Below are 60,948 nucleotides of genomic sequence, written 5' to 3'. Positions count from 1 at the left end.
TGCAAAGTACATCCTCTCAAAAGATATGCTGTTTGTGAGCCTAAATTTTGAGGTCTGTACACTTAGGACATTACTCATCTTCCTGCTTCCCCATCTCCCACACATACACACACACACACACATATATATGTATCTTCAAACACTCAAAAAAAGTACCTTCACAGTACAAATCTAATCTTCAAGATCAACTTTTTTTTTTTTTTTTTTAAAGTACAAAGTAGATATTTCTCTTATTCATTTCCTCTCTTTAGTGTATCAGTGTTCTGCTCACACAAATTTACTTTATTCTATTTTCTTTCAGGTTTATTTGTATGATAAATTTGGATTGTGACTAGAAACAAAAAAACTCTTAGCTGATTCTTGACTCTGAATTACATTGCTCTGATGGTGACATGCCAAGAAAAAGGTCCAGTGACAAACAGTGGTTACCTGAATTTAGGAAAAGAGAGCACAGATCACTATTCTCTTCAGATCTATAATGCACCAAGAGCAGCAACACTGGAAGCAGAGAAAAAAAGTGAAACGGTCTCCTAACAATTCGCGATCCCTTCCCTTACTCAAAATTCACAAATTTTCCTGAAGAGACATCAGTAGATCCTCTAAGACTTATGCAGACTGCTTATAAAACAAACATACATGCTATTTAGGTTACAAAATTCCACCAAGTCAATCTTCACAAAACTAGTGTGTAGCATTTGTACTATATGTCAAGTCAGAACAGAAGAGCAGGTTTCCAGCTTCCCTGCAAACACGTTTCCTTGCACATTGTGTCACATTTCAGTGGATATCAGTGGCCTGTTCTATCTCTAGTTACTTCTTGTTATCTAATCCCTTCAAATCTTTTTTTGTACTGAGAAAACTTCAAAATGGTGTACTCCTCTAACAAATTCGTCACCCCTCCCAATCAATATTATTGGACTGTCAAAAAAATAAATATGAAAGCAAATCCAATCAGCATATTTATAAGTATTACTGAATTTCAATAATAGTAATAATAATAATAGTAATGTTTCTTTTTGAGGCACTATTATTTGGCTGTGGCAATCCATGCCGCACAAATGTGATCTACACTCTTGCTTGCTAGTAGGACAACTCAGAAGATAACCAGCTGTCATGTTCTGGCATGTGACGGGGTTTTGGTATGCTGAACAGAATGCTGTGTGATGGAAGTTATTTACAGAAGTAGTTTTTAATACCAAAAGTAGTATGCTCAGTGTACAGTAAGAGTCCAAACACTTCTAAGCATTTCCCCCTTAAAGGCCAACACTGAAGTTAAACGGAGCACATTAGCAGTCAAACGCTTTCTTCACAGGCCATATCGGTAGTAGAGTTGTGGCTACAATACAGACTTTGATTGTCTAGTTCAGAAACTTAGACTTAAATCTTCAAAACAAAAACCAACCCTCCAAAGTAATAATAATAATAATAACAATAATAATAAAAAAACATTTAAAAAGCAGCAGTCAGGGGGCCCATCTTGTTCAGAGTGCACCAGAGCAAAGAGGCTTTCTGGTCTGCAGTAGTGTTTCAGCTGAGGGAAGACGACAGGAGATCCCCCACTTTTCTTCCAGGGCGGTGGCTGTGATGCTGTTACCAGAACTGTATTGCTCTGTAGCACAAACCGTGTATAGCCCTTGCAGGACCAGCTTAGTTCAGGTGAGTATGGCCTGTCCTTACCAGGGCATACCTGTCCGTGACCTCTTCCTCTGCTTTTTACAAAGGCAATAGATAGGAAACACAAATAAACCTGCCAAAATAAGGAAATAAGAAGAAAGCCATAGTTAAATGAAATCTTTTGTGCATGCACTGTATTCTTTCAATATATGTAGAGTATTAAGATGCAGCTTTCCATGTCTTAAGAGAATTTAGACAAGGTATCTGGGACAAGCAGAAGAAAATACTAGCCTGCAACAGTCTCTTTGGCAACCAGTTAAAATAAACTAAAACAGAGAAAGTGTAGAACAAATTCCTGCTAACCCCACTTCCCATCTCTGACAAAAATTTGTTTCTGCACTACAGTTTGTTGTGTATAAGATACAAAGTTAAAAGCTTTAACAGTACTTTAGAAATTCTTAGATCTGAATTCAAGGCTGATTTAACTCATTTTCATAAACATGTAACATGCAAATCTAAAGGCTAAGACACGCCTATTTATAAAACTTTTTAATTCAAGGTTCATTTCTTCCTCTGCAGATTATCAATACTTTAAAAATTCTCTTAACCTTTGATTCAATCAGTTTCACCTTCATTGAAAGAATTATATATAATAAAATTATTATATATAAATATATATAAATATATAAAAAATATACAATTATATAATAAAATTATTCATTTTACAAACGCCCTTGTTATCTATTGTGAAGTAATACAAAATATTTATCCCTGCCCAGGCAGGGGTCTATATTTTTAAAAGTCTTTTGAGAAAAAGCTGTAAATGACAAAAAGCAAACAAAATAATAATAATAATAATAATAAACAACACCAATTACAGATTTATTCTATTATTATAGTGATAAAATAGTTTGTTAGAAGAGGCACTCTTTCAAGTCCAAAGGAAAAGCATCACCTCCTTTCTCTTACCACCAGCTGGGCAAAGAGTAGATTTGCTAGAATAACTGCATCCACAATTGATACAAACACATTAACAGAGTTTTGATACTATCATGAAATTAATTCATGGTACATCTTTTTGTGCTTGAATCCAATTTGGCAGCCTATGCATTGAATCAGGCTGAGACTGGCTGGTAAGATTCTAAAGACAAGTTAATTTAGAAAAAAATGTCACGTGCTTCATACTAAAAGTTTATCTATGAAAACTGTATTTTTTTTTTTGTGTCCATCTCTTACAGATGAAAATGCTAAGATGTCAAGTAATACAGATACAGATAGTAACTGCAAAATCAGACCCATTCATATGTGTAATTCTTACCTATTACAACAGCTATGGCTCCCAGTGCCAGTCCCAGAACCAGTATTAGGGGTGTAATGAGTAGTTTTCCAGCTGAAACACAAAATTCATTAACGATTCAATGTATGCATTTTATTTTTCCCTTTTGAACCATTCACAAATGTTTGTGCATCTGATCTCTTAAAAGCTAGTTTATTTTTTTTTAAGACTATGTTAGGATCCCTATTGCTAAAGTCATTATTAAAAACTGAACTTGGAATCCAAATTGTCTTTCTTGTATTGAACAGCAGAATCTCTCTAGCTCGCTCTTTCTCTGTTGGCCAGATGGCTAGTTCAAAGATGTAACTTGCCTTAGTAGCTTGAAAACATAGCAGAATAAGCATTTTACTGATATATCAGCAGATTGAACACAGATTTGAGATTAAACAATACTCTACCTTAAGCACGTGTGTGAAAGATTACTTATAGAAAGGGGGGAAAAGCGAGTTTGTTACCGCTCCCCTACCCTTCCCTCTCTCAAGTCACTTGTATCAGATTTCAGTAACTGGATTACTTCATTCAACAATGACGTAAACCTCTCCATAACCTGAGCCACTAATTTGGGCAGTCTGAAGGAAAAAAGATACTTTTTTACCACTGGAAATATTTACAGTGGTAAAATGAATTGGTCCTTTTCACACTTGTTTTGATAGCTTTTAAATTTCACAGGAGTGTCGTGGGCGGGAAACATTAATTCCTAGAAGGAAAAATTGGCAAATATTATTGGTATTACTCTAGTTGCTAGGCATCTAAACTGTCAACCTTTTGGGGACTCCGCTGTACAGCATTCTATAATCACAGAAGTTGTCATTGCTTCAAATAAATTATTCAATTGTAGACAGAAGAAGGAATGTGATGAAAAACCTCAAGAAAATACCAAAAAAAAAGTGATTAAAAACATTAATAAACATTACTGAAGCCCTTACTTTCAAAAAAGCCTACAGAATTCTGTTTTGAGGTATAAACTGTCTATATACTTTACTAATAACCATGTAATTTGAATGTTAGAAAACTATGACATGTTTGGTACCAAAATCATTAAAAACCTAAACTACTGAACTGGTGACTAAGTACACAGCAACAGATTCTGCAGAAGGGCTAAGCAAACTTTTGACTGCAGTCACCTCTTTGCCTACATAAAGAATGCTTCCCAAGTTAATTCAGTTTAAGAGCTCGTTTACTTACAGTTGACACACTAACTTAGAACTGCAATAAAGCATGAATGGCTGACTTTTTCCTTCTCTCTGTGAATATAAAGTTTAGTTTAGTCTATTTGTCCCAAGATCTCAGGGGACAACCTGAGTTCACTAGCTAGAGCTTCCTTTGGTTATCAACACATTGTTTATGTTATTCTTTAAAAATAAAATACTTTTTCTACTTACATGTGTACTATATGTAAGTCCTTAATTTTACATTTTACAAAGGTAAAGAAAGATAAAGGAAAAAGTTCACACAAGGTGAGCAAGACTTATACAAATCACCATCAGCTAAGAGCATAAATAGCAGCAATCACTGCAAAGCAGCCAATATCTATATTTTACTCTAGAAATTTATTAACTTGGTATGAAACCAGTTATAAAATGCTGTGTTTTGAATGTCTGACTGAATATTGCTTTCTATCCAAATGTGGTTTGACACACATCATTTATCATAGTGCAAAGGACTATGAAGCTCTTAATCACAGAGGGAATTGTGACACACTAAGAAACCCTGTTGAGACTATAGATGTTTATTAAAGCCACTAAATTTCCCAAGGATCCATTGTCCTATTTCTGTCAGCTCTGCGACTGCTAGCAAATAGAGCAAATATAAAAGCCTTGCCACACAGATGAATAAAATCTTGGGTCACTAGTCCATGCAGTGAACTCAGCATTACATTATGGTAACCAGTTTGGTAACATTCAAAGTTAGTTTTTGCTGATAGTTACAGAAACTGTTGCAAATAAAAGAAGCCTAAAAAGGAAACACTGAAAAAGTTCTACTCAGCTGGAGACAATTCTCTACAGATTTACCTAGCATGACTTAGATATCTGTAGTAAAGTAATAACTGCAAGGTTTTTCAGAGGAGTTTCATTAGATATCCAGAATGATATTTTTCTGCCAAATTAGGAAACATTTAGAAAACATGAGGGAATGTTTTTCTCCTTACATAACTGATTCTGGTTGTGGGGTTTTGGGTAATATTTATGAAAACCCAGAAATCCTTAGAGAATTCTTTGCCATCAAAAACTTTATATGCTAGCTTTGGAAAACAAATTTAATCACTAGCATATGGATAAATAATAATCAAATTTAGTCTAACTCAATAGCTGTATATGCTTAAACAGTCATTACAAGTATCTACTTACAAATCAAAACAGTCACAGTGCTAATACAAGCTTGCATCTGTTTTTAAAAAGTCCTATCAAATGTATGAAGGAAATCTTGTACTAATAAGACAAACGTAAATGATAAAGTTGACAATGAAGGTTGGATTCTAGAAATAGGATTCTTCCTGCTGCAGTGCTCAAAACCATGCCTAAAGTGAGTCTTGCTCTGTCTTGGGACAACGGTATATATCAGATTTGAAGATAAGCTGCTTTCAGAATCCTATCTGAGATACAATTTACTATGGAAAATAATTCACTTGTTTTATAGCACCATTATGTGTTGTGTGCCCTATTATACATCCATGTAGTATGCAGCAATTGATTTTGAACATAATTCACCCAATTGATTTCAGGTGGTACTTATGCTGCATCTTATATTTAAAGACAGCTGAACATGTATTTTTTTCCTGTGTTCAATACCCAACACAATTCATCACTACCTCAGGGTATGACCAAACATTCTGCCTCCAAATTAGCCAGAAGGAGTCTAATTACTATGAGGATGAAATCTCAAAGTCAGCTTTTTACCCTTCAGTCCTAGCAATTTCATCTTACAGTATTGGCCACAGGACAAAGTTCTTCTAAATTCCTCTAAAGAATATACTGGCTAAATGGTGAGAAGAGGAGGGAAGAGAAGGAACATCAAAAAAACAGACTACTTTTGCTCCCAGAGTATGTTCTTCTCCCTTGGGTTTCTATCACCTTTACAAAACCATTTGTTTTTGAAGAAAAGCGTGTTGAAATACATGTTGCCATAAATGCTTTTCCCCTATTTTTATGACAGAACAGTCTATTACGGTAGGCACACACATTTGCTGCTTAACAGAAAATATGATGCCAGTCTGCCGTGAAATGTTCTTTCCTTCCTACACACCCTACCCACCCAGATTTAGTAGAAACAAGCCAAGGAACCTTTGCTGTTCAGACTACAAAATCACCACACTTATTTCTTCTCCATAGTGAGAAAATAAAAAAGTGACAGAAGAAAAGGCATTTCGCAACATGTCACCAGTCTCCCACTGGCAGCCCTCTTAATTTGACCTCTTAATTTCCACTACTTAGCCAAGGAGCAGTGCCATTTTACCACAGTAAATCTAGTTTTTTTATTTTATTTTATTTTTTTAATTGCTACATGCTACTAGAATTTAGAGACTACACTTTTAATGGCCTGCTCCTCTGCTATGGTCTCCTCTTTCTGACAACTCTTCAGAATGGAGCCAGAGCCCAGTCTTGCCCTGCAACACCAACTGACAAAACCTTAAGACCTCAAGTCCTACCAGAGATGACTGAGGAATTTGGGGTCTTGGGCATCAAGGCAGAATTCTCTGAATCCTTGTGAGCTTGATTGTTAACAAGCTATGCTGAAAAATCTCAGCAATTAGTATATTTTCTGGCAGCTAGTGCTGTCTCTACTGAACTGATGAACATCCCCATGGGAAATAACACAATGACAGAGGTTAACGCTGGAGAGAAATTTTAAGAGAAAACCCTAGAAGGAATTTCGGTTGAGGCTTTGAGGCTTTCTTGGCTTACTAAATTAAGGCAAATCACAAGCACACTTACAAACAGGAAGCAAAAGTAAAATACACTACATGTTCTCTATGTATGTTTTTATAGATATGAACATACACATCTTCACCACTGAATTTTAACTGATATATGCACTTCCACAATTCTTTGTGGGGAAAGAAAATGGGGAAAAAAATAAACACTACTGTAAATGAACGTAAAGTGTTTACTCATTTACATTATGTGTAAAGCATTGGACAATTAAGACAGGAAGAATTTTTGGCAGATTTATAATATGATAAAAAATACTTATTTTTATTTCTATCTGCACTGAACATAGATTTAATCCTGGAATAACTTAACCCGTGAATATGCATGTAAGCAGTATAGAATTTGTAACGTCTCCTGCTATTACAGGTAGCGATTCCACCAAATACACCAAGGTCCATTTACAACAGCTTATACTGTAGACCAATGTTTCTTTTACTGAAAATTCTTTTGAAACCTTACCAAGTGCTTTGAAACAGCCCTTGAATTTTACGCCTAAATTTATTCATGGACAGTTTATACCCATGTGCTCTAGTGCCAGCACTGTCTTTAATTTTTAATAGATCTTCTCAAATGTTGTAATTTCTCTCTAGAAAATGCAAGAGAGTGAAAACATGCATATTGACTGCTTTGTACCTTCCTGTTAAATGAAATCACACAGATTCAGTCCCTTTTAAAACAGCTACTGAGGAACAATTTAATAGGCATTCATCAACTGATAGCCAGCATCAAAACCTCAGAAGAGACCTGAAAAGCTTGCTCCATGGGAAATATAGGATTTCAGGCATTTCCTTCCCTCGTCTGATCCTACTGGACAGCTTAGGTATCCCCCAGTTCAGCACATAAATCCATTGTTGGGAACAAACATCACCCTAAGTGACACACGGATCTAGACATGTAGCTGAGGTGCTGGACTCCACTCCAGATTAGTCACCAAACCTTGTTCAGCTTGGCAACAGTCAGCTCCTCCTGCGGATCTAGGTTTTGGCTGCTATACACTGTGGTGTAGCTTTCAGAGCGTGTTTGAGCAAGTGCTTCTCAATTTGCATGCCAGCAGAGAGAAACACAGACCAATAGACCAATAGGGCAGTTGTACAACAAAATGAAAAAAATGCAAACAAAAACATAAAACGTAAAGACATTTATCATGTCAACAGTCTGAGCACTGCACGGAGTTTCACCAAAAGATCTTCTATGAAATCAATGCACTGTAGTTTCACATGTGGCAACGTAACAGGTCTATTTAGGTACCTGAAATCAATGCATAGGTGTTACAAGTAAAGTGAATTTTCTCTGGAATGAACTAAAATTCTTCTTTAAGGCTAGCTTATACCAAGACTCATTTTTGCTGGTTTGCTTGTGTATTTTTCCAGTTTGCTTATGTATTATCAAAAAAGGTTAGGAAACACAAGCTATCCGAAGAGATTATTTATTCATACACAAACCATTGACAAAGGGACCCCAAATGCTATATTTTAATATATTTATTAAACCACCTTTTACATAACTAAAAACAGGTACCCATCCTATACATTTATATCTATATCTATATATATATATATATCTCAAAGATATTGATCCCCCACTCTCCCCAATGACCTCTTCGTGCAGCTCTCTACGAAGCACACTTATCCACTCACCACAGACAGAGCCTCGCACCAGTCTCCTCAAATGTGGTCTCTCGGGGAGGTAGCGGTATTTGCATCCAAATATACTGAGGTTTGATGTGTGATCTCCAAAGAAACGGAGCTGGCGGTATCTCTCCCCACAGCGGTAACAGAAATTAGTGTTACACTGGGAACAGGTCATGTGGTCACACCCTTCTGTCCTCTGGATGTGGATCTTCACGAGCAGAAGGAAAAAGAAAAGACTGTTTTTAGCCCCCGGAGCACGGAAAAGCAGGCGCCGCTCCAGCACGATCCATATACATCAGATGAAGAGATACTGCAAGCAGCCCCTTGCTGAACTCGGCATCTGCATTAATAGAGATTGCAGCTGTCCTAAGACAATAACATTTTCTAAGGCGTGTTTCAGACCATCAAACACGAGTTACAGCTGTTTCCAGGCTTCTACATAAGTGCCTTTCCACATAATTCTCCCTCTTTGCTTTACGTCTTTGACTCACATGAGCATCTGAGTGATCCTTACCCTTACTGAAGATGAAAAATTATTTTTACTACCGAAGCAGACACATTAGCACCTAACTTCACTAAAAACGAGAGCATCACAGTAAATATAGTTGTCAACTCTGTCTCACCCCTCCATAGATGGGTTTCCCTCTTATGCCACCTGTGGCCCCACTCCCTGTCCCATTACCATCACAGATTGACTTAGCATTTTGTAATAGAACAAGAAAGGCTCTGCTTCAGGATGAGGGACTTAAAAAGCACAGGATTCCTTATTTACATGTATTTTTAACACAGCATTAAGCCAAGCTCCCTAGCCTTCCACCTTTCTGCTAATTGTCTGCATAAAATAGCTTGATAATAATTTAACATTTCTATACCTCTATATACTTCTGCACACTTGGTACATTTACTCACTTTGCACAGATTTTGTCAGGCTTCAGTTTTAGTTAATAGTTTTGAGAAACTTAGAAGAGAGGTAGTCCTGAGAGTATTTTATGAAACCACATTATGCACTGCAACATTGATTACACAGCTACTGCTCAACCTTGCCAGTTAAAAACATAGCTAATGGGGTGGTAAACACTTTTCCTAACTCATAAAATGGATTAATACTGCCACCCCCCAGGCTCCACAATGTAACAGCAGACAAAATTACACAATAATTGAGGTTGGAAGTAACCCTCAGATGTCCCCTCTTTTAACCCCTAGCTCAGTGGTGGGCTAAATTCAGAATCAGATTAGACTGCTCCAAGCCTTGTCCCACCAGATTTTAAGAGTCTTCAAGTATGGGTATGTCACAGTCTCTTTGAGTGACCTGTTCCAGACTTAACCACCCTCCCTGGGAACAGCCTTTCCTTCCTTTACATCCAACTTACTGAAACATGTGATGAATGGATCAACTTCTTACTCATATCTACACATGTATTTTGACAAGACATCACCACTTAATGGCCCTGCCAGCACCAGAGGTGATGAAAGCTCAGGCACAAGTGAAACCTCTAACCTCAAGAGAGGCTCGTGATTCATAGGGTATCGGACATTATTCAGAGGATCAAGTGTGGAACTGGTCATGGTTCGTCTGGGATCTGAGAAATCTCTTCCACCTCAACTGCTACTGAAATTGGAACTTCGTGTATGTAACAAGCTGGCATTTTCCACCGGCAGCGCTTAAAAGACTGCAGGGCAGATGTCATGAAAAGTGGCTCCAGGTAGGTCTGCCGACATCCTTGTGCCAATGTCAGCCATCTTAGAATTTACTTCTGCACTTTCAAACACTTCTTTCAGGTAAAAAGATGGGAAAGACATTCACATGCACAAAGACTGCACTATAAAATGCCACTCTGGTAGACACATAGAGGACTTGCATTCATCCAACAGAAGGGATCCAAATAGGCTGACTAAACAATTGCTCCCTCTACTTCGAAGAAGCCCACCGTTCAATTTGTTTGTATCATTCCTTCACCTGTAACAGAGGTACCCTGTTTTCCAAAAGCACCTAAAAAGAATGCCATTGCTGATGAGCTTTATAAGCTACTTGATTTCAAATCTTTCACATTTAAGTGTTCAATGCAAGAAAACTAGGAAAAAAAAAAGTTTGCCCAACGTTATACCAATACTATACCAATATTATAATATGTAATATATACAGTATATAATATACCAATATTATACAATTGGTATATATGAAATATACCAATTTCATTTTTGATTTTTTTAAAGGGATATTGTCAGATCGAGTTTTGCTTTTCTCGTACAGGTCTTATATAAAAAAAGTGTTGACCATATTAATCGAGCCAAAGTTTAATTTACTTCATAAGGCATTAACTTTAAAATCTCTTGAATCTACTTGCTCCTGGTCTAAGTCCTCCAGAGGCACTGTTCTCTTAATTTTAAGTTGATAGTTTTTTTTGTTGTTTTTCTTTTTTTTTTCTTCTTCTTTTGGACACATACTGCAATTATATGAACGTTGTATGAACTTTTAATTTGTATGAACTTTGCTTCTTCAAACCAAGATATTACAAATGTTTAAGACAATATTTATCTGCACATACGTCTTCAAAAACTGCAAGTATGGAATAACTAGTTGTACTTATCCATATTTTTTGTTGCCAGAAGAAATCCAAACCCCACCACCTTTCCCTATTTGGTGAGGATGGAATCCACTCAGAAAATGACATGTGGAGCTTGGACTCGCTGCCACCCGCTGTCAGATGGATGAGGCCAGACAAACTCCGTCTGATTCAGCCAGGCTGCTCTCAAGCCGAGTGTGTGACATTTCACCAGATAGACTCCAGCCTTGGTTCACAGGGATGTTTCTCCCTGCCTTCGGCATAATCTGCCGAGAGAGATGGGTTACAAATATCTGTAGGTTGGGAAGATGATCATGGCCAGGTCAAATACCACACGAGTGCTCCCTGCTCCCCTAGCCAGGAGTGCTCAGGTGCTCAAAGACCCGGAGGGACACAGCTGCCTGCTGTGGCATGGAGTTTGCTCACTGCAGGTTCTCCCACAGCAGGAGCACAGAAACCAACCGTTTTCATCACTGACTTGACCCCCTCATGCTGTGCAGGGATGCCTGTTCACAGAAACAGGCTCTGGGAAACCTTCCACTGCTGGGTGAAGAGGAGACATGCTGCTCTGCTGTTGCTCCTCCCAGGGGAGCCTGGTGCATGGCTTAACCTCCCCATACAGCAGCAATGACTCCGCTCCCTCCAGAGAGGAAAAATAATTCAATCACCTTCAAAAACCATGGCCTGTATTATGCGATAACATTCACATTAATCAGAACAGTGAATGCATACCATGAGAAGTATATGATACATGATTCTCATTAACATTCTTGTTTACTTAAATTTCTGCTGCTGTTTAAAGCTTTCTAAGTAAGAAACACTCTGTTTCCTCAGTGTTTTCTTCTGAAGTCAAAAACAGTAGTGGGGAAAGGCAGTTAAGGTTACAAAATTTATGGAAAGATATCTAATAATACATAGCAAATCTGCATGCCTTGGCCAACTCCCACTAAAACAAGACCATATCAAAATAAAACATGCTGAAACATCGCCTACTTGGATATAGAAGTACAATAGATCAAGCAGCATGTTACCAACTCTTTTCCTCCTTCCATTTTTTTAATTGCAAATATGGTAGTCATCTGATCATGTTTTATACAGTGGTTTTAGGGGGTAGACAGAGTGAGAGTCAGAAAAGTATTAGCTCCAATCTCCCCATCCCCAAATATTTTGCTATTGGTGTGTTCATCCCCATATGTTCAGACTTCTTTTATTGCCTTTGACAAAGAATGCTGCAAAATATACATTTTTTAACTACTCAATAACTGATTATGGGAAAAGGAAGAAAACAGTGCAACTGTTCTAACCACTAAGTGGCTCTTTTGATTATTTGCTGGTTATAGAGTTGATTTAAAAACCAACAATGTGTTGACATGAACCATTCAGAGGTTGTGAACAAAAAACTTTTTCCATCTCTGAAGAAAAATACTTGGAGCAGGGGTACCCTTTATGAAAAGATGGAACTCCCTCTTCGATATTCATTTATAATATCACGTTACCAGAAAGGACTTTTTAACAAAGGTTCTTTTTCTGTGCTAAATTCATAACTTTCTATTTTGCCTCCCACCATACAGAAGGTTTTATTTTCATTTGATTGAAAAAAAAAAAAAAATCAAGAAAGAAATCTGAATCCTCTTTAGAATCGATAGCTAAACTCACGCAACTTCAGGCTTCAAAATTAGACATTTAGACCACCTAGGTCTCAGGTGTCCAGTCTTCTTATTCTGAATCCATTAAAAACAGCTATACACTTCGGATTTGGAAAAGTCAGATTATTTAAAATGTATTAATGATACACACATTAATGCTGGCGTCTTCTATTCTTCTCTCTTTCCAGCTAGCAGCCCTCCTTTCCCTGCTTTTCCATGTTCATACTTTTTGGCTTGGTACATTGTTTTCTCCTTTTTTTGGACAGCTTATTTCAATAGTTACATCATTCAGATTGCCCAAAAATCTGAATCTGGACTCAACTCAAGAAATTAAAACCAAAACAGATACTTCTGCCCACTCCAAAAGGAAGAAAGTTTGTAAAAGGATTTTACTGTAAGACTTTCCAGAAATAAAACGTTTTTAGAACCGGCTCAAACCTATCAACTTTTACCAAATGAGAAGTTGTTAAAAACTATTCAAAAGTCATGTGTATGCAGGAGGAAGGGTAAACAAATGACCACTGATCTCACAGCTTTACAAATTTTTCTTCATGCTTTGAAGTCTTTCAGTTTCAAGCTATGGCATGACAGACATTTCTTCCCCCATGACCAAAACAAGAAACTTAGTAAACTGATAAACATTCTCTTTATTTGCACAGGGTAAGGCTCAAAGTATGACTAAACATACTTCATACATTGGGAAGTAAAACTTCCCATTCACTATTTATTTCCTACCAAGCATTCTAGTTACCTTACTTTGTCCCCTCCATGAAGTAAATTTAGAGCAACAGATATGTTCAAATTAAGCACTCCTTTTCTAAAAACCTAGTCTCCCACCACCATGGTGATCTCCAGATTTTGACTTATTACCATCAGCAACTGGAGACAACTGCTGTGAAAACCAAAAGAGCAAAAAGCCGTAAGAGCCACCTCTGTTAAGGGTTAGGGGCATGTTGGGCTGTTCCACCACATTCAAGTAATTGGACATCTCTTTCCTGTCCTGGAAGGATGGGAAATGGCATTTCTAGGGCATGAGACTGCACCTCATTCTGTTGAAAATTAAGCTAATTTATGAGAAAGGATTAAATATCAGTTCTTTCACAACCCTAAAAAAAACTTCTGGTTTTGCCAAAAATTGAAATCTCTTAGTTAACTTGTTGATAGCAGTACTTTCTGACTGACTCTAACACTGAATTCAGCCAGTCTCTGAAAAATTTGACAAAGAGCATCATATTTCTCTAAAGCTTTAAAATTTCTTTAAAGCTTTATTATAGGAATAATTTGGCCTGTTACACACTCATTACAAGTATAAAACAAAGCCTTGTCTTAGAATTTCTTTAATGTTTCTTTTACATGCAAAGAGTCTGCAGAGTAAGTAAAACACGTGACCCATTTTTCTCAAAGGGTCAAAGGTAAGAATTTGTACAAGTGTGAATTCAGTTTCAAATCCAGAATAGAAGCTACAAATATTTACTCTACATAAATATTTAAGCAGTTTGAAGCTACCACCTGTGCACCCCCAGAAGGCAGCTTACCTTGCATTTTGGACACTTCTGGGCATTCCTTTGCCCGTGCTCAATCTCGTTGGCCCAGTGACGCAACAGCTTGTCTCCCTTTTTGTACTCTTTGCAGTTAACGCCTTCATGCCAAGGCGAGTGGCACTTGAAACACCAGACAAATTGGCAAGATGGACACTGGATCTGTACAAATGATAAAACACCACACATTTGCAAGATGTTTAAATTGATAAAGGTTCTACACCTCCCACTATCTTGATTTTAAATCATTACGACAAAAACATCATCATCATGCCTTGTAGAGCCTGGCTAATTTTTGAAAAAAGTTGCTGTGTTTGTAGTAGTAAGAAACAGAGGCACATTGCAGGTGCTCATTTTCAAATGACTGGCTTCACACCTGGCCCATGACTAAAGCAAGTAAGAAGCAGAAGCCACATTAGACATAGGCTTTGGGAACAACTCTACTTCAGCTGTGTTTGGCAGCACAGCTTCTGGCCGGGGAAGGCATGGCTCTCGAGCAACTGCTCAGCCCTCCTCACCACCTCATCCACAGCCTGTGCTTCACACTGCCCCTAATTTGTACCAGCTGATGGACTGGACTGAGGAATTCAACCAAACCCAGCTTTTTGGCCACAGCTGTTCCCATACCTGGATCACCACAGACACATTTGTGCTGGCAGTGCGTGGGGTGGGGATGCTGCTCAGGAAGCTCTGCCCAGGGGTGAGGACCCAGACAAAGCCCCCAGGATGCATTTTGGAAATCCTCACATCCCACAAGCTGCCGTGCCCTCTGCTCAGACATGTTGACTGCCTGCCCACTGCCTCAGCTCTGTTTTGAGGCCAAGGCTGACACTCTGATCTCCCTGAAGTATTTTGCTGGGGGGCAGCCAGAATTCATACGTGCAGTTCTTACATCTGTTGCTAGCAGCATGCTAACACTTAATACTTTTCCTTAAGTTCTACATACATAGATAGCATTTAGGTTTTTGACTTTAAGATTATTTTTTTATTTTGAACGTGAGTACAATTAATGCAATGGCTCAAGCTGAGTACTTTTTATGACTCTATCTGACCCATTTTTCAGTGGTTGCCTTTAACTTCGTATAAAGCAAACATTTTTGCATTGCAGTAGTGTCTGACAGCATAGCCTAATTCACATAATGTGAGGTATCTCTCTGCACAGCAGTGTTCAGCCAAGTACTCTACCTTTACATGATGTGTTGCTCAGCGCACCACTTCAGCTTACCTCTTTATGCCATTCCAAACCTAAGTATCAACGCATGCAAGAATATGAGCTCATGCTCAAGAGAACTAGCAATTTTCCTACTACATATAATACGACAGAGTTTACCCCTCCAGAATTCTTTGCCTGGTCTGAATTGCAAAGAAGGAAAGCAGCCTCAAGATTTTCTTCTCTCTTTCCAACACATTTTAATTACCATTTACTATCCTCCAAAAAAAAAAAAAAAAAAAGCATTTAAGTGCTAGAATACATACATTTTTTTTTCTTCATATCAAGAAGACTCAGACACTATAAAATTGAAATAGATTAAATTCTGATATCCTGTATCCTGTGCTTGTATGACTTACTGCTTGCTGTTGCTACAGGGTGGCAAACAGTAAAATTTTTCATGTAGAGAAAAAAAATCACTTATTAGATGCTTTCTGTCAAAGAATAAGTTACTGAAACACAGGGAGGCAGCACAGAAACAGGAAAGAACAATAATAAAATTCATTTGAATTGAAACAACACATGACAGCTGCAACACGTGGTTTACAAAGACACGTGGTTTACAAAGACTTTTTGCATGAGAACGCTAATCTCTGACCCAAGGCCAAGGCAAAGTATGAAACAACAGAAATACAAAGTATAATCAGTGCCGTTTCTTGGATTTGTTGGTCCACAGGCCCAGATGCTAAGTAAATGTTATCCTGCTTGTGTGCATAATTCTTAAGAACAAATGAACAGTAAATTAGTTTCCCACTCTGAAGAATCTGAAGAATAGCATTTTTTCTGTTACTAACTAAATTCACACACAACACTGATTAAGGTTTACAGAACCCTTTAGAAACCAACGTGTGCAATGGATAGCTCTGACTACTGGCTTACTGTCTGGACCACTATCCCCATATTTTTCTACAAGCTTCAAACTTGTGATTTTCAACATCACATGTCCCAGTGACCTACTGCTAGAAAGACAAATTTTAGCCAGCATCACATTGCATTACTCCGTATTTATTATGCCTCAAGCAAGGATGGAGCTGGTAGCCACCATTAAGTGTTCTACAACCTGAAAGAATCACAGAATAATTAAGGCTGGAAAAGACTTCCAAAATCATCTGGTCCAACCATCCCCCTACCACCAGTGTCACCCACTGAACCATGTTCCTAAGCATCACTTAGAAAACACTACAACACAGGATGAGGTTGCAACTGTAGGATTTCAGAATAACATCTGTTACCATGAGTGGCCCTGATGAACTGAAGTGAACTAGTGGGATCTACCTCATTAAAAGGTTTGGAGTTACTTGTTTACTTTTCCACCTTCCACAGAACTGAGTTAGTAAATAGATTTAAGATTCTGAATGAGCCACTTGACTGTTGTTGCATAGTGTCTGAGCATACATTATACAGGCAAAGAGAAGTATGTTCTTTTAAGAATTATTATTCTTGCTTTTCTTGGAACTGGTGGCCGCAAAACAAAACCCTAAACCTATTCAAACTTGGATTCAGTGTAACAGCATGGCAGGTACTCAAAAAATAGGAACACAACAGGGCAATTGTGGCTGTCTTTCAGATTCTTAAATCATTCTTCCTCCACTTTTCTGAGAAAACCAAACAATGTGCTTTATGCTTCAGAGTATTAGTGCATGGAATCATAACAAGGACACAGACATACTCTTTTCATATGGTTTGAGGTAGTAAAATATACTATACCCCAGCAAAGCAGATAAACTATACCTGAAAAAAACAACAATACAACCAACCTTTGGTGTTTTTTCAAGTATGTTTTTCCTTATACAAACATTTACCTTTTCTTTTATGATTTCCATTTCAGTTGATCAGAATTGAGAGGACACATACCCAAGATGTCAATCTCCCTTGAAATAGAAAAAAATACAGAAGTTCTCATACTAACCCTCTTCGTTCTCAGCTTTCTGAAATACTGACCTTTGAGGCTAACATTTTCCATTTTCTTAGCAAGCCTCTTCAGTGTAAACTATTCTATCATTTTCCTCACCTCCCAGGAAGAGACCTTTCAAAATTGGTAGGTAACAGCAACACAAAGCACTGACCATTGTGGTATGACGTTAGCAACACTGACTTCACATTAAAAATATTCTGAGAGCTTGAAGCTGCAGGAAGATTAATGGGATTTTCTGCTGCTTAGCGGAATGCTGGTTACAAGCTAGGATAGCTGAATAAATTGTGCAGTTGATGACATGAATCTCATGCTATCTCTAGATATGGCTACAGTAACTTTTTTCCAAAAAAAATATGGGCTCCTGCCAAAACAGCTGCCTCCTCCTCATCACCAACCCATCCCTTGTCTCGTACCAGCTGAAAATAAGCAACAACAAAACAAACAAATCTTGCGTCCCATTGGAGCTGATCTTTGATCCAGCTCCCAATGTGACAACAAAACATCAACATGAGCAAAAGCAAGCCAGCAGGAACAAACAGCTAAGAGCAAAGAGGGACAGAACAGCAAAATCACTACTTTCAGAGAAGTTCAGGCTTCAGGCTGACTGAAGTGATGTGTAGACATGAAGATATCTGCATTTCAAGGTTAAAATTTTATCAAAAAATAGGGACAACTCATTGGAATCAGCTACACAGATTCATTCCATCACGGCACCTTTACAGCCACAGATTCCTACCAGTTCTAGAGCATAGAGTTTCAGAAGCTCTTCAGTCGTTCAAACAAAAGACAGCTTATGTAAGAACCACACTGAAAAAAAAAACATTTACATTTCCAAAGTCAAGCACTCAAGCCTTTATTTTATACAATGGTATTTCTTCACAGAAGCAAGCAAGAAAACTTTGTTATGAACCTCATGGGCTAAGGCAGAAAAAGCCCACCAATCAAGAAGTGCTTTTTTCATAGCAGGACAAAGAGACAACACTAAAACAGGTGAAATCCAGGGCTGTCAGAAATAACAACAACAAAAGACAGAAAATAACATGAAAATCACTCTAGTAAAACCCATATTCATATGTTCCACACATAGGAGCTTAACTACCAATTTTTCTTTCCCCCTCCCTCCCATTTCCTTTGTACTTTGGCATACCAGCTCTTACCAAAAGTTTATTAGAATCTTGCCAGCAACAAAATCTTACGCCCTCAATTTGGGTCATAAGATAGAGGGCAAGGGTCTTTCCTTACTAGGAAGCTGGATCCCTTTGTGATGTGTTCTTGATATACGAAACTAAGTAATTATATTGCTTCAGTGTGCTGTCCTAAGGACACTCACAGCAAAAGGGAGGTTTGCATAGCAAGTTTCCCTCTTCTTCCTCTCCTCTGACAACATACATGTATGCAAGACCTTCCTGTCTCCAGTCAGACCTCTCCTATGCTATATGTCGGAAAAAAAAAGTCTTTGCCTCCAAAGAGCCTATAATTTGAGGCACACAAGACAACATATTAGAAATCACATAAGAATAAGAAAACAGAGATAACGGTCCACAGCTACACGTGCATGTAACTACTCATATATACACAGTCATATATAGCCTTCTTTTTACACCTCTTCCATGTGCTGATCCTAAAATAGCTCACTAAAAGTATACCTATGGCAGAAAACGACACAGATTCAGGGAACAGTCCAAAGCCCTGGACCATGGCTATCCATACTGTTTGATAGCATTTTCCGAGTTGCATTTCTGATCTGTGTCAACAAGACATTCCTCCAGGGAACACACCTGGACACAGCTCAAAGCACACATTTTGACAGGGTTTGTTTCCCAGAGGAGACTTCAGCCCTACAGATCAGGACTACACAGAGCACTTTGCCACAGAAGCAAGGAAAAGCTTCTAGCAACGCATAAGGCAGCCTCCTATTCTTTCTTTGTATAGTATTTCCAGGGGAGTGGTGAGAACATTTCAACCACAGCATTTTAACTCAGAGAGCACTGGTGGGCAGGAGTACTCATTTTATGCTTTAAGGACAACAAAAAATAAATAAATCTGAGTTGCCACATCCATGATGTAACAGCTATACAAACTGTGACAGGGCTCGAGGGAACAACACAACCTCTGGCACCTCATGAGAGGCTGCTGAAGAAGCATCACAACAGTAGGTCTACCTTGGACCATGCATCCTGTCTGTATCTGAAGGGACAGTAAGTGGATAGCTGAAGAAGAATGGCTGCATACAGAAGGAACTTGACCTGCAGATGGAATTTTTCACCTCTGTGTAAGGTGTCAAAAAACTGAAAAGAAGTCCAATGCCAGATCTGGAGTCCAACACCAGACTTTGTGGCAGCTTTCATGCAGTTCAAACACTGCACAGATACATGTGAGCAGCTTGTATCTCAGAGTTAGCTCTACTGAGGTTTCAATTCCACTGGATACACAACCTTGTACCTTTTAATCTTCACACTGGGCTGAATCTTATGCTGTAATTAGGCCTATCTAAACAACCATCTAAACTCCTACTGAAGAAAACTGGTTTGTCCAGGCAAGGCTAACTCAATCATGAGATTAGCCACCACAAGTCTAATAACTGGATGGAAAACTGAAACAGAGCATGATGCTGCAGACAGAATGTTCATCTTTTGGAACCAAGATGGACCTTCAGGAGCTCAAAGCTGCTTCTGCCTGCCATCATGCTTTTACTTTGATTGAAATCACAGTATAAGCAAGCCTTCTACTAGAAGTGCTGTCAAAAGGTGTTTTTGATCTTTTTAAAACTTTGTGTATTGAGAGTCCACAGGATATTGAGAAACCACATTAATGTTTAACCTCTATAGTAAGGGACTGAAGAAATCAAAACCAAGAAGCAGAACAGACAATGGCTCCAGTTCTTAAGAAGAAGTAAGCTAACAGGATGCTATCGCCTAACACAGCAAGTGTCCCAAATTCATTTTTGAGAGTTTCAGGGAAAACCTAATCTTTGCTGGAGTTGCACAGCTAAAATTATCAGTAATAGTGCGATTCCTCTTCCCCAGTCTCTTCTAATCATGACTATATTATCTGCATGTCAGAGAAGAAAGAAAATACTCTTAAAGTACTCTTTGAATTATGCCAGGCTAAAATTATGCCACCTTACCAAATAAGTAAGGACTAAAGTTAAACTCTTCAAATTGTTAGAAATGAATTAATCAATGATTCATATTCCTAATCACAGCTTGCATGAAGCCTCAGTGACAGAAGAAAGCTCACTTAATGCCCACCAAGTGCTGTCCTACCCACAGCTCTGGCGACCATGCTCACTTTGTATTTGTTCTCCAATTTGGCAGGGGTAGGAATGTGGCCTCTCCTCCGGAAGGTTGTAAAGTGCTTGCACTGAGGGCATGGCTTGGTGCTGGAGTCAATGCGGCTGAGTTCCAGGAAATATTTATACTTGATGATGTCCTCGTGGGGCAGGTTATAGAGGATGGTTGTTTCATCCAGGTGTTCGCTGCACTCTGTGATTGGGCATTTTATATCCGCTTGTCCCAGCTGCACCTGAATGAGGGAAAAAAAACATACAGAAGAGTTGCAAGACCTCTTGTTTGGAAAAGGTGCTACTCTGCAAGCATTGATGAAGCAAACATTTGTGAGTTTTGTAAGAAAATTCAATTTAAAGTACTCTAACAGTCCACGGACTATCAAGCATATCATCTTAAAGTTATTTTGACTTACTCCAAGTGAACTGCCATTTTTTCAAAGGGTATTTTCCAAATCCAACAGAAAAGCTAATTACTCCTATAACAACTGTAGTTACATACCATGGCAATGTACTCCATGAAACCAAAACGTGAACTAGCAGCACCCACGCAGCACTACATGTTTTGGCTGAAATAGCCAACTCTCCACTATCATGGCTCACACAGGCAGTGAGAAAGCAGGTAATGTAAACGCCTGTATACTTTAATTCCAAAATGTGTTGGGAATCACAGCACAGAGAAATTAAAGTCAATTTAGGATCATCAACTCTGACTCAGTGCTAGCCCTGAGCCGACTCCTGCTAAGCATGCACAGAAAACATCAAATGAGCCTGGGGCTGACCGAGCTAATAAATTTTCCCAGAACCTTGAGTGCTATAATATTTAAAAAAGAAAAAAAATCCCTATAAGATGACCAAAACAAGAACACACAGAAAAGCATGCTCAACTTATCAGGGCTGAAACTGCTATTGATGTAATGAGCCCTGATGGTCCCAAGCTGATCTGTATGGACAGTTATCTGCAACACAGGTCCGGAGCTCCAGGATCTGAGACCAGGGCTAGACACAGGTCTGCACCCTTCACGCTTGGCAGGCTTTATTAACTTGGACTCCATGCCAAAACAGCAGATCCTAGCTGGTCTGCGAGCAGTGAGGCTGTATTTACTTGGCACTGAGCCTGAGTTAATAAACCCTGCTGGGTCTGAGGAGTCTGCAAGGACCCAGCATGAGCTTGTTCACTCATGTCTGCCACACATAGTCTTGAATGAATGAGAGTTGACTGCACACGTGGAGCCGACCACCAGCCCAATTCTTCCTTACTAACCATCTCCGTGCAAAGAAGAAGGACGGGGGGCTGACAGTGGAATGGGTGTCTCTTTCTAGGAGCTATTGTTTTGAGGTTGGTCAGTTCAATCTTCTTGGACTGCTCACTTTTTTTAACATGCTCCGTTATGGGGATCTGCAAACAATATACTAAATACAATAGCAACATCTCAGATCTTGATGCAGGTCTTGCTACTGCATGGCAGTATCAGAAAACATCATAAACCAGAGACTGTTAGTGCAGCATTTCAGCTAAGAAAGGAAAAAAGATAAAGCAACACAACCCTGCCCTTGCTGTCTCAGCTACAGAGTCATATGGGCTCCAACTGAATGATAATTTAGTCAGGAGTTAGAGAAGACATTACAAAAAGGTATGAAAAGACATTACAAAAAGGTATGAACCCCAAGGTCAACCCATATTGACTTCTAAAAAATCCCCATGGCACTGCTTTTGTTTCCCCCAGCAATGCAGTGGAACCAAAGAGGTGAGGAAGTTATAAGATGGCAGCAGTCCATCCCAGACCAGAGCACAGAGATGAGATCTCAGCCCTGCGCAGCCTCAGCTCAGGCTGTGGGCAGGTCAGGATAGAGGAGACCTTCCCGTGGTACAAAGGAGAGGCTGGCTCCCCTGAACTATACCCGTTGTCAGGAGGCAAATGCTCCAAAACTTCACCTCCAGCCCCAAAAGATAAGGAGAACACCGCCACACACAAACAAGTCTAGATTCAGGTATTTTGGCCTTTACCTGGACAAGGGTGGAACAGAAGGAGCATGTGGTTGAATGCACCATTAAAAAAAAAAAAATCGAAAAAAAACACAAAACATTCCACTTCCCCCCTCAAAATGCTGTGGGGAATGCCCACATTTTACAGGTGGAAGACACTAACATACCTGAAGCAGCATGTGAAAAGTTGAACCCAAGCATATGACAGAGTGATTCTTCTCAGAAATTCAAAAAACGTCAGTTTGATACATGTTAAAATGTGTTACAACCACACTACAAGAAGATCACGTCACCATGACACAGCACATCCCTGTTTTAGAGAGAACATTGCCATCTGAAATATTTAATCTATGGCTTTACCATGTGATCCAAAATAAATGTACTAGGAATTGTTTTATGCTCACAGTTTGTTATCCAAGTATTTTGACCAGAGATAGTGGTCTCTGGACGATCTAGTTACTCTGCTAGGAGTCTTCATATAAGTAAGAAGTTTTGCAGATGCTCAGACCTTTAAACGTTTGCTTACCACATTCTAATAGCTCTGGCCTTTTTCTTTGCAGGTATTCCCATTATGTATATATACAGACTTTCATAGAAGTATATCCTTCCTCTGCTGGTGCCTACCCCTTCCAAGAGTCAATACAACTCCAGCAGCGCTCTGCATTGCAGAACATGGACTGCTGGGCCGAAGCACTTATCAGTAATTCATTTCAGAACACGTGGAGTTTGTTTTAATTTATCCCCGTGTATCATCTGTGCTCAGGAAGCAGAAAGAAAAATCAGTCCAGCTCCCAAGAACCCAAATACATTAACCTAGGAAAAAAATTGCTACAGAAATACAAAACACTATTGCACTACTACAAGGATTAATAGTTCAATGTTGTACAACAGAAGTAATGCTTCTATTTGAAGAAGTATAGACAAAACAATTTAAATCTAAATAGTCAAATGAACCCCATCTATGGCTACTTTGTTATTGTTGTTGTTTAAGAATTAGGGAAATACTAAAAGGGGTAAGCCCTTTTCCTAGAAGTAAACTAATCTGCATCAGAGCAACACTTCATGCTGAGAAGGCACACTGCATTTGGCATTTAAACTGGTGCTTAAGAACCACCACTTACATGACATGGTAGTTAGAACAAACCTGCATTTATAAAATGAAGGAACACAAAGCTGAACGCTTTCTATTTTTCATGCCCACACAAAATATGATTAAATATGTGGTAAAAGTCAAGCGTGGTTTCAGTGTTTATTTTGAAAATATGTTTTACACCCACTTGAAGTAAATCATTTTTATCCTCTGTAATAGTTTCAGCCTTTCAAGTTTGGCAAAGATTGATTCTTTTCCTATGTTTTGAATAGGACTGAAGCGAACAGAGCTGTTTTGCTTATTAGCAGTAACTTCAATGGAGCCTTGTCTTACCAAAACAGTCCATCTTTGTTTGTGCACTAGCATTAGCAATTGATGCAAGTACAGCTTTAGAAGTAGCTTGTTAGGCTACCTGCTGCTGCAGACCCTGGAGGTGCTACGGAACAGCAGAGAAAAAAAATCTTTTAACCCGGGTAAAAAACAACTATCTAGTTTTATTCTTTTTCATTATTTTTTTTTTCAAAGAATTTTTGAAGAGCCTCATCCTTCAATATCAGCTTATCACAATGTCAAAACCCCGAGTTTTAAGAAGTCTTTGAATTTCAAAGTACCACCATGTATTAAAAGCTTAAGAATCCTCAGTATACACAACAGCATGGTATATTTTCACACCGTGAGAAATGACTGATATGTCTAAAGGCAGTTGAGCTGCTGCACAACAGTAAATGTCAGACTCTATTCAGTTCTTACGCCCAGCTGTGCTCAACTTTCGTAAATCATCTCAGGAGGTGCTAGCACCATTTACAATTCATCCTGTGAAAGCAGGTTCTCATGAGTTTCATCCTGCAGAAAAGCAACATTTAAACTATCAGAACAGCATTACACTGCCCCACTCCCCCTGTAGAACACTTAAATTTCTAACAGTGAGCCAAGCTCTCCCCTGTAAACTAACATGGATGTTATGCATGAAAAATACTTTGGAAGTGCACAGATGCAAGTAAAGGGCCAGTTTGATACACAGGACTTTCACATTCTACAGAGGAACAAACTAATGGAAGAAAGTTGTGCACAAGTCGATGGGGCCGGATGGGATCCACCCAAGGGTACTGAGGGAACTGGCAGAGGAGCTGGCCAAGCCACTGTCCATCATTTATCAACAGTCCTGGCTATCAGGGGAGGTTCCAATCGACTGGCGGCCAGCAAACGTGACGCCCATCTACAAGAAGGGTCGGAGGGCAGACCCGGGAAACTACAGGCCTGTCAGTTTGACCTCAGTGCCAGGAAAGCTCATGGAGCAGATCCTCCTGAGAGTCATCATTCAGCACTTGCAGGGCAAGCAGGCGATAAGGCCCAGTCAGCATGGCTTTATGAAAGGCAGGTCATGCCTGACGAACCTGATCTCCTTCTATGACAGAGTGACGCGCTGGGTGGATGAGGGAAAGGCTGTGGATTTGGTCTACCTTGACTTCAGCAAGGCTTTTGACACCGTCTCCCACAGCATTCTCCTCAAGAAACTGGCTGCTCTTGGCTTGGACTGGCGCACGCTTCGTTGGGTTAGAAACTGGCTGGATAGCCGGGCCCAAAGAGTCGTGGTGAATGGAGCCAAGTCCAGTTGGAGGCCAGTCACTAGTGGCGTCCCCCAGGGCTCGGTGCTGGGGCCGGTCCTCTTTAATATCTTCATCGATGATCTGGACGAGGGCATCGAGTGCACCCTCAGTAAGTTCGCAGATGACACCAAGTTAGGTGCGTGTGTCGATCTGCTTGAGGGTAGGAAAGCTCTGCAGGAGGATCTGGATAGGCTGCACCGATGGGCTGAGGTCAACTGCATGAAGTTCAACAAGGCCAAGTGCCGGGTCCTGCACCTGGGGCGCAATAACCCCAAGCAGAGCTACAGGCTGGGAGAGGAATGGTTGGAGAGCTGCCAGGCAGAGAAGGACCTGGGAGTGATGGTGGATAGTCGGCTGAATATGAGCCAGCAGTGTGCTCAGGTGGCCAAGAAGGCCAACGGCATCCTGGCTTGTATCAGGAACAGCGTGACCAGCAGGGCTAGGGAGGTGATCGTCCCCCTGTACTCAGCTCTGGTGAGGCCGCACCTCGAGTACTGTGTTCAGTTTTGGGCCCCTCACTACAAGAAGGACATCGAGGTGCTTGAGCGGGTGCAGAGAAGGGCGACGAAGCTGGTGAGGGGCCTGGAGAACAAGTCCTACGAGGAGCGGCTGAGGGAGCTGGGCTTGTTCAGCCTGGAGAAGAGGAGGCTCAGGGGTGACCTTATCGCTCTTTTTAGGTACCTCAAGGGAGGCTGTAGCGAGGTGGGGGTTGGCCTGTTCTCCCACGTGCCTGGTGACAGGACGAGGGGGAATGGGCTTAAGTTGAGCCAGGGGAGTTTTAGGTTAGATGTTAGGAAGAACTTCTTCACTGAAAGGGTTGTGAGGCACTGGAACAGGCTGCCCAGGGAAGTGGTGGAGTCACCATCCCTGGAAGTCTTCAAAAGACGTTTAGATGTAGAGCTTAGGGATATGGTTTAGTGGAGGGCTGTTAGCGTTAGGTTGGAGGTTGGACTCGATGACCTTGAGGTCTCTTCCAACCTAGAAATTCTGTGATTCTGTGAAGTTGCTTTTATTTGCAAACAAAATCCTATTGCCTCCTAGTTTACTGGAAATGTTGTTCTTCCATTTTTTTTTTTTTTAATTTTTTTTTTCTGTAAGATTCAACTAAGTGAAGAACTACTTTCTTCACTTCTGGGAAGTATCATCTTGATTTTTTTTTTTTTTTAAACCAATCAAACAGGTTTTCATGGAAAATATTTTAATAGCTCTCCATAGGACTTCACAGTGGTAGGTGCTAATTGAATGAAATCCAAACAGACACAACACAACAAGTGCAACCAAGAAGGAAAAAAAATAAAGACACTGGAAACTTTTACTAAGCATTTTGCACCCGTCTTTCAGGTTGTGGTTCCATGACCATTCCTGTGGTTTAAGTACTAACTTTAGTAATCCATATCCCCTGCCTCTGCGTTATGCCAGTGATGTCCTACTCTTACAAAAAAAAAAAAACAACAACAACAACAACAAAAAAACAAAAAACAAGCAATCCTATGAAACAGATTTTCTTTTTCAGTTTGTCCTCCCTGCTTACTGCCAAACTGTAACATATACTCAGTGATGTAAAATAAGTGAGAATGAAGAGTTAGAAATAATAGTGATGAGACTAGATGAGATACAACTACTTCATTTGTATCTCTACCAAGTAGGAATACAAACTGGGTTTCATGTGCTACCTCCAGCTGCACTGTATATCTTCACGTATGTTCTTGCCTGCAGTTCATTGTTTCACAGACCAAAACCCCTATGGGTGTGTTTCTTTTGCATCTCCCCTTTTATTCATGTATCTAGATAGCAGACTTGCATTAAACTTACTTTTAGAACCCATTTTTCAGTAAGCCACCATATTGTCCTCGCTGCCAACCACCACCTGTAACGTTGCATCCCTCCCCTACCTAGGAGGGAGGGTCTTCACCAGCTCAAGCAATGGGTACATTGCTGATCTCAGAAAGGTTACAGAAAGAATTCAAACTGGTGAGGAACTCCTGTATGCCAACACTGAATTCATAATTGTTAGTTCTTAATTCTTACACCAGGAAATACCTGCACGACCACCAAATCAACTAAAATGACCAGCCTTTCTTCATAGTCGGTCAGTGGAGAACAAGGAAGGCAATCAACTAAATCAGACTTCTATTGTGTCACAAGCTCATGTAGACCACCCCTGAAAAGGTCCATCATGGTGTCTTCCTTCACATCTCTTCTCTGAGGACACAAAGTCTTTACTCTCCTTTGGCACAGGTACTATGCACCTGGCTGAAGCCATGGCAAGGATGTGGTTCCTGCACCATGCCGCATTTACAGTCACCAGGGCCCAAAAGTTCCAGGCACCAGCAGACACCACACCTCTTCCACTTACATAGTTCTACGATTTACATTAACTATCACATTGTCAACACTAAAACAAAAACCAAACCAACCAACCAAAAAACACCCAACTGAAGAAGTAGTAAAAGAGCCTTTGAAGAACATTTTAACATATCATCCTTGACAAGAAAGACAAGCAAAAGCAAGAAGCTGGGCAGGAATCGCAGCATATCCAACCACCACCACAATGTTGACTGGCTAAACTGGCCAGAATTAATTAGTGAGGATAAATGAGAGAGATACTCTCCTGAGTCTAAGCTCAACCAAAACCTTTTCCTTAAAGGCCTCTTAATTTGCTTCATCACTAGACAACATGCTGACATGAAGCTGTACTCCTTTTTGTCCCTTCTACAGGGCCAGGTTTCATCTGTTCACGTTGATTAGATACCAGCTTAAACATTCAGGTTCCGATTGTTCCACTTGCATAGGAATAGGATTTATAGAAAATTATTTATAGAAAAACAAATGAACACTAAAATTCTCCTTAACCAGACATAAATAATTACCAACGGGCATGAGCTCCCCCCTCTGCTCTTTCATCTCCTGTTACTGTCCGTATCACCAAATCAATTAAAAACAAACAAAAAAAAGATTTAACCTGAGTAATGTTTTCAGACAACTACACTGCATTTGGTCATGTTTCTGCCACTCTACAAACACAGTGTACGCAATCAGAAGACACAGAGGTTACACGCTATCTGCCGCTCTTGGTGTCTGCATGGAGTTGAAACACCCATGGTGGAGGTCACAGCAAGTCCTGTGTCCAGACACAGAGGTGTTAACCCAAGCCACTGGGACATTTTGTGACCAAGGGGCAAGCCAGAGTTGCCCCAAGAGATATGGAGGGCAGAAAGCTTCCATCAGCTTGCTGAGAAGACAAAGCCATCTTTTACCTCCTGTGTTGGCCTGCCTGCGAGGGCAGAGTGAGGGGGAAAATCCCCGCTGAGGGCAGCCCAGCAGGATGTGGGGCAGGAACTGCAAACCTTGAAGGAACCTGACCCAAACCCACACGGAGCAGGAACTGCAAACCTTGTAGGAACCTGACTCAAACCCACAGGTCTCGCAGCACTCGTTACAGGGAACAAGGAAACACACAACAGTTCTCTGGTTTTGTTTAGGTTTGCATATTAACAAGGCCAAGTAGTGAGCACAATAGTTTTCCTATTCCTTAGAAGACGCATTCACTTTTGGTAAAAGACACAAGATGTTCATGAAAGAAGAGTTTTGAAGGTGGCAGACTGAGCCAAGTATCTGCCCTTTTGGGGGTGGAAAAGAGGCAAAAATATCCAAGCCCTGACAACCATTGCTGCTGCCTGGCAGTGGGACCAAAAGCACACAGGACCAGGTGTGGGAAGGAGCTGCAGGAAGGAAGCAAGGGCCAGGAGACCATCCGCATACCATGATACACTCGAGTAACTTGGCCACCACTGCTCACAGGGGCTTAACAGAAATGGGAAGTAGGAGCAGAGAAGCAGCGAGACCTTTGCATCACAAGCATTTGTCAGGCTTCCAACAGCACGATAAGAAGACTGCATCCAAGTAATACAGAGCACGGAACTGAAACAAAGCAACGCTGACAGCTGATATTTGTGAAGTAAATGAGAAAAAATGATGGGTTAACTCTTCAGTCAGCAGGTTTAAATTCAGATGAGAACAGCCTGTTCTCCTACACCCAGGATAAAGCTGTAAAAACTGTCATCTGTATTTGAATGACCAAGCCCAGCCTGGATGTACCCCATATGTGTATGACGGATGAGGCATGGACAGGCTGCAAAAGCTGAGCAAACAGCTCAAACATGAGGGGATCCAGGCACAGCCGCAGTGACAGGCTGCTCAGCAGGGGAGCTTTACCTCTGCCATGCAACGACACATAGGACTTCCAGCGTCTGGAGACCTGAGCTCCCAAAAGTAGCAGTCATGCAATGAGTGTTTACCACAATTCATCTAAATACTTATACTAGAAAACAATCAACTGCAAAACAAACAAACAAAACCAAAATTCAATTCCCCCTTGAGGAACATTGCTGTTTCCTCATCTCACATGCAGAAGAAAACTCTGAGTAGCCAAGCTCTGGCCTCCACCAGGTTCAGACTGGATTAACCAGGTTCAGATCAGTTCCAACAGAATAACACTGTTAGCTATTAACAACAACCAACATTACAACCAAAACAAGCAAACAAAGGAAAAGTTCCTTTACAAACTGGTAGTCAAGAAATCAAAACCACAGTTACTATGAGTAATCATAGTATCTAGATCAAAACTTCCTCCCTCCGAACGCCTTCCCGTGCTTTTCTTGAAGATGGACAAAAAGTTAAAACCTGCAAGAGTAAAAACACGTGGCCTCAAACTTCACCGTGAAGCATCACTTCAGTTTTCACATGGACCTACGCAAAATCCATCAACCACAGCAAGAGCGTATTGTGTGACTACTTGTATAAGAAGAGTAGATCAACAGCCCATTCTTCAACTATTTAGTACACAGGATCCAAAACAGACACAGAAGCTGGAAAAGGCTCCTGAGTTCATATTTGCCAACTACAATTCCCTTTTCAAATAAGAAAGAGGGCCCAAACTACCACATATTTGTGAAATCTATTCAGTGATCTGTATTACCAAACCTCTAATACTAATTAGCCCACACAGTGATTCAGCTGGTAGCATCAGCAGTAGTTAATTGAACCTTTGGCTTCACCAACAATGGCTGCTATTATATTTTATTTTAATAACTACAGAAGTGTTTCATGGTGCTTATTATCTTCCCAACTGAAAGTGGCATTTAGCATAAAATAGAGAAAAGCACTCACAATCAGAGGGAAAGAGTAGAAGAGAGGATGCTCCCCCCTTCTCAACATTGCATTCCAGAAGATGGCTACAGAAGAAAGCAACATTGCCATGGATGCTGGTGGTGACTTAAAAATAGCAAGCACTTTTAACATGAATCTCACAATTATTCTTTGACCATCCAAATCCTCTACATTCCATGGTCTATAGGAAAGGACAAACATTTTATAGTCATCCTTAAACTGTCCTGCTTTGCTTAAGAAAACTACCTCAACTATTTAGTTTCAAAATCTTTGCTAGGGCTGAGGTTGAAGATGAGTTTTCTTGTGCATGTATCAATGACCAATGTTTTGACTTTTGACCATCAGACAAGAAAACAAGTTCTGTCCTTGATCACTTGATAAATTTAATACACAAACAACCAGGTTGCATAGGTGCAAGATAAAGCAAATGAAATTCTGAGAAGTACTTTTACCTGGCAGACAATTATCAGAAATAGTAACATACCTCCTTTCTTAGATTCAGGGTGGAATTTACAAGGTTAAGTTACTATCACTTGGCTTCCCTTAGAAACCATGCAACTTAAAGGAATTTGTTTATGCAATGAAGTTGTTGCGAAATAACCAAGAATTGAATTATAAATGGTTATTTTGCTCTGCATTCCTGCAAAGGAGTGCTATCTCATTGTACCAGTACATATCCAGAATAACCAAAGCTGCTTTTGGTGAAAAGCTACTACTGTATGAGGACTCCTACAAAGTGAAATTAACTGGTAACTTTTACATAGCTGGATAAACCTGAGAAGTAGACTAATGTGCATGCTGACATATTTTCAGGAGTAAATACTTCCTGGGAAAGGCTAACACAGAACTGTCTTCCAAGCTTGTCCCCACATACCAACATTTGAATGAGCCCCAGATACCATGCCAAAGCTCCAATTTCACATGACTTAATTACTTTCTCATAATATGTTCTAAATGTAAGGAACATATTAATACATTTAATGGAATGACAGATACAGCCACAACAGGGAGCAAACATAAGATCAAGACCTGCAAACAAAACAGCCTTCTCCAGGAACTATCAAAGCAAAACCTTAAACGATGGCTACGATCTGTACTTTGAGAAGCAAAAGTGAAAGCAAATCCCCAGGCAGAAGCAACAAACTATCCATCTCAAACAGCTAAACTGTTACCTCAGCTACCTCAGCAGAAAACTATGACACAGAAGAAAAATCCTCCAGTGCAAGCTGAAAGAATGATTCTGCACCAGAACTGACCTAATCCAGTAGAGAGCTGCACGCAGTGATTTGTAAACACTGCATTTAACAACTGAAACATCAGAGTTAATTCTCTTGCCGAAATTCTGGCTATAATACTGGGGTTGTTACTACAGGAGGTCAGCTTCACGCAGTAGCCAAGTTAGATTCCTGGCTAAAACTTGAGTTGGCCATGAGGGAGAGATTTGGTTCTGGCAAAAACACCATCACGATCAGATAAGGCTGTGGAAATACATGTAGCAAGAAGAACAAGGTCTCACTATGCTTTTCATCGCTTTTGGTCCTTTGAGGATCACTGTGTAATCAGGCACTGGCTGGGACTGAAGAGAAAGCTGAAAATAGCTGCTACAGTCACTGAATTCAGTTCTCTGCAGCTAACCTTTTGGGATGTTTAGGGAGACTAGACTATAATAAAAGACAAAATCTTCAACCCACACTGCAGTCTCCTCTTTCTGGATGCTAAGGCAGGCTTATCCTGCACCACCTGGAGTCTAGCCCAAGACCTCACATCACCTGATCAAACACACATGAGGATCTGAAAGATCTGGGGTACAGGCACAGCCAGAACTCACACATATGAGTTGTCCCAGTACCCCTCCTCAGGCCTCAGACCTTTACAGCCCTCCCAGCAAGTCAGCCAAGACTGCACCTTGCCTATTGCCAAAAAAACTACTGAAGGATTCAATACAGCTTTCCCTCCTCCCTCTGCGTTAGAGAACAACTGTGAGGCTGCAAGGAGAGAAGCTTCAGCTGGCTAACAGTAGAAGACTGAAGTGCTTTTAAATTAGTTTTCCAATTGATGAGGCAGTTGAATTAATTCCCCCTGTGACACATGATCACTAGTTCACAACCCAATAGACAAGTAGGAAATGCCTGGCCAAGGAGAGAAGCTCTTGCAGAAGTAGCTAGCCGTTAGTCATCCTACTTGTCGCGTCAATCTGCTCCTTCAGATCATGTACCAGGTATTTGTGCTAACTCTGTTTACCTATAATAAGCCTGAAATATGCTCAGCAGCTCTCCTTAGTAAAAGCAGTTAATGGCAACTACAGTAGAAAGTGTGGAGGGCTGCAATGCATTCCTTTTCTGTGAGCTTTATGCATCAGTGTTTTCCACATGTACATCCTAAAATTACTGTTCTTCAGAAAAAAGCTTGTATCTTGGCATACCTAGGTCATTACTAGGCTATCTTCCCGTTGTGTGCAAGTACTCAAACTGCCCAGCTGCATGTGTAGATACCCACTGCGTGAAGCTCAGTCCTGAGCTCCGTGCCCGTGCTGACATTGGCACCCGCGGCACTTCAAAGCCGGTCCTCACACCTCCTCGCGGTCTGCTGGCCCCATGTCTGCTCTCCATGCAGCTGTCACCCTGAAGGATACGGAATGCTCAGCTGTGCACTGAAAGCAAAGGGAATGGCTATGAGGTAACCAGGCTTTTTAAAGAGAAGAAATGTATTACTCATCAGTTGTTTCCGTAAGTTAAGAAGTATTTCCAGCAGCTCCTTAACAAGAAGTAGGAAGGAATTCTATCAATAACTGTCAAATATAAACAACCACTTCAGTGGTTTCTAGTGTAGGAATAAAATAATGACTATAAAATATACAATATGAATGGGTCACCTCATTACTTGATAAGAAGTTCCAAAATTTTCACCAAATTCTAATTTCCAAGAAATTGGAAATTAGACACCGCCATGCCTACAATTGTAGGAAAGACTATTTGCCATTTCTGCAGATACTGCCCACCAATTTACAAATGGAAGTACTTCAAACTTGTCCAAAAAACACTAACAAAACAAACAGCCAAACAACAAGAACACCCTAAAACCAACCCTGAAAACAAGGATTACTGACTACAAGGGTTTCTAAAGTGATGAGCAGGTTGAAAGATGCCTTAAAACATCACTTTTGACAGCATTAAACCTTTGCAAGGCTCCAGAAACTGGGTTGCTATTTCACATCATGCTGAACATTTAAACAAATGGCTTTGTTCCTACCAGAAGGCAACAGAGTTTTCAAACCACCACCAAGAAGGGATGGAATTGGGAACCAGGAATATGGATAGATAAAATGAGGTGAAGGAGGTATTTTATCAGCTATACCCATCTCCACTCCTGAAACCACAGACTCAACAGTAACTGAATTCCATAATACAAGTTCAGGAAAGTTTTTAAATTATTTCCAAAGAATGCACAGTCCTTATCAGGAGAGATGTTAACAAATAGGAACTGAAGAAGCAGAGGAGAAATTAATTCTTATAAAACATGGTAACACAGAATGCACATGATGTATACATGGACATGCATCTTTCCAAGTCCAGATTTTACACGAGCAAAAAAGAAAGGATTGTTAGCTTTCAGGACAAAAAAAAAATAATAAAAAATGTTTGTTATCAAAGAGACCAACACTTCCCAAAAGTATTTGATTTAGCATTTCATTGATATTCTCATTGAAATGAAAGTACACCACATGACATTAAACACCATTGACCTGTCTCCCAAATATGACCTCTAAAAATGTTTAGCTCTCATCTTATTAAAAAATTAAAAACAATAACTTTTTATTTGAAAAGCATTAATTCCAGAGCAAATACTTCTACATAGTAGTCACAAATGCAAATGCCTTCTGTGGTTAAGCAATCATTGATGATTGTTTGGAACAAGCCCAAGTTTCCATAGAGGCCTGATTAGCTGCAGCGGTTTACTTCAGAAAAGGGAAAGCAGTCACTGCTGTTCGAGCTTGGCTGGGAAAAGAAAGAAGAAGGGATGGGAAAAGAGTGAAAAGAAAGAAGAGCCACCAAGTTCAGCCACAAGTCACATTGCTTCTTCCCTGAAACTTTTCCCTAGATCACAATGTCCTCTTGCCTGGCATGCAGGGGAAGAGAGGGGTGTACATCTACTCTTCACAATTTGCTCAGTCCACTTGACTTCCCTCATTTTAGTAACTCACACGCAGAGGCTTGTTACCTTCACAACTGCTCCTGCTCCCCCTTACCTTCATCCAGGGAAGACTATGCACCTGTGATTTTTCCTTTTAAGCTGCACCTGTACAGAACAGCAGGAGCTGCCTCCAAGAACTGCCATCGCTTCCACCCACCAAGCAACATTGATTTTCTGAGCAAAAGAAAGACAGAAACATTTGCACTTATGACTTTAGTGGTTTTGGCAGCATGCCCAAACACCATGATAAATGATGTGTTTCTTGTGTGCTCTTCACCCAAATGCTGCCTGCAGTTTCGGAAATCTGTCATCCTGCTGTTAGTTAAGTTCTGAATTGTACTGACATTTCTCAAGAAGAATTTCTCCATTGTTGCAGAAGAACAAACATGGCTGTGTCAATTTTGCAATAATTTCAGTCATTTTGGAACTTCTATCCACGTGTTCCTATGTTAGATACTCCTCCCCCCCCCTTGCTATAGATGTTTTTTGAACAAGTAATGCCAAGTTATAAAGACGTATCAAGAAAGAACATTAAGAACTTCTGGCAGCACTGCTAGGGCTGAAAATCAGCTTGAACCTTTACAGGGACTATCCCCTAGTAGTTAACATTGCTGGTACTTGTTAAGATATGCCTCAGCACTTTGCTGGTGGAAAGAGGTCCAGCTGCATGATTTTTCCACTCTAATACTCCCAGCTGGACAGGGAGAGATGGCAGAAGAGATGCTCCAGAGCTTGTCCCTGGCATTCTCCCCTGCCCAGCTTGATCACCTGATGTCCCACTGCATGCAAACACACAGGCTTACAAGGCTTACAAGAACACTAAACTGTTAGTATTAAACAACAATGATAATATACTAACGTTACAATGGCACCTCTGAAATCTATTGGTTAACTGAACAAAAGCAAATCTTCAAATTTCCTCCCTCCCATACTCTATGTATTCCCTACAAAAATGAAAGTTGATATCGTTGAAACAGCCATAAGAGTATACAAAATACAAGATTTTGCAGTCAAACTCAATTTAGCAGCAGTTAAATAATTTACCTGTACAGCACGAAAATAATGAAAAAGGAGCTAAAAATCCGTTTGCATTTATATTAAAATATAAACCTTTAGAACTGGGTCACTCTGGTAAAAAGTGACAGATGTGATAAAGCCAAAGGATACTTACACTTAAACCCACAACCCACTTGCTGCCAAGCAATGGGAATAGTGTATCAAGGGAAAGTTTAAGAGCATTTTATGGAATCATTTAGATTTAATTAAACATCTTTTGTTAAGGGTAAAATGAATCCTACCAGCATAGGACACCCTAATTATAAAGCCATTTTTTTGTAATGAGGTCTCCGGAGCATACTTTCAATCTTTAGAGAAGTAAATGTGTAGTATAAATATCTTAATGTAAATATGTTAAAAATTACAGAAGACTGAAAAGAGACTCATATATAGCGTAAGTGGAATGAAAAAGAGCTCGTGCCTTTCAAGGATCGGTGACTTCCCCCACAGTTCTATCAGTTATATCTTATGCCTTCACACACTGAACAATTCTGCAAGTTTCCTACAACAAACAATATACTATATATAAAGAAGTCCGAACAATTTACATGCATCAGGAAAACGAACATTAGTAAAAATAGGAAAATATACCACACCAGTGGTAATTTCTGTATTTGTTGTAAGCTTTGTGTGCTAAATCCCCAAAGTACAAATGAGTACATTGAAAATTAAGTGCAAACTACGGTTCCCCTTGATTTCATTTGAAAAACCATAATGAGTAACAATGAACAGGTTAGAAGTCTTCCAGCCCACAGGAAGAATGACGCTGCTTAAAGAAAATAAGAGGTCATAAAAGCATATACATCCAAACCTCTGAAGAAAGTTATTAATCTCTCATTATAGCATATGAGAGCATCTTGCAAATACAAATGTACTTTTCCTATTACTATGATTTATCTCAAAGAACACCTCAATAGCTCTTTTTGATTGAGTGCCAAATCTGAGCTCAAACACCAAGTCACTGCAATAAGTGGTCATCTGCGAGACGTCTGTATTAGGTGACTTGGCTAAGAACTTGGAAGGCTCAGAAAAAAAAAAAGCAACGAACACTTGGACAGCTCAGTGTTATCAGAATAATAGTGAATTAAATCACCTAGAGAAAAAAATCTGCATGTCTTACAGCAGTTTGTCGTCATACTGCATTTGATATCCTGTAACTAGCATTTGAACCATGAAGACAGACATCCTGCAATGTCGAGTCCCTCACCTGACCATGGAAACCCTACAGGTTTTTAGTGAAGTGGCCTTCATGTGGTATTTACAAAATAAATGGGTTTCTTCAAAGTTCTTTCTCCCAGGTACCCAAACCAACTCCATATTGTATTTTTTCCAAATCAAATTCAAGTGGAAGAGAACATTTCCATTTGGAAGAAGCATAGGGAAAACAATCATCTACAAATCTGGATCAGGATTGCTAAATGTTAACAGCAGACTACTACAACTGTGATACACGGAAGATTCCTTTACTCAAAAAAAAAAAAAAAAATAAAACCACCTGCTGAACTCACATGAGACTTGTCCTCCTGCTTTGACAGCAGATAGACCACATACATACACAGTATTGACTGCTGCACAACACTTAAAATGCATTGAGCAGCAAACACAAGTGCAACAAAGACAGACAACCTGGTCGAGTAGCAGAAACCGTTCAAGAAATCTAAGCAGAAAAGTGGAAGAAAAAAGGTGGAAAAACAAACAAACAACACTATAAGATAGTAGGACTGCTTCATTTAATTGCCACTAAGAAGGGAGTATGACAATTCTGTCACTATCCCAGAAGCATCACAATCGCCTGCAGTGCACAAATTCAGAAGGAAACTTACAGTGAGAGACCAAAGAATCCAAATGGAAACATGAAAGGAAAGGATGTGTCCAAAACATGTATATTTCCTCTTTCAGGAAGTGATCTGTAATTCAACTTCATTATGAAGGTTTAATCACCATCTTAGATATTTACACTATTACAGCACTCAACATGAGTCCATAAAATATTTAGAGGTTCAATGAAATTTCAGAATAGTTATTCCTCCCCTAAATTTACATTTTTGGAGAAAAACTTAATTTTACAAACTTGTTATTAGTTACGGCTAAAGCCATACCACAAATAGGGTCCTCTCCCCCAAAAAGTTGAAACAAATCTGACCTCCAAGGTAGTTTAAACTGTTGTAGGCGTAATTCCAAAATTTTTCCACTGTTGTCAGTATAAGGCAATTAAGACTGATCAGCTATCCTAATTCCGTATTTTTCCATTTGAATAATAAAAAAAAAAAGCTATGAGCAATTTCCTGTTTGCTTGTGTTTGCAACGTACAGCATTAGTACAATTAATTTATCTGTTGTATAACCCAAGGCATGATATATGAAGATAACTTCCCTCAATCCCAAACCCAAATGAATATCTAAATCTCTAAAATGCAAATAAGTGGTCAAAGCAATAGCATGGTAATCAGTTCTGAATTTCCCACTGCCATGTGATGTATTCTTAAATTAAAAAAAAAAAAAAAAACACCTGTTGGCATCCAGTTTAAATTATTATATTTTTTTTAATATAGCCCATTTTGTTTCTGGTGTCATTAGTGCAGCCCTACCTGCCCAACAGCATTAGTCACTTCCTGCGTGAGCACTTGATCACCTACGCGGAGTGAAAACACCTTTTATTACATCCAACACCATACACAGATTTCACTGAAACTTCAATGCTGTAATCAAGCACAGCTGTCCCCCGTGTCACCACACACAAGGGTGTGACACACTAAGCACTCTGGATAGGAACTTTAGAGAAAGAATAGCTCATTTTCTGAAATCCTGCCCCCTCCAACCAAATTAGGTTGAAAAATACCTTCCTAATGATCGATGTGAGAGTTGGATATCTTTCCATTGTAGGCTTTTAGGATTTTGAACTTCCAAGTTTCACAACTGCTCCACCTGAACACCAAAAATATCTATGAGTAATAGAAATGCAAGGCTATAAAGCCCGATCATTAAATCAGCATGCTGAAATCATGGGCCGTTGAGTAACTGAGTAACATACACAAGTCCAGAAGAGACATACCGCAACTTCTCCATGCCACAAGGAACACCACTGCCCATGACCCTGAAAAAATCCCAAACCCACAACATTTTAAAGATAAAGTAAGTCTGTAATTCCACTGATGTGAACTTTGTTTAGGTCCCCCCTGCTCCAAGCTGTACAGGCACACAGCAACAAAGGGCAAAGAGCTGCTTCACCTGGCCACAGCTGATGGGGAAGGGAGGTTTGGTCTCCTTTTGGTGCCACAGCAGGACACCGGCAGCGCAAAGCACAGCCAACTCCTGGGTAAGTCTGCTGCCCAGGTTGTACGTACCTGCTGAAAAGCAGATGGGCAGGGGAGAGGACGTCACATCTGATCTGCCTGCAGGGATTCTCCTGCAAGGTCTTTTTGAAAACAAGACAAACATGCCAATGATATGGCTGAGGAAGCAAGAGTTTGTGGCTCAACCACAGCTCCCTCCACACAACAGATGCTTGATGGCTTCCAATACAGAACTTCACTTAAATGGCATGGGTGAATAATCCATCACGCAGCCCTGTCAGTCCTAAATTGCACAATTTACCTTTTCAGAACACGACTGCAAGCACCATAGCAAAAGAATCACTATGGAAAGGAAATGCTACTGACAGCTGAAAGGAAGCTCATCCAGGAAGGGGAAGAAGAAAGAGCAAAAGGTGGAAGCCAGTGAGAACAGAGGTCACTCTCCAGGGTCTTGACAGCACTTACTAGGTAAGCGCGAACCTTTGAAGAAACTCAGCTTCCTGCCATAAATAAAGGTTTTATAACCCACTCAAAATATCTATTAGCCAAGCAATTACTTCATTTCACCTGTCTTTTCTTATTCTTTGGGTGGCACCTCTGTGTTTTTCAAGTTTCTCAATAGGTCATTGCACAAGATAGACTATTGCTTGATATAATCCAGACACAGCTCTCCATGTTTTTTTTATAGGTAAGCATGGCTTACCTATATGAAATATTTTCCATTAAAACTCACAAGCCTACATCTTTCAGAATTTTTTTTTTAATGTTCCAGTGCCTATTATGTCAGCGTATATCAAGCTTCACATGTGCATGTTGTTTGTTCATATCCTGAAGCAGGTTTGTTGTGATCTTCTTAGTCTCAATACTGATTATCAGCATGTTGAGCCCAAAATTAAATCGATCAGCACTTCCATGAAATTTATCTTCCCATGCAGACCTAGTTGGTGATATCATTGACACTACATACACGTAAAACTAAGGCCCTGTAGGAGACCAATTTATTTTGGCATAAAGCTAGTATAACAAGAATGGAATAAAAATATTTTTTTTTTGCTATACAGCCTTCAGAGATGCAAACACATACAGGACATTAAAGATGTAAGACATGCACTTGGCTACCCTGCCTCTACCTCTGCACAAGGTTTGTTCACATTCCCTGTGGGACTAACTTCTGCACAAAGCAGCAGTAAAGAGCACAACACTTTCAACAACCGCATTCGAGTGGCACGCAGGTGTATTTGGGGATGAATACGGAAACTTGATGTTTATGGCAACTCAGCTTTCTGAGCAGCACAGCCCTCTCCACGCGCACTGGACCAGGCACAGAGCCAGGATGGATTTCTCCAGAATCCCCCAAAAGTCACCTTGCAGCCATCTTGAGCTACCAAAAAAACAGCTGGCAGCTCATACAACATTTTAAAGATGCTAACATCTTTCTCCAAACCTTAGAAATAGGTGCCAATAACTGGAAAGAAAAAAAAAAAAAACTAACACATTAGGAGTTAAATTCAGGATGCAGCCTGCCAAGAGAAGCATGCATCTGAAGACTCGCAGAAAAAGGAGGAAGCTCAATAACACTCAGCTACTGCCTTCCAGTAATTAACACCACACTTGCCGAGGTCGTAGCTGTGACTTCACGGCAAAATAAAGTTCAAACCTCATACCCAAACATCCCCAAAAGAGATTGCTTTTCAATGTTACATAACTTTTTTTTGGTACCTTAGACATCTGTTCTGGTCTTTGTTTTCATGTAAAAGTAATCTGTGGAAACTAAAACAAACAATTGCTGGTCTTTGCTAATTGTTTATTCTATCACGAGTTTCTCTACACAGCAGCTTGCACGAATTCCCATAGAGAGTTATTTCACAAAGGCATCCTCTGTAGTCAGTATCAAGCCAGGTAACAGCAGTCAGTCTCTCCTCAGTGAGGAGGAGCCGGGGGAACTGACTCCACAGTTGCTCTGATTTAGCCAGTTTTAGGATTTATTTAAAAGTCAGTTTCCCTAAAACTGGTGTGGAACACGTGACTTTAAATTCCTAATGGACCAAAGACGTACAGTACACAAAGCACGGTTCTGAGTGCACTACTTGCAAATAAGCCCCAGGTATTAGAAAACTCTTCACTGCATTCAGTGAGTAAAGCCAGTAACATCAGACAGTCAAACCTCTTCAGCCATCTCTTCATTTAACAGAATGCACTCACAGAAGCACAGGCTTTCCCATCCAACTGGGACAAATTTGGTGCCTGTTGGTGCCACACAGAGAGTCCTTTCTGATGGGACTGCAGGTGCTGGCTTTGAGAGCTGCTCAGGTACTGCACTCTTCTTCCTGAGCCCACAGGGACTGCAAAGGAGCTCCCAGATCTCTAATCCACAGATACACGCTGATTTCCAGCTTAACTTAATTCATTGCCTTTTTCATAGGACGCGTTGTGCCAAAATTTCTGTAGGTGTCTTCCCCCACTCACCCACACCCTTGCATTTAGAGAAAATGAATATTTCTATTCTTGGTTCTCATTATGGTAAAATAAACAGACCCACATCTGCACAACAGCACTTTTCCCTTTTCAGTCCTCCTTCATTCCTGCCACTCGTTAGCACTGGTGCCTGGGATTCCAACAAAGCCTCACCACACACAATGCCTCATTACTCTCCTTTTGATACTACATCCTCAAATTGCATTCAGTTTTTCAGTGACTCCACCATATCAGTCTCTTGCATCTTGGGTCATCATTAAACCATCATCATCAAAATGCTGTTATTGACCTCTAATCATACATCCTAACGTGCCACAGTATCTGATTTCATTATACCCCTACAAAGCCTGAGAACAGCCTAGTTAAGGAAAGGGAAGAGAAAGCAAAAGAAACACGTGCAATTAGAGGAAATACACAGAGAGACCAGATAACCATTTAGAATTGAATTTGCTGCAGGACCTCCAAGAAGCATTGCTTCTCTGAAGAACAGAAAGCTTTTTCCCAGTCACAAAAAGGAGCCCAGCTGAGGGCTCGCTCAAACAACCTCATCCTCACTCTTTGCTTTCATCATCATGACCAATAAAGCTTAAAATTCTCCTAAGATCCAAACTCAGTACAGAAGCTGAATGATACGCTAGTATCAGAAAGCTTACTACCTGGTGCCAGGTCTTTATTGAGACAAAGAAAAGGGACATTCTCCATGTCTCCTCTCTACCCAAATAACCCTAAACAGGTATCTCAATGCTGCTCACTTAGAAACATGCTTCCAGTTTGAGAAGGTGTGTAGATACAGACCATTCATGCCAGTGCAATTGCTAGAAGTATGGATTACATAAAGTTTAAAAAACTTCTACATTAGTTGTAAAGATAGGCTTAAAACTTTTATGGGTCAAAAGCATAAGCAATATGCTTATAGAAACATAAAACGTTAATTAGAGTGGAGAAGAATATATAGAAATAGGAATTAATTGGTCTCAGTTATCTTCTTTCTTCGTGTAATTGTACCAGCAGATTCTGTGACCAAGCTCAAGAACAACCTTCACTGAGAGTTTCTTAAGCAAAGATCTTATGCGTACCAGTTCTTTTATGACCGTGCTGTACCTTGTTATATTGTGTATTTTTTAAAAAACATTGAACTTAATAAATCCTTGGGCATTTCATAACTTAAAGAAAAACCTTCCTTCCATCATTTTGAGGTCTGTATCTTTATTCATGTGGTATTTGAACAGGTAGAGAGGAACTTGATACTTCTTTTAAGAGTGCTCTCGTGGAGGAAAAAAAAAAACACTCTTTAACCCACAACAAAAGTATTTGGCACTACTTGACAGCAATAAACTAACATTTTTGAAACACTGGAGAGACTAAAAAAAAAAGGTGTCCCCCTTGAGAGAGTATTCACATGAAAAACTTCACTGGTAAAACTGCCTTAGGGGTAATCTGTTCCATATCAAAGGTGACTTGGGGATGCTTTACAATTCCAGCTAATCGAGAGTTTCTTGTTTAACGACACTACAGGAACAAACCACCGGTGGACAGCAGCAGAGACAGAGGGGTACCAGCTGGGCTGGATGGAAACCTCAGTGCCGCAGGTGGCTCCGAGAAGGGCTCTGGACCGTACCACATCTGTCCAAGAGCTGTGGGTGCTGATGCACCTTTGGGCACTGGACAAGCCGTGACTTCCTTCTGGATGGTGAAAGAGGAAGCGATGCCGCAACGTGACCAAACTGCAGTTTTGATTTCATCAAGCTGCAGTGAAAGCCTCCAGGTGCAGACTTCTCAAGCCAGTTCTTTCTCCTCTCACGCTGCCCTTCAATCCTTGTGCTCTGACAAACTGCTACCGCTGCCAGAGTAAGCGGTCCTGCTTAGCCACTGTCACTTCGTTCGGTACCACCTTCTGGTGCGTGGCGGTGCAGGAGACAACCAGGAACTTAAGGCGACAAAAGAAGTTAAGAAAAGTTGCTAAAGGTTAACTTTAACCCAGATCACTTTCTCTGTTGGTGGAACAGATGATGCAGAGACAGTAAGGGCCAAGTAGCACTGCTAGCTAAAGTGACTGTGAACTGCTGGCCTTGGCAAGAGGTTTGCTCTTTTTGATATAGGAAGAAAAAAGAGTAAGATCCAGAAAACATTTTAGATACTTAATCTACTACAAGTGACAGCTTGGCCTTATCTAGCTAGGTCTCCTCCTGCCTTAGCTTAGATGAGGTTCTCATGAGGAACTACTTGCTAGACACTTCAGGCAGGATTTGCTGAGTTTCTCTCACAAAAAACAAACAAACAAACAAACAAACAAACAAACTGTGAATCAAAACCTAATACAAAATACCTCCTTCACAGAGCCAACAGCACCTGGTACTGTCCATCAGTAATAGTCACAATTCACTGCAAGGAAGGTTTAAATATTGGACTGGGAAGCTGCCAGTAACTTAAAATGAAGTTATAACTCCAGCAAACAGCTTGAAAGAATGAACATCTCTAGATGTTTAAAAATTACTGCTAAGTGTCACTAAGAAATACAACAGCAGCAACTCTGAATCTACTTTCTGTTATACAAGGGGGTGAGAATTTCTGAGGTTGCCCGATTTCCATAAATCACACATAAGGTAAATGGGGACTGTAGATGTGTGCACACTTTGAGACACACAGGTTTTAATATTCCATTTTGCTTCATCCCCTTTGAGGCCCAGATGGTCATGCAGACGTCAATATGCATAAATCTCTACCAGAGTCAACATTTGGACAGAAGTGCAGTGTTCTACAACCGATTTTCTAGCCTTACTGAGTAGGATTAGTTCACTGCAACAAAATACATTATCACCACCGTAACTCTCCCTGGAGACCTAACATCTACATTTCGTAGTTGGCATTCAACCCTTAAGACATGCTCTTTTGCAGGCCCATCCACTCCAAAAAACTTTTAAGTTGCACATTCTTTCCCCTTTTTAAGCCACATGCTAATACCAAGCAGTTAACTAAGCGGAGTTTCCAAGCTATTGCACAACTGAACTGCATATGCACTCGAAAAAAGCACGGAGCAGTTTACATGCGTGCTTCCATAAGTCCTTTAAAGGAGTACTTCTGAGTAGACAAATTATAACTGGCACTGCACAGGTGCACTGGCATGGAAAAAGCACAAGGTGTCCTCTCCCCAAAGTGCATTCATACAGCAAGCAAATTTTAAACAGCCAAACGTGTTAATCCCTCTTCCACCATTTCTTTGCCCCCATACAGCATCGATAGTAATGACAACTGCCAAGTACTTCTTTCTAGCTGTTCAGGAAAAAAAAAAAAAAAAAAAAAAAAAAAAAAAAAGCACTTCTCTCTGCACCTCTGTAATTGTACCACAAACAGCAGGATGCATCTACCTACTCCACCCTTCTCTGTTACCTACTGGGTGTAAGACTTCCAGCAGGCCAGTAAAACACCAACCCGTCATTTTCCTGGAATGTCTGTACTGAAGTTGCATCCTTTAAACTCTCTCTAAAATCCACTGCTATTTATTGCTACATTTTATTTTCTTAAGGTTAAATTTATTCCCCCACCCACTCGATAGGAAACTAGAGCCAGTCCCATCTCACCTTCTGGCTACTATTTACCAGAACAACTGAAAAGCAACTCAGCCGCAGGTTTAAAGAGAGACCAAAGATCCACCTTACGTATGGAGGTCACCAGTCTTCATGACACCCTTTTATTTTATGAAAGCTTACCCCAGGCGAGCCTACCTTCTGGGGCAAACTGATCGTTACATCATTAAGCCCTTCCCATCCTGGCAACCTTCTTCTCACTCTTCTTCCTTCCTCGTATTGTGTGAGCAACCTCAGAGCCACATCGCAGCTGAAACAATTTGGATAGGACTTCCCTTTCCTACCAGCTGAAGGCACAGAGTCATTCAGATCCCCATCCTACCCTGAGCTGGTACACCACTCCCAGGAGTTCAGGGAGCCAAACCGATTAAACTAGAGACGTACCTGCCTTTGCTGTCATTTACTCACATCAATGGTAGATTGATGGCATCAGCATTTCTAGGTTTGAGAGAATTAAATCTCGTGCCCTCTGCTTTCCACCACAATATCCAGCATGATTTGTACAGTACTTAATAAAAACACCAGTCAAAAAAGTGCATGCAAGCAGAAAGATACTTTCTTTCTGCAGCCTCATATTCCTGACAGAAAGCATACTTGCAGTTCTGTAAATGCGTTACACAGCAAACACGTAAGGAAAAGGAAGTGTGATGGCGTTAGAAGCTTCTTGATCTTTTCATTAAATTGTAATCTAGGAAGTGCACAGCCTTTCTCACAATTAAGTAAATACACAGGAGCAACTGTACATCCCAACAAGCTTGTCAATGAAAATATATACCAGTCTTCAACTGAAGCAGTCAGGCAGATTTTAAGATAAATGCAGCTTTGTAATTTCAGTTCTGAAACTGGCTTAAACTATTCGACTTCTGCCCTCCTGCATTGTTAATCTAGAAAATTTTCTTCTCCAGAAGAAACTTCTTTAATAGGATCTTTTTTCCTTATTACCTACGTCGGTTACCTTAAGCAAAGGCTCTCCTAAGGGTTATTTACTTACACAATAAATATATGTATGCCACACTAGAGAAACATACATTTTAAGAGCCAGCTGTTCAGCAGCAATGCTGTTATTTCTATTTTCACACTAGTTCCTTTGCCTTACCAATTTTTTTTTTCAGGTACTTAAGAATGGACTTGAAAGTTAAGTGGCTTCTTTGTCTCTAGACAAATTGTCACTTTTTTTGTATCAGGAAAAGTCACTGTTTCTTGGCAGAAAGAAAACTAAAAACAGTTCTGTTGTTGTTGTTGTTTTCTTTTTGAATTAACTCCTAAAGAGAATATTAAAAAAAAAAAAGAGCAACAGAAAGATAAATTCAAGCAGCTAAAGTACGCTAAGAGACAGATAAACCAGCATAACAGGGTGGGTAAGTAATGCCCTTCTTTGCCAGTCTAAATTCTTTTGAAGAAATCACATCCCTTACAACTCTTAATCATTTTGACAATGTACTTACATCCTGGCCATTTAAGATATGGACTTTTCTTGATCCTGGCTGGTTTAGACAGCAGGAAGCAAGATATTTGTACAAGAAGAAGAGAGGAATGAAGGGCCAAGAGGCCCCAGAGCAGTTGGGAGAATAGTTGCTCTGGGTGGAGAAACAGAAGAATGGGGCAGAGGTGAGCTCAAGGCCTTCCTAAGCCCCGTTTAACTGCTTGATTCCTCATTATTTGGGCAATTAAACCCCAAAAGTTCAGTTTTCAATTCATTTTACTTTAAAATCCCTGGCCTGAGTCTATGCCTGACGTGGCTCCTGGGACCCCCTGGTAGGAGCAGTGGGAGCAAGACACAGCCACTATCTCCCCATGGCTCATCCTGCCTACCAGTCCCAGTGCCAGCCTGGTGTCACCACCAATGCACCAATGAGCCTCAACACACTGGGTATGGGAGGCAACTGAAACATGGGGCTTCTGCTTCAAAGAAACTCTACTTCAAAATTAACCCAGTTGTCCTCCACCTCCCACTGCAATTCCATGTTAATAGGATGCCTTTAGCCTTCAAAATCAACTCTGCTATCAACATCAGCTGTTTCATGACACCATTTATCCTCACCCCAGGAATTCAGGCACTGCTGCATTAGCAGAACCCTTCCTGGAATTGTTCAAAGACGACAACAATACCTTTTCTGTTCCCAGCATCTCCGATCCTGTAGATCAGAGTTTTACTGGAAATATTCGTAGCTATATGAAGAACATGCATTCGCTTTCCCCTTTCTTCCACCACAGCATGGCTAAGGATGGCCACATACTCCAGCTCTGCATTTTGCAGAGACTTACCCAAACAACAGGAATTTAAAGCTTTCCACATAGAGTAAGTTTGAAGCTACTTTTTCACAGGAAAGGGACATACCGCACGAAGTGGCATTATTTTGAGAGTACCTTGGTCTGCTTGTGCTAGGACAACTAGGCAGTGTTATCATTCAATAGTACTGCTCAAAAACAGTTTTCTTAAATTATTTAAGTGAATTTGTAGCAATGCTTAATTTTGTAAGACTTTGGTTCAGACCTAAGCATTGGCCCAAACTGCATCCATGAACAAACGCTCTGAGGGACTGAAATTCAGCTATGCGCCTAGACAACTTTAAAAACTAATGCTTACAACCTTGAAGGTACGTCCTGAACTGCAGTACTACTCCTACGACAGCTGGGTGCACAGCAGCATTTCAGCACTGCTACTGCATACAACATGTCAGGAACCCAGAGGACAGATTTTTAAAAGCTGTTTTTTGCTGAAAATCAGAGCACTCTTGTAGCTCACACATCACCCACAGCTGAGGGACCACGTATATCTGCCATTCTGCCTCCTCAGGAATGCAGTATCTACCTCACAGTGGCTGAAGTGGCTGGTTTGGTTTAGAAAGCCTATAATCTAGCAGGTAATATATTCTCTTCTCCTACTTTACCTCTGTTCCTCTTTTGCAAACCTCTCTGCTATTGAAACTTTAGCTGAAAGGTGATCGATCAACCTGCTGTCACCTCTCCAGTCTGCAGCCATCCCAGCAACTCACTAGCTAGCATCAGAGCACATTTTGGGATGAAGACCCCTTGCAAACACAGATATCCCTCACTGGGTAACAGTGGCCTTCCCGAGCTCTGGTTTGCGTCAGAGCACCAAGCAGCTCATTAACAATCAGATGATTCAGCACTTGGTGTCTACATTTCTGCTGCCTGGTTTCCTTCAGCAGCCAGACTACAGCTTTGAAGACATATCATTTACATGATACAATCAGACACCTGAAGAGGAGCACAGGTGTCTGAAGGTCCCTCCAGATCCAAGCTGGTACTAGTTTTGAACAACACAGCCAGCTCCTAAGTTCTCCTGCTTGCTAGCACAGCTTCATCATCACATGCTTCATATAAAAATCCCATTCTGCTGCTGTTTCCTCCCCTCCTGTCTTTCAGAAAGATCACACACCAAAAAGAGGGGTTGAAAACAAGATCTCAAGTCACAGACAAAGGAAAACCAGTAACAGATTCCAGGTAGAGGGAGGATAATCCCTCCATTTCATACTCAGGAGAGCGGAGTAGAATTCTTGTCCCACCAAAGCCAGCCAGACACTGAGTATTGCCAGCCGCAACCCCTCCCCGCCCCTACATCCCCTTCCGATTTATCCACATCCACTAATCTGATTAGCATTCCTGTAATTAAAGCACCACAATATCTGATTTGTAGGCTGCTTAAATTAACTCATCCAAAGTCCTTTAATATAAGAAATTACTTCTCCAAGAGAATTACAAGATCTACAAAATAGAGCATTGCTAATGAGCATAAGATCAAAACTGGATTATCAAGTTTCCCAGTTCAGAGGTAGAACAGCAGGCAGTCAAGTCACCAAGGTTTCTATAAAACATTTACAGCAACTTTATAAGAAAAGTGAAACAAGTACAGATACTATTATATATATCTTCATGCATTTAATAACTTACTGTACCTTGTAGATGTTAGAACGAGCAAATGCTATTTTGGTCTATTCAATATTTACTGAAAAGCAAGGAGTGAGATTGTTGTTCTGCATAGCACTCATCAGGTTTACAGATTAGAGAGATGAAAACACATAAACCTTAGCCTGTTTAGCAATGCAGGATAAGTTAAATATAACACCCCAGTTAAACTGTAGGTTTCACCCTCTCTTCTTACGAGAAATTTCTTCCTACGGCGATTAGTTTATTTGCCCAGAAAATTTCTGAACAACCCCCTACCCAGACACAAAAAGCAAAACCAGGCACAAATACTCCCTCTGACTCAGATTTACAAGCAGCCAAGAGAGGTTAGGAAGTGAATCACTCATTTAGCAAATCTGTGTGCACACAGCTTCTGGAATAAACCTCGTTTGGTGCAATGTTAAACATAGAGGAAGATGTGAAGTGAAGGAATTGTGAATGCAACACTACACCTGTGGGATCAAACACCCCAGTTCTTCCCCTGCTCCCCAGGTTACAGGCTGTACGCACAAGGACCAGTAGAAGCATACAGCCAGCAGCTGAAGAAGCAGTTCGTTCACCCTTCTGACTCCTGCCTAACTGGGCACATTCCTCAGCACCCAGTAAGATCATCTCTGTGAGCACCACAGTCCTCAAAGAGCACAGCCATCTCCAACACTTGTGCTCGCTCATGTGAGCTAGTAGTGTACCAACACAGAGCAGCTTGGGCTGCATCCATTCCTGGAGGTGGGTCTTCTTGTGACCTCAGCTGGGCTCCGCAGGACCTACGCTTCTACCCCAAACTACAACCCCATTCACGATAACCTACTACACATAGCTATGCCTTCCTTGATTTCCCTGGGTCCAAAATGATACCGTTTATTTATTTATTTATGTGAAAGAATAGTAGGTGGTGTTCTTAGTCAGAACTTAAAAAGCCCTGAGGAGTCTGTGAGTATAAGGCCCAGAGAAAGAATAACTGAACTGAGGCATAGGTAAAATTATGCCACTTACTACAAGTCAGGTTCCAGATCAGCGTGGGAGCTAACTCACCTGATAAGCTTCTACACCAGGCATTAAATCCTTGAAAGGGATTACACAGCAAGGTGCCAGTGATAAGAGAGACTGGATTTGACCTCCAAGGACCTTCCCAAGGCAACACTCCTAAATCAATTGCCCCCATTTTCCCCCACATCTGTAAAACAAGGAGAGAACTCTGCAGTCAAAGCATTTTTATCTAGATAAACTTATTTTCAATAGCACCTAAAGCTTCAGTTGATTTTCTGATCTATAAAGTGCTCTAAGGCTGAAGTTTTGATGCAGTTATACATCTGCACAGAAGACATTACAAGGCATTAACAGGGTTTTTACTTTGCTACTCCATTAAGCGTCATTTCAGAAATCACACTGAAGCCATCATTGAGACTCCAGCTTTCTTCAGGGGTAAAACAAACAGACATTAAAGACAATTTCTTTCAAGTGTTACACTTCTACCAATATACACCACATTTTCAGCATAAAAGACCACTCCCTCTCCAGAGACTTGGAGTCAGTGTCCTCTCAAACAAAGGGCACAGCTTGCTACTTCGCTGACACAGAAAGCAGAACTAAACACACATTCCAGTTTGTTATCTCTCCTTCCACTCTCCTACCATCAGTTTCAGGTACACTCCTACACAAAGTTGACTGTATCCAAATTGAAAATGTTACAGTTTTTGAAAAGTACCAGCTTTCCAGCATGTACTCTTTTCAAACTTTTGTTAAGTTTTCTTCTTAGGAAGGAAATTACTAAATGAAGTGCTAAGTCTCAAAGATGATTTTATTTTTATCCTATACTGTCTTTCCACTCATCTTCCCAGAAATTCCTCTGATATGACAGGCCTTTTCCCTCTCTCCTCAGGATGAGTCACAGAATGGTTTGGGTTGGAAGGGACCTTAAAGCCTACCCAGTTCCAACCCCCTGCCATGGGCAGGGACACCTCCCACCAGACCAGGTTGCCCAAAGCCCCATCCAGCCTGGTCTTGAACACATCTAGGGATGGGACATCCACAGCTCCTCTGGGCAGCCTGTGCCAGGGCCTCACCACGCTCTGAGTGAAGAATTTCTTCCCAATATCTAATCTAAACCTACCCTCCTTTAGTTTAAAGCCATTCCCCTTTGTCTTATCACTACAGTCCCTGACAAAGAGTCCCTCCCCAGCTTTCCTGTAGGCCCCCTTTAGGCACTGGAAGGCCACAATGAGGTCTCCCCAGAGCCTCCTCTTCTCCAGGCTGAACAAACTCCAGCCCCTTGATCATCTTCACAGACCTCCTCTGGACTCATTCTAATACTTCCATGTCCTTCTTGTGCTGGTGGCCCCAGGGCTGAATACAGCACTCCGGGTAGGGTCTCACATAAGCAGAGCAGAGGGGGAAAATCACCTCCCTCGGCCTGCTGGAAGGTCACAGGGTCCTTCCACAGCACGAAGGAAAGATACATCACGTCTTGTTCTTCTCAAAGAAATAACGCTTGTTCTTCTAAAAAAAAAATAAAAAAATAAAAAAGGGAGATATGGTAAAAATACATGGATATTTGAAGGTGTTTGTTTTCCCTTTTCCCCAAACAAATACATCAAGCAACTAAAACTCTATCTGGCCAGAACATAGTGTCTGCAACTGAAGTCTGTGTGTCCACAAAACCATTTCGTGAAACCCCATCTCAAAATCACCTGACTTGCTGCAGACTTCTCTTTCTCTGCATTTGTATCCCTGCTCCATCTTTTACGTGTATCAATATGGCTATCTCCACGTGGACCTTTTAATAGCTTCTGGGATAAATTTTGCAGAGTGCTCAGCAATAGCAGTGGCTTCCTTGAAGAGAGCATCCCTGTATGTACATAAAGCAGCTGGCCAATGCTAAATCCACTTCACAGAATCACACGGAATTTCTAGGCTGGAAGAGACCTCAAGATCATCGAGTCCAACCTCTGACCTAACCCTAACAGTCCCCACTAAACCATATCCCTAAGCTCTACATGCAAGCACTGCAGAGGTGTGACAATGGGGTAATTTCAGCTATGAATAAGAGCAAGGGGTGAATTCTGTTGGAACCACTTCATGGGGTATTGACCTGGCTCCCAAGCCCAGCAGCTGTTCCAGCCACCAAGCCGCTGGATCACCCTCAAAGAGCCCAGACAAAACCAAGCTATACCTTAGTTCTTAGGTACAGCTTCAGCTACCAGATCACATAGATCAGTCGGGTCAATGTAAGCAATCCTCTGTATTGCTTTAGCTCAGAACCAACACTATTTTGGATTTGAGGCTGAATCTTGCTCTGGTACACCTTCTTCCCAGACCTGGTGAGATCCTACCTCCCTTCTTGCTCAAAGGAAACAAGTGGGACAAAAAACGCGTGTTTATGGGTATTTCAATTATTTTAGACAAGTTACACTCTAAAAACATCTCTTCTTCACTGAGCAAAAGAGGGGCCTAGCCAAATGTATTCAGTGTTTACGCCTACACTGTAGACATTCAATTTGATCACAGAATGCTTTGGGTTGGAAGGAGCCCTTAAAGACCATCTAGTCCAGCCCCTCTGCCATGGGCAGGGACATCTTGCACTGGACCAGATTGCTCAAAGCCCCATCTAACCCAACTGTGAATACTTCCAGTGACAGGGAAGTCTCTTGAGGGCAATGCCTGAAGACACTGCCAGGCCATTCCCCCAGATATTTTACTATTTGTTTTAATGAGGAAAAAGCTAACACAGTTCATCATATCAACATGTAGAGCAGGCTGTGTGCAGCTACAGGAGCTGAAGATTAATACCTTCATGTCACACCATTTTGCAATCTCCAAAGTGAGACAATACCCTAACACATGACCTTGGTGGCAAATATGAAGGAGGCACAAACATGTATTGGCAACGTACTCTAAAAACTTTCCAAGTTTCCAGCTCATCACTTGACTACAAACCAAACCAAAGCATTGAGGGCTGCGTGCAGAAGTCTTGTTAAGCTGTTCCTGAATTTCTGTGTTACAGGAGATGTACAAAAGCACGTCCTCAGCTCCTCTCACCCCATCAGTTCCCACGTAAGGCCCTTATGAGTTATCTAAACACGATGAAGGTGTTCCACGAAACCTCGGTGAGTTTCGTGTTAGCTAGGACAAACGCCACCAGCATTACCCAGTGCTGTGCAGGCTTGTCAGCACCCAGCCAGGCACGTGCAGGTCCCAAGCCGTGCGATGTTGCAGCTCAGAGGAGCCTCCATCTATTTATAGTGCTCGACGGAGCTGGAGCTGCCCATCCAGCCCCGAGGCACACCGTCCAGCTGGAGCTCGGACCACCCCGGCACGGCTCCCGGGACCAGCAGGTGTAGAAATACATCCTACCAGCCACCCAGCACGTCCACTCTGCACGTCGCAAGTGTTCCTCCCGAGCTCGTACGATAAGGCGTACGGCACAGGGCTCGCTGTGGTTTGGTTTTTCCCACCCGCCCAACTTCTCCCGTTGCTCTTCGGGTTCAGGGCACGCCTACGCCGGTGGCGGAAACAATGCCCGAGCGCTTTGTGATGCTAAACCAGCTCCTAGGAACACTAGCGAGGCCAGAGGTTAGCTTTAAAGCTGCTGATTTCGCTTTGAAACAGCACTCCGGCTGGCAAACCGGCGGCGAGGCAGCAGGCTGCAAGCAAGCAGCCGCCTGCCCGGCCCGGCCCGGCACAGCCCGGCACAGCCCTCCGTCCCCCGGGGTCCCTGCCCGCCGCCGTACCCCCGGTCCCCCGGGGCTGGGGCCGTACCTGGGAGCTGAGGTACCGCTTGAGGCACTCCTCGCACACCGCCTTCTTGCAGCAGGACAGCGGCTTGACGGGCTTCTCCTCCAGGCACACGCGGCAGCTCAGCACCAGCAGCGGCCCGAAGTCCCCCGCGATCAGCCCGGAGAAGGGCTCGGGCAGCAGGTACAAGTCCATCACCTCCACGCTGCCGCCCGCCGCCAGCGGGTCGCCGCCCGCCGCCACCCCGCGCCGCGACGGGGCCGGGACCGGCACCGGCACCGGGACCGAGACCGGAGCCGGGAGCGGAGCCGGGGCCCGCCCGACGCCGCCGCCGCCCCCGGGGGAGGGCGGCGATGTGCGGCGTGCTGCGGGCCGGTCGTTCTCCACGCAGTACACGGTGCAGTACACGTGCCGACGGGGGGGGCGGCGGCGGCCGCTGCCCCCCTCCGGCCCCGGCCCCTCCTCCGCCGGGGCCGCCGGCTGCTCCGGCCCGGCCGCCGCCTCCTCCTCCTCCTCCTCTTCGTCCCCGCCGGTCCCTCGCCGCTCGGGTGGCGGCGGCGGCGGCTCCCCGCTCTGCCCCGGCCCCGCCGCCTCCCGCAGCGGCGGCTCGTCCGCGCCGGGCTCCCGCGGGCTCCCGGCCGGGCTCGGCGGCTCGGCGGCGGCGGCGGCGGCCGGTGCCGGCGGGGCGCTCAGCGAGCTCTGCTGCTCCCCCATCGCCGCCCGCCGCCGCCGCCGCTCCTTCCCATCCAGCCGCCTCTCGGCGCCGCTTCTGCTTCCGGGTCCCGAGCCCCGCCGCTACGAGCCCCGGCCGCCCGCGGGCACCGGCTGCCGCCGCCGCCGCCGCCCGGCCTCCTCCCCTCGGGGCTGCGGAGGGAGCGGCGGGGGCCGCCCGCCTCGCTCAGCGCCGCCCCCGCGGGCTCGGCCGCAGCCCGGGCCCCATGCCGCGGGGCGCAGGCGGGCAGCCGCCCCCGGAGCCCCGCAGCCGCGGGGCAGCGCGCACCCACCGCACCCGCACCCGGCCCGGCCCCACCGACCCCGGCCCGCCCCCGCCCCGCGTCCCCGCCCCGCTGTGACGCGCCCTCGGCGGCCCGGCCCTCCATTGAGCCGTAAACACCGCGGGAGGTGCCCCGGCAGCGGGACCGGGACCAGGACGAGGAGGAGGAGGAGGAGGAGAGGTGTTGGCCGCGCTGCCCAGCGCCCTGCCAGCTGGGCGAAGCAGCAGCCGCCCGTCGGGGCAGACGGCTCCGTGCCCACAGCGGCTGCTTGGGGCCGGCTGTCACCCAGGTGTTGTCAAAGCAGGGGGGCAGCTTTATGGCCTTTATAAGCAATTTTCTCGCCAAGCTGTTGGGTTTATGAGTGCTTTATCATGCTTGGACACAGTTGTGTGGAGCTGAGCCCAGTTCCTTGAGAGATGGCTTTTCTCCCCGTGGCACGCAGCCAAGCCCAGCTCAGCAGGGAGCCCCACCTCTGAGCTCCGCAACCAGGTACCAGCGGCAGCTGGCAGGGCGCGAGGGGGCCTCTGTTTTGAGGAACTCTGCCCACCACCCTCCAGCAGAGCCCGGATCATTTAGTCCTTGCAAATGCAGCAAAGTTGGTTTTTCCTCTGTTAAGCCCATTGGCAGGTCTGGTGTGAACAGATACGCTTGCTGGCTGTCCTCTTACTCATGCCTGATTTTTAAATCCTGCAGGTGAGATCCAGGGCAGGCACTTGCAGTTACAGAGAAGCAAAGAAGTTGTGGCTATCACATCAGTGAAGTCAACTTTTCCCAATCTGTAAAATTCTGCATAGTATTGCCTGGCTTCCTTCCTTATTTTTCTCCTTCCTTATTTTTCCTCAGTTCTTTCTCTCCCTCCCTCCCCTCCATTCTTTCCTTAAATTGAAGAACAAAACCTTGGATAAAACTTCTGTGAAAGAAAGTACTGGTCTATAAGAAGCTGCAGAGCTGATTACTGCACACAGTCACGAGGCAGTTCTATAGAGAACGCAGAAACTTGGAGAGTTTCAGCAGTACGGCAGGGCTAGAACAGGCTGCGCTGTCTGCACCAGCTCTGTGTGCGTATACACATATATATATGAAAAAGGAGGGCTCAATTTCCCAAGATTTCAGTTCTCAAGTCTTTGTGGAGATTACTTCTGCTAAAAATAATTAACGTTTTTAGGATGAGTAATTAACATTCATCCTTCTGGGCTTATGCTGATGACCTCCGATGAAATCTGAAGGGTAGCACTCCCATGTAAGTAACAGGCAGTGTGGTACTGAGTCATTGGGTGTAGAACTTAGACTTCTTTTTTTTTAGAATTTCTTTTATCTTGATATATTAATATATATATATAACATTTAACATTTTTCCTACTACTGCAAATGTATTCTGGGTATTGTGGGAAATATTTTTAAATGCTGATATTCATTTTGAAAAATAAATAAAAATTCAGGCTCTCATGTTTGCCCCTCAACACTCACAGTTCTCATTATTCTGTACACTCCACATTCACTGTATTGTCTTGGGTTCTCCTTAATACATCCAGTGCAAGCCACTTACACTCTGGACATGGTCCTGTTTTCAAAAGTTATAAAACAGTTTGCCAGCTTGACGGGTTTCATCAAAAAAAAAAAATAAAAAAAATATAACCTTCTGAGACAAAAGCTTTTGTCAACAGCACAGCTGTAATGGCAAAAGTTTTCTGGGACCTCCTGGAGAGAACAGAACTCCTTAAGACTGTCCTTCACCTACTGTTCCGAGTTTGGATGGGTTACATAGGCCCAATTTGTTAGGTGATGAAGAAGATGTAGTCATATAACTCACCTAGAAAAATCCTCCTAGCATCTGAATTGTAGTACATGGAAGAAAGTGTCCTTGATAGTACTTGACTTTAATAGTTATGAAATATTTTTCTGCAGCTAGAAGAAAAATACAGAATTATTTTCATGGGCTTCTGTTCATCTTCTGAGGTGAAAGAGTCAGGGATGTTCTACAGAAGGTATATAGGTTAGAAAAGTGCATGCACTAGAATCATTTCTTATGCATATCCTAATTAAATGGTGAAGAATAAATTTACCTGGTTTCATTGTTGCAGAATGTATTTAGAAAACAGCCTGTGCCATTATTTTTGTCAAGCACTATGGAAACAACCTTCAAAATATAACTATGTGTCTTGAAACTAACTCCAGAAATTCCAATAAATGCCCCTTGCATATATATTCATTAGAAACCTTTAGGAGGAGAATATAGTCATTGTCACATCACTGGAGTTATCAGACAAGCATACTGATATGCTGAAGCTTCATCAAGCAGGGAAAGCATTGCCCAAATGAATCACACCTTTTGGACCTCATATCTGCTTACCTCAAATCTGGTTACTATCGTCATCCGGGCAAGAGAGGTGAAATGCTTTTCTGAAATTTATAGATCTTTCCAAACAAATCTTTGACAGTGTCTCAGGCCATCTTTTACAGGGTACCTACAACCTCTATTCATCCTCCTTAGCCCTTCTCTTGTGTTGGAATGATGTTTTCTGCACACATCTTCAAAATCCTTCTTTTAACCAGTGACATTGTTTTCTTCCTAGTTCTCTGTCTGCAGCACTGTTTTTTAATATCTTTCCTATCACGTTTCTCTTCCTAAAAATACCACAAAGCTCTGTGTTTAGCCTAAAGCTCTGTAGAAGACTCATTACCGGGTTTCTGTTCTTGATCTTGCTGAATCCAATTTCACACTGAGACTCATCAGCAGCTGTTGAAAACTACTTCCTCCTTCTCACCCAGATCTTTTATTCCTCCTCTACTTTCTTGCCATATTATCATCCCCGATGTCATCCGGGTTCATCACTTGGGGATCACTTTTATCTTCTCCAAATGCAAAGAACCATTCAAGTGAAGCAAGGCACTTAGCAAAATTTTTGTGGAGCAGAAGGATGTATTTCCAGGTTCTTGAGGTTAAAGCTGAGAGGTTGCACTGGGAACCTCATGGGAACAGACTGCTTCCCTGGGTGGTCTCGTTCATTCTTAGTCCCAGAGTCATGTCTAAGTCAAGCTGTGTTCTGTGTATCCAACAGTCACCGATTTTCTTCTTAACAATCCAAAGAGCAGACAATGCCTGTATCATTTATCAACATTTATCCTGAAAGAAATACCTTGGTGCACAACCTGGATGTGATGCAGCCTTTCTGAGGAAGCTGAAGTTATTTACTACCGTCAGCAGCAATACAGGCATGAGAGCATTCCAAACTGCATCAGCATTTTTAGGCTCTCCCAAGGAAAGAAACCTTCATTACTGCATTATTTTTATTAATATGCCTTTGAAGTTATTTTTGAAGCAATAGCTCTCCACAGAATTGCCTGACAACAGCACAGTAAACTGTGTTGAAGGGCAAATACATTTCATAGGTATTATTGTTTTAATTAACAATGCAGAACAACACACAAATAGGATGTTTTGTTAAATACTTAGCAGGTACATTTTCAAAAATACCACGAGTAATTCTCTGATGTGCAAATTGCTATCTTTTCATTCTTAGCTTCAGGCCTGAAAAGAAGTTGAACATTTGTTAAAACAATTGTCCATCCCTATTACATGATTATCAAATTATGCTTTTATCATTTCGTACTTGATTTTTTTTCAATGTTTTCAATAATTTAAAGGGATTTCAGAAAATAATTGAATTAAGTAATTAACCTGATCAGGCAGTGGGCACACACAGAGCTATTCAAAGCAGCTCTTTTAAATTACGCTGCTCCGCTTCTGAAAGCCAAATTCCACAGCGACTTTGAAGACTTCCTTGTGCTTGTCTGTAATTCAACAAAGCCTGCCGTTATCAGCAGAGGCTCCCATTACATGCTGCGTGACCGGGCTGGGACTTATCACCTCTGCAGAGCACGGCCGGCACAGCTGGAGCTGCTGGGTGCATGCTGCAGTGTGAGCTGGGGCCTCCTCTCTAATCGCAGCTGGGTGGCCGGCTGGCCCCGTGGCCTTGGACAAGATACTCTTCTATCTCTGTTTCCCCTTTTACCCTTTGCCTGTCTCAGTTATTTAGACTGTCAGCTGTGTGTGACAGAGAGTGCGTGCAGCTGGGGCACCACTTGGGCCAGTGCATCCCTGGTCTGCAGTGCAGGCTGTAGGTATTGCCATGACACCTCCAGCAGCATGCTCTCTTTGCGTAAGAACACAGGAATATAAGTATTTTCCTCAGTCAGATAACATTTATGTGTGCAGATTTCCAGTAGGATTTTTCCTAGTGTGCCAGAGCAAATATTTGGTAGGACGTGTGACAATTCTGCCACGTAAAGAAAAGGCAAAGTAAAATCTGGTTCACTAGCAGGAGAAAATGCTGCACTTCCTTTCCACAGACTTATTTTTATTACTGTCACGAGAAGTAACGTCTGCTTACTCTCCATTAGTCTTTCTGCAGAGTAAGATGATACCTTTTTTATACCATCACTTGTCAAAATAAAGTCTCATTTTTAAGTCTTTGATGCTAATTTTCAAGGTGAGTAGGACCATCTCCTGTGTTTTCAGCCTGTAAAGTCTAGCCTCACTGCAGAGGTGCCACACTCAGAAAGTCTTCACAGATGGATGGAAAAAAGGTGGCTGAATTGCGATCCTGCAAAATTAAAGCAGTGGTATATTGATTACTCTATATGTGGTATTGATTATTCTATAGATAGTTTGCCTATGGTGAACTGCAGTGGGAAATAAGAAGCATCAAAAGTCAGAACCGGTAGCTCATTGCCTTGACCAAAGCTTAACAGCTTACTTGCTGCAGTACACATCCAGTATGAGAGCGAACATGTACACGGTGTCAGGTGGCCTGTCCTTTCCAAAGGGCTGCAAAGACACAGCAATCAACAGAGAATCCATTTAGTGAATTCCTTGAAAGATAATTTCCCTTCCCTTCCCTTCCCTTCCCTTCCCTTCCCTTCCCTTCCCTTCCCTTCCCTTCCCTTCCCTTCCCTTCCCTTCCCTTCCCTTCCCTTCCCTTCCCTTCCCTTCCCTTCCCTTCCCTTCCCTTCCCTTCCCTTCCCTTCCCTTCCCTTCCCTTCCCTTCCCTTCCCTTCCCTTCCCTTCCCTTCCCTTCCCTTCCCTTCCCTTCCCTTCCCTTCCCTTCCCTTCCCTTCCCTTCCCTTCCCTTCCCTCCCCTCCCCTCCCCTCCCCTCCCCTCCCCTCCCCTTCCCTGTTTCTTTGAATGGGACATTATTTGTCCCCCACTGTAATTAAGCTGAAAGCTGATTTTTAAAGACTTCACTACCTACACTGAAGAAAAAAAAAAAAAAAAAAAAAAGTGTTGATAAATGTCATGCATTTTGCCTTAGGAATTACTGTATACCACTGAAAACATCCATATGCTTGTATACATGCCAATGTCTGAGCACAACATCACGTGTCTTTGTGTGTGTAGTACTCAGCGACCTTGAAAGAACTGTTCATAAAAGCATTCTCCAATCTTCTTATCGAATGTCTTGTTTTAGAACAGACACAAATATAATAATATTAAAAAGTGCAGGGCAGCTAGGGCAATCTATAGGCTGCAATAGAAAGATGTTTTTACAAAATAACAAAGTTTGGCCAGGAACTTGATAAATGTAGGTGAGAAATGATTTGCATTCTCCCTACAGAAATTGTTTTCTTAGTAGCCGTTTTAGGAGCAACATTAATATGTCTTACCCTAACAACAAGGTTAGTTGCTTGGTTTGCACAATAAGTCCTGGATGGAGTTATAAAAAGAAAAGAGCAGGAGATGTTGAAACAGTCCCTGGGGTAATGAAAGGGCATCAATAAACCTGTTATCCTAGCAAAGCATAAATGGGGGAAAAAATGTAACACTTGAAGATACTCTCCGGGCAGAAAGCAGAGCTCTGAGACTCTCAGTGGAATTTGAATCTGCTGGCAAGCCCAGGTTGCGGTGAAAGCCCTGCAGTTTGTTTAGTGGATCTGGTACTGCTTATCAGCAACATCAAAACATCTCAAAAATGCCAACCTGTCACAGCAGCTTTCCCAAGAAATCACTCATGTGCCTGTCTGCTGGGAAGCCAACAAGCATTGCCAGTTGAGAGAGGTTCTTGCTACACAAATCTCTGTTCATGAGGACAAGCACTGAGGCTCACTTGACATAGTTTCAGAGCACAGGATAAGAAGAATTGGTATAACTTTAAACCTCAGACAAACTTGGAT

General features: G+C 41.8%; 1 protein-coding gene across 1 annotated transcript; it reads right to left on the bottom strand.

Moving 5' to 3' along the window:
* Positions 1-283: 283 nt before the first annotated feature.
* On the bottom strand, positions 284-54,495 carry RNF217 (ring finger protein 217; the record flags this gene model as incomplete). The annotated part of the gene is made up of 6 exons (XM_084283772.1): positions 284-1,747; positions 2,933-3,004; positions 8,517-8,718; positions 14,256-14,420; positions 20,675-20,908; positions 53,806-54,495. 6 exons carry the CDS (start codon positions 54,493-54,495, stop codon positions 1,674-1,676), a joined length of 1,437 nt encoding a protein of 478 aa, XP_084139898.1. The 3' UTR covers positions 284-1,673.
* Between the last annotated feature and the right edge of the window lie 6,453 nt (positions 54,496-60,948).

Source organism: Netta rufina (genome assembly GCF_964035555.1).
Source record: "Netta rufina genome assembly, chromosome: 3".
Lineage (NCBI taxonomy): Eukaryota > Metazoa > Chordata > Aves > Anseriformes > Anatidae > Netta > Netta rufina.
This window is presented reverse-complemented; position numbering and strand designations above follow the sequence as displayed.